This window comes from Schistocerca gregaria, chromosome 4, assembly GCF_023897955.1.
Source record: "Schistocerca gregaria isolate iqSchGreg1 chromosome 4, iqSchGreg1.2, whole genome shotgun sequence".
Taxonomy (NCBI): Eukaryota; Metazoa; Arthropoda; class Insecta; order Orthoptera; family Acrididae; genus Schistocerca; species Schistocerca gregaria.
The window spans coordinates 10,836,360-10,907,021 of record NC_064923.1 but is presented as its reverse complement, the minus strand read 5'-3'; the positions used below and the strand labels follow the sequence as shown (position 1 = coordinate 10,907,021).

At 49.4% G+C, this 70,662-nt stretch overlaps 17 non-coding genes across 17 annotated transcripts; 16 read left to right on the top strand and 1 right to left on the bottom strand.

Moving 5' to 3' along the window:
- The first annotated feature begins 419 nt into the window (after positions 1 to 419).
- Positions 420 to 497, top strand: Trnak-cuu (transfer RNA lysine (anticodon CUU)). Its single transcript has one exon. It is a non-coding gene; the product is annotated as a tRNA-Lys (tRNA).
- Positions 498 to 830: 333 nt separating this feature from the next.
- Trnat-ugu (transfer RNA threonine (anticodon UGU)) lies at positions 831 to 902 on the top strand. Its single transcript has one exon. It is a non-coding gene; the product is annotated as a tRNA-Thr (tRNA).
- Positions 903 to 30,211: 29,309 nt separating this feature from the next.
- Trnat-agu (transfer RNA threonine (anticodon AGU)) lies at positions 30,212 to 30,283 on the top strand. The gene has a single exon. It is a non-coding gene; the product is annotated as a tRNA-Thr (tRNA).
- Positions 30,284 to 37,473: 7,190 nt separating this feature from the next.
- Trnat-agu (transfer RNA threonine (anticodon AGU)) lies at positions 37,474 to 37,545 on the top strand. The gene has a single exon. It is a non-coding gene; the product is annotated as a tRNA-Thr (tRNA).
- Positions 37,546 to 38,996: 1,451 nt separating this feature from the next.
- Positions 38,997 to 39,068, top strand: Trnat-agu (transfer RNA threonine (anticodon AGU)). Its single transcript has one exon. It is a non-coding gene; the product is annotated as a tRNA-Thr (tRNA).
- Positions 39,069 to 40,517: 1,449 nt separating this feature from the next.
- Positions 40,518 to 40,589, top strand: Trnat-agu (transfer RNA threonine (anticodon AGU)). Its single transcript has one exon. It is a non-coding gene; the product is annotated as a tRNA-Thr (tRNA).
- A 1,439-nt stretch (positions 40,590 to 42,028) lies between these two features.
- On the bottom strand, positions 42,029 to 42,100 carry Trnat-agu (transfer RNA threonine (anticodon AGU)). The gene has a single exon. It is a non-coding gene; the product is annotated as a tRNA-Thr (tRNA).
- A 679-nt stretch (positions 42,101 to 42,779) lies between these two features.
- Positions 42,780 to 42,851, top strand: Trnat-agu (transfer RNA threonine (anticodon AGU)). The gene has a single exon. It is a non-coding gene; the product is annotated as a tRNA-Thr (tRNA).
- Positions 42,852 to 43,885: 1,034 nt separating this feature from the next.
- Trnak-cuu (transfer RNA lysine (anticodon CUU)) lies at positions 43,886 to 43,958 on the top strand. The gene has a single exon. It is a non-coding gene; the product is annotated as a tRNA-Lys (tRNA).
- Positions 43,959 to 44,296: 338 nt separating this feature from the next.
- Trnat-agu (transfer RNA threonine (anticodon AGU)) lies at positions 44,297 to 44,368 on the top strand. Its single transcript has one exon. It is a non-coding gene; the product is annotated as a tRNA-Thr (tRNA).
- A 3,587-nt stretch (positions 44,369 to 47,955) lies between these two features.
- Positions 47,956 to 48,028, top strand: Trnak-cuu (transfer RNA lysine (anticodon CUU)). Its single transcript has one exon. It is a non-coding gene; the product is annotated as a tRNA-Lys (tRNA).
- A 338-nt stretch (positions 48,029 to 48,366) lies between these two features.
- Positions 48,367 to 48,438, top strand: Trnat-agu (transfer RNA threonine (anticodon AGU)). The gene has a single exon. It is a non-coding gene; the product is annotated as a tRNA-Thr (tRNA).
- Positions 48,439 to 49,896: 1,458 nt separating this feature from the next.
- Positions 49,897 to 49,968, top strand: Trnat-agu (transfer RNA threonine (anticodon AGU)). The gene has a single exon. It is a non-coding gene; the product is annotated as a tRNA-Thr (tRNA).
- A 1,419-nt stretch (positions 49,969 to 51,387) lies between these two features.
- On the top strand, positions 51,388 to 51,459 carry Trnat-agu (transfer RNA threonine (anticodon AGU)). Its single transcript has one exon. It is a non-coding gene; the product is annotated as a tRNA-Thr (tRNA).
- Positions 51,460 to 57,847: 6,388 nt separating this feature from the next.
- Positions 57,848 to 57,920, top strand: Trnak-cuu (transfer RNA lysine (anticodon CUU)). The gene has a single exon. It is a non-coding gene; the product is annotated as a tRNA-Lys (tRNA).
- A 338-nt stretch (positions 57,921 to 58,258) lies between these two features.
- On the top strand, positions 58,259 to 58,330 carry Trnat-agu (transfer RNA threonine (anticodon AGU)). The gene has a single exon. It is a non-coding gene; the product is annotated as a tRNA-Thr (tRNA).
- A 1,682-nt stretch (positions 58,331 to 60,012) lies between these two features.
- On the top strand, positions 60,013 to 60,085 carry Trnan-guu (transfer RNA asparagine (anticodon GUU)). Its single transcript has one exon. It is a non-coding gene; the product is annotated as a tRNA-Asn (tRNA).
- Positions 60,086 to 70,662: the final 10,577 nt, after the last annotated feature.

Here is a 70,662-nt window from a genome sequence, read left to right as displayed (position 1 = left end):
TTTTAGTGTAGCAGTTGAGCAGTACGAAACCGTGTGAATGTTGCTGTTGAAAATTTTCTGCTTGGAGATGTTCTAGAGCTTGAAACACGCACAACAAGACCGGTGTTAACTAGCGAAATGGTCGGCAGAGTGCCGTCGCCGCGAGGTTTGACCTGTACTTGCACATCTAAAACAACGTCGGAAAGTAACTCGTTCGGCTTATGAGTCACATCAAGTATGTGTGTTAATTTTGACGAAACTAGCTCTGCAGATTGTCATGCAATTCTTTTACCTCTCAGAAATGATTATGAAATAAAAGTGAACTACCTGACGAGTGTGACGTTAGGAAAATATTAGGCAACATGGAGAGATTATGTATGGGACCAATCAACCCAACGAGTACTGTGTGACGTGATAACCGGCACGTATTCACAGAGAGAGCGCGGCTAGCTCAGTCGGTAGAGCATGAGGCTCTTAACTTCACGGTTGTGGGTTCGAGTCCCACGATGGGCCGAACGGAATTTAGCTCTGCTGCAGATGTAAATTACCGTTTTTCTGATTAACGTGAAGTAATGGAAATAGCAACTTTAAACTTTGCCTACGTCTCCGTCAGTGGCAAGGAAACTGTATTTTAATGTGAAGGTGATTTTGTAGACATGTGTGAAAGACATGTTCTGAAATGCAAGTGGTGTTGTTTGGAGAGCACATCGGTTACGTGTCAGATGTGTAGCCAAGCAGTAATGGGTCGCCATAGCTGCAAATATTAGTCGGTAATATGAAGTGTTGTCAGCTGAAGTCTGGTGATCCAGACGACCGTAAGGACGAAGTACGCAAAACTACCGCTAGGCCGCGCCTCTTTGGCTCAGTGGCAGAGCACTGGTCTTGTAAACCAGGGATCGCGAGTTCGATCCTCACAGGAGGCAGACGGATTTTGGAAATCAGTTGCGCGTCGTGGCCGTATACCAAACAGTATCTTTGATGACGAACAATTAGCGACAGGCGTTTTATTAAGAATTACTCTCTGATATGATTAAGGCGAATGGCGCAGATAAAGTATTTGCCAAAGCGGTACAGCACTTCTTCGACGGAACTCGAGAGAGTTGTGCCCTTCGAGGATTGATTTCCGCAATCGTCGAAGCGATAGATTTAGCAGCAGTTCCAGCAGCGCAGGCACCAGTGTCAGCAGCCGCCGCCCCCGCAGCGCGACTCCTGTCGCCGGTGCAGCCCATCCTGCTCATCGTTCTCGTCGCCGGCTGACGCAGTCTGCCTCGTTCGTCGTCATCGCCGCCGCCTCCGCCAGCCCGCCGCCGAGCCCGTCCTCCTCCGCCGCCGCAGCAGCAGGGCGGGGCCCCGGACCCCGCTCCCCGCCGTCGCAGCAGCAGCCGCCGCCGCCGCCGTCTTCGCCTTCCTGGACTTGTGCAGTGTAGTGTAGTGTAGTGTTCATCTTCGTCTTCGTTGTCTGTTATCCTTAGTGTTTCTTTTTCCCTCGTCCCGTTCAGTTGTTTCATTTCAACATGACCAACCCTACCACCACCTCCACTATCAGAGCCTTAACTTACACCTCCCCATCAGCAGCAGCCACCACCATCACTTGGTGTGCTCAAACACCCCTGACCCCTACATCCCACCCCTCTTCACCCTTCCCTCCCCAGCTCCCTTTGTCGCTCCTTCTCCCCCAGCCACCTCACCTGACCCCTTCCCTCCACTCCCCCACGCCACTTCATCCGCTCATGCAGCCCCCGCCAGGGTTGTGGCTCGGAGAGCCACCACCCGTGCCGCACATTCACCAGCACCAGCACCAGCACCAGCACCTGCGCCCGCACCTGCATCATCTGCAGCACCGACCCCAGCACCACTGCCGGGACCTGCCTCCCCCCACCATCTCCGGGTTGCTCCTGTACCCCGCCCCTCTTCCCATCCTGTAAAACGTCCAAATGGCACCCCTGCCCACTCCACTCCCAAGAAATCACAGCCCCTTCCCCCTCCTCCCCCCAAAGATACCATCAATGTCTTCCCGCCCGCCCCTTCTACTGCTTCCTCTACCACCCCCTCCTACAGATACCTCCCTTCCCATCCGGATCCCTCTCTCCTGGAGGCCCACAACCTCACCTTGCTCCTCTGCCAACACATTCCTAAAGCCCCTATCTCCCTTCTCACCCCCCGTAGGGACTCTGTCCTTATCACCTCCTCTAGCCCCACGCTCCACACCGACATCCTATCCCGCATCCCCATTACCCGCTTCGGCCCCAATGCCTCTCTCGCCCCTGCTCCTTCCCCTTCCTCCTCCCGTCAACCCCAACCCCCGCGTCGCCCGCCAACCCTCACCGCCGTGATCACTCGGCTTAGTCTGACGATCACTGAGGAGGAGGTGTTGGCAGTGCTTAAGGCGCATCCCTACCTCGATTTTCGTGCCGTTCGCCGGATCCACAACCGTGCCGGCCCCACCCGCCTTATGCGGGTTTTTTCTGAGCACGCTCCTTCGATCGACCTTCTCCTTAAGGAGGGTGCCCTCCTCTTCAACCGCCGCTACAAGGTCGACCCTTCCCACTCCCCTCCCATCCGATGACAGAGGTGCCTGCGCTATAATGCACACCCAACATCTGAGTGCCGCAAGGCCCCTGTCTGCCCGCACTGAAAGCAAGTGCACTTCCTCCGGCAGTGCCCAAACCTTCAGTCCCCTCCATCTTGCAACACCTGTAACCTCCCTCACCCTACATACTCCCAGAAATGCAAAGCTCGACCAGCCCCTTCCACTTCTGAACTCACCGTCCCTGTCCGCCATCTGGATGACCCTACCCCCCCTGATAACTCCCTTCGTCCCCCCCCCCCCCCACTGCCCAGGACATCATCCGCTTTGTCACCATTATCCTCCAAAACGTCCATCCTTTTCAGCGCCCCCACACCCTCCAGCAGATATCCCTCGCCGCACTCTCCATGTTCCATCTCAATACCTATGCCACCTACTCCCATAACCAGCCCCACTTCACCTTCTCCCGTCTTGACACCCTCATCTAAATTCCCATCATGGCGCGACAGCACCGTATCTTGTTCAGTAACATCCGCTCCCTTCCTGTCTACAAGAACCTCCTTCTGGATACACTCACGACCCACCGCGTGGATACCTTCCTCCTGAACGAAACCTTTCTCCAACCCCACATCACCGTTCACACCTCCCCCTACCTCCTTCATTGCTCCGACAATCCCCTCCCAATAGCGCGTGGTGGAGTCGCCATTGGCCACCACCGCCAGATCCCTGTTCGGCTCCAACACCTCCTTTCTGACCCCACAGAACATCTGATCCTCAGCCTCTTCTTCCCCGGCCTCACCATTACCTGTGCCACCATTTATGTCCGCTCCACTGCCCCTATTCCTTTCGACTTCCTTTCCCACATCGACCGAAGCCTTCTCCTCCTACGTGATTGCCGCCGACCTTAACATCCATAGACACTCCGCTGCCCAGTTACAGCGGTGGCATCGGTTCCTCGCCACCATCCAAGGTGATGTCCTTCCTCTTCCCCAACACACCCGCCCTGAATCCAATACCACTCCCGATGTTGTCCTGGCCTCCCCCAACTTCCTTGGCCACTTAGCGGTGGACGTCCTTGATCCTATTGGCAGTGACCATCTCCCTGTCCTCCTTACCATATCTGACGGTCGTCGCCCCTGTCCCGACCCTCGCTTTGACCCACCCCCCAAGTATGTCCATGATTACTCCCGTGCCGACTGGAATGCCTACTGGGATACCCTTACTGCCCGAGTCGATAGCCACCCCCTCACCTACCACCAACCTGATGACATCACCCATGCCGCGTCCTTTCTCCAGCAGACCTTGTCTGAGGCCGTGGAGGCCCACATCCCTACCGTCGCTATCCACCCGCACCGTCCCACTTTACCCCCACAGGCCGTTCTCCTCTTTCGAGAATCCCGTCGTCTTTACCGTGCCTTCCTTCACACGCGTGACCGGGGCACATTACGACGCCACCGGCAACTCCAGAGACACATCCGGAACTTGCTCGCGGCTAAGAAACGCCGGGACTGGCGACAGACATGCACCCGTCTTAATGCTACCCTACCTCTTAACTCGTCCAAGTACTGGTCTGCCTTCCGCCGCCTTACCGGATCTAAACCCCCCCCCCCCCCTTACTATCCTCTCCTCCATAATGACAGTCCCTTTCCTGACAACCTTAGTAAGGCCAACCATTTTGCCTCCTACCTCACGGATATCTTTACTGTCCCTGACGATCCCCAGTTCGATTATTCCCTCTTCCCCAATGTCTACATCTACATCTACATCTACATCTACATCTACATGACTACTCTGCAATTCATATTTAAGTGCTTGGCAGAGGGTTCATCGAACCACAATCATACTATCTCTCTACTATTCCACTCCCGAACAGCGAGCGGGAAAAACGAACACCTAAACCTTCCTGTTCGAGCTCTGATTTCTCTTATTTTATTTTGATGATCATTCCTACCTATGTAGGTTGGGCTCAACAAAATATTTTCGCATTCGGAAGAGAAAGTTGGTGACTGAAATTTCGTAAAAAGCTCTCGCCGTGACGAAAAACGTCTATGCTGTAATGACTTCCATCCCAACTCGTGTATCATATCTGCCACACTCTCTCCTCTATAACGCGATAATACAAAACGAGCTGCCCTTCTTTGCACCCTCTCGATGTCCTCCGTCAATCCCACCTGGTAAGGATCCCACACTGCGCAGCAATATTCTAACAGAGGACGAACGAGTGTAGTGTAAGCTGTCTCTTTAGTGGACTTGTTGCATCTTCTAAGTGTCCTGCCAATGAAACGCAACCTTTGGCTCGCCTTCCCGACAATATTATCTATGTGGTCCTTCCAACTGAAGTTGTTCGTAATTTTAACACCCAGGTACTTAGTTGAATTGACAGCCTTGAGAATTGTACTATTTATCGAGTAATCGAATTCCACCGGAGTTCTTTTGGAACTCATGTGGATCATCTCACACTTTTCGTTATTTAGCGTCAACTGCCACCTGACACACCATACAGCAATCTTTTCTAAATCGCTTTGCAGCTGATACTGGTCTTCGGATGACCTTACTAGACGGTAAATTACAGCATCATCTGCGAACAGTCTAAGAGAACTGCTCAGATTGTCACCCAGGTCATTTATATAGATCAGGAACAGTAGAGGTCCCAGGATGCTTCCCTGGGGAACACCTAATATCACTTCAGCTTTACTCGATGATTTGCCGTCTATTACTACGAACTGCGACCTTCCTGACAGGAAATCACGAATCCAGTCGCACAACTGAGACGATACCCCATAGCTCCGCAGCTTGATTAGAAGTCGCTTGTGAGGAACGGTGTCAAAAGCTTTCCGGAAATCTAGAAATACAGAATCAACTTGAGATCCCCTGTCGATAGCGGCCATTACTTCGTGCGAATAAAGAGCTAGCTGCGTTGCACAAGAGCGATGTTTTCTGAAGCCATGCTGATTACGTGTCAATAGATCGTTCTCTTCGAGGTGATTCATAATGTTTGAATACAGTATATGCTCCAAAACCCTACTGCAAACCGACTTCAATGATATAGGTCTGTAGTTAAATGGATTACTCCTACTACCCTTCTTGAACACTGGTCCGCGATCGAACTGACACCTCTGTCCCTCCACTCGCTCCTGGCTTCCAATACTTGGACAACATTACACACACCGAACTCAATACCCCTATCACTACTCAAGGCATCCTAGCTATACTCCGCACCAAATGCAACACCGCTCCTGGTCAAGACCGTGTTACTTACCGTCACCTCCCTGAAGCTCCCGCCTCCTTCCTCTCCACCCTGGCCAGACTGTACAATGTGGTCTTGTCCACCGGCTTCTACCCCGACCTGTGGAAAACCTCCCGGATCCCGATGTTCCTCAAACCTGATAAACCTCCTTCCGCTGTCTCCTCCTACCGTCCTATAAGCCTTACCTCGGTCTTCAGCAAGGTCCTGGAATCCATTCTTACCCGCCGCATCCACCAGCACCTCCACCAGCACCGCTTCCTTCCCTCCACCCAATGTGGCTTTCGGCCATCCTTCTCTGCCGATGACCTTCTCCTTCACCTCACTCACCTCCTCTCTGAACAACTCAACTCCTGTCGCTCTGCCATCTTCCTCTCCCTCGACCTTGAACGCGCATACGACTGTGTATGGCATTCTGGTCTCCTCTTCAACCTCCAAACCTTTGCCCTTCCCCTAAACTACGTCTGTCTGGTCGCCTCCTTCATTTCCCACCGTCCTTCCTATGTCACCATCCACAACACAGATTCCTACACCTTCTACCCCTCCGCCGGTGTGCCCCAAGGCTCCATCCTTTCCCCTCTTCTTTACCTTCTTTATACGGCGGACATGCCTCCGCCTGCACCCCCCCCCCCCTGCACCTTCTCCAGTACGCCGATGACACCGCCTTCCTTGCCCTCGCCCCCACCCTGCAACGCTCCCAGCACCTTCTCCAATCCCATCTTGACCGGTTCACCTCTTGGTGTAACCAGTGGTTGCTCAAGGTCAATCCTTCCAAGATCCAGGCAATCATCGTAGGCAAAACCACCCCTTCCTTCCGTCTCCTTGATTTCTATCTTACAATTTATGGCCGTCCTATTAATCTCACCCCCACCCTCAAGTACCTTGGCGTCACCCTTGATCGTCGCCTCTCCTGGACCCCTCATCTCCGGACAATCCAAGCCAAGGCATGCTCCCGACTCCGCCTCCTCAAGCTCCTCTCTGGCCGCACATGGTGTCTGGACCCGTCCACCGTCCTCCACACCTATAAATCCCTCATCCGTCCTATCCTTTGTTATGCTCATCCCGCCTGGATCTCAGCCCCTCCTACCTTTTACCAATCCTTTCAAATCGTTGAACGCCATGCACTCTGCCTCGCCTATCGCATCCGCCTCCCTTCCCCCACGCGGATCCCCTATGACCTCTTCCCATTCCCACACCTCCTCCTTTTCCTCGAACGGATATGGATCCTCTACACCTCTCGCAAGCTTGATCCTCCTGACCCGCTTGTCTCTCCCATCCTCTCCCACCCCAACCTGCTGCCGCGCCTGTACTCCTGTATCCCACCTGCTCTCCACACTCTCCACACCCTCTCCCAAGGTGGCTTCCGCCAACTCCCCCTCCCGGATGATGCCCTCCTCCCCTCCATCTATCCCTCCTACCAACTTAGAGCCTTGCCTTCCCTCTCCTCTCCTTATCCTGTGGGCACCCTCTCTCCCTTCTCTCCCTCCCTCCTTCCCTCCCCTCCCCCTCTCCCTGGGCCTCCACACTCCACCCCTCCCTCTCCCATCCTCTCCCCATTGGCATCAACCCCTCCCCCATTCCCTCCTACCCTCGCCCCTTCCCTCTGGCAGGTCCCCGGCCTTACTCGTGTGACAAGTGCATCACTAACCGCCGGAGATTGTCGCCGCAGTGCTTATGTGTTTTGTCGTCCCGTTAGTGCATCCGTGTCTCTTCTTCCGTGCTCCATCGTTCACGTGTGCTACTTTGTATCTCTCCGTTATGTGCTGTGTGAATCACTTTTAACTTGACTGCTCCACAGTGTACGGCTTCTGTTCTTTTACTCTGTTTGTCTACTGTTTTTTAACCTCCATGTCTCTTTGTATCTCTTACTGCTTGTACTATGTTCATGTCTGTGGCCGAAGAGCCGCTGCTGGCCTACCTATGTATAGGTATAAAATAACAATAAAGAAAGAAAAAAAGGTACAGCATAAGGTGGACGGGGACGTCTGAAATATATTTTATAGCTGTATTTCTCACGTATATCTCAGAGCCTTTCGCGGTCGTCGTCGTCGTCGTCGTCGTCGTCGTCGTCGTCGCCGCCGCTGCTTCTGCAGAAGTAGCAAATGGCCATCGTAGCAAATGCGGCAAGGGACGCCCTGCCTTCGATTCCAAATGCACAAAGTGTGTGGTCATGTTTCCCATTCTATATTTGGTCGGTCTCGTAAGAGGTTGAATGTAACGAATGGGTGGGAAAGAGCAAGGGGCAGCGGCTGTGTTGAACGAAAACACAATTCCTCAGGGGTGTGAGCGTTTCGAGATGAGTCGTGTATTAGTTATACTTGGTCATCAGTGACCGTGTTGCCTAATGGATAAGGCGTCGGACTGCGGATCCAAAGATTGCAGGTTCGAATCCTGTCATGGTAGTGTTTTCCCAGTTCTGAAAAAGAAACTTACCGTTTTAGTGTAGTACTTGAGCAGTACGAAACCGCGTGAATGTTGCTGTTGACCATTTTTTGCTAGGAGATGCACTTGAGCTTGAAAGACGCACAACAAGACCGGTGTTAACTAGCGAAATGGTCGGCAGAGTGCTATCGCCGCGGGTTTTGACTAGCACTTGCACATCTAAAACAACGTCGGAAAGTAACTCGTTCGGCTTATGAGTCACATCAAGTATGTGTGTTAATTTTGACGAAACTAGCTCTGCAGGTTGTCATACAATTCTTTTACCTCTCAGAAATGATTATAAAATAAAAGTGAACTACGTGACGAGTGTGACGTTAGGAAAACATTAGGCAACACGGAGAGGTTCTGTATGGGACCAATCAACCCAAACGAGTACAGTGCTAACCGGCACGTATTTCACCGAGGCAGCGGGGCTAGCTATAAGTCAGCCGGCAGCGGCCTTGGCGGTCGGATGCGGGTTGTTTTCGCTCTCGCCTGTGGCGGTCGCGTGCTGTTTGGTGAGTGTGCGCATTGCTACGTAGTTTTATTGTGGCGTGATGAATTGCATTCGACTATAATGGATCAACTTTTATGGAAAGACACGTCGAAATTGAGTTTTTACCCTCATTATGCACGACCCAAATCCTTTGAGGTTGAGTTATTTACTAGAGACGTCATGCAAATAACTATTGATGATATGATTGGCATTCACCTATCTATCGTCAGCAGTACGGTGTACCTCAAATTGTTGAATCCCGAGAAATGCGAGCAGGTCTTTCAATCTTGTGGAGGAGTGTTGAAGTTCAACCATTCTGACGGCAATGTTGGTGATGTCAGAATTTCGGTTGCTGGTCTCGGAGTGAGAACTGTTCGCATATTTGAATTACCCTTTGAAATTTCCGCTGACCAGATTAATGCCACATTGAGGGAATATGGAACAGTCATGAGCAATACAGCAGAAAAGTGGTCAACTATGCATATTTTCCCGGTGCTAAACGGTGTCTGTCAGGTGAAGATAGATATGTTAAAGCACATTCCGTCTTACATCACTGTGTGTGGCTACAGGGCCATAGTGATTTATGACGGGCAGCCTAGAACTTGTGCGGGATTTGGGTCCACAGAACATATCCGTGCTCAGTGTGTCCAACGACGCGTGGCGCAAATACCGGCCGGTGAGCGTGAGTTGCGCGGCCCGACGTCTACGTTGCCATTATCATACGTCGCCGCCGCTCGGGCTAATGTCACCTCGGAACCTAGTTTAGATGTTTCGCTAGAGGGTTTGCGCGCAGTGCACGAAGGCGCTACACCGATGGAAGCGAACGATGTACCGAATGTTCCTTCTTCACACACCCAGAAGGAGGGCAATACTCACTCGCAGATGGGGCACCCACCGGACACCGAAAGTATTCCGGCGGGCGTACCGGTTCGAGACGACAAGTCCGACGTGGACCGGATGGAGTCGAACGAGATGGCTGGCCACCAGCCCCCGCGGTCTCCCAAATCTCAGAAGAAACGCCGGCTAGCACATCAAGGGGCAGAAGCAAAGGCACCAATATTGCGTGAAAAGGCAAACCACGTCAGACAGAAACTGATTGAAGTAACTGACCCATCCTCGTCGGCAACCAGCAAAACGGCAAAAAAATCTCGGACGAACGAATCGGACACTGATCACGGACGATCGCCCTCAGGGGACCCTGCGGTGTCCGATTCATTGGATCCGAACCCTATGCCTGAATGTTCCAAGCTCTCGGATTGCGATATGGACGCAGACAAGTTCGTGTGCGATTGGTCAGATGACGTTGAAGAGGGTGGTCGGGAAGAAGATTTAGTACGGGATCGGCGCGGTATAGAGATTCCGTCATCAGAAGCTCAAGCAGATGTGTCTCACCAGCAACACACGGCTACCGCCGGTGTCGGTGCCGTGGCTGATGACGCGGACTTCTTTTAGATGATGTTCGCCATGAACATCAATAGTAGGCATATTGTCACCTAGACCTCTGTTCTCATGACGTCCTTGCAAGCTTACCGCATTGCGACACTGAACATCAATAAGATCACTAGCCCACTCAACTTAAAAAACCTTCAAGATTTTCTCTATGCCGCTGATATTGATCTCATTATGCTGCAGGAAGTGACCAATATTAACCTTGACCGTATCACAGGTTACAAAGCCGTCGTTAATCCTGGAAATGGTACTGAACTAGGGACCGCGATCATGGCTAAGGAAGGGATAGTGATGTCACATAACGAACGCCTGGCGAATAGCAGAGGTATAGCGACTACTATCGATACTACCTGATTTATTAATCTCTACGCCCCTTCCGGTTCTGGGAGACGACGACAGAGAGCTGAGTTTTTTAAAGATGGCCTTGTGCCACTTTTCACACCACCTTCAGACCAACTTATATTCGCTGGTGATTTTAACTGTGTACTCAGTCCCAAAGACCAGACACCAAATTTCAATCCGTCCGCCGAGCTTCGCGCCATCATTGAAGAGTTAAATTTAATAGACACATGGGAGCATAGACACGGTGACAGGCCCGGATTCACATTCGTTACTGGTCACTCAGCTAGCCGCGTCGATAGAATCTACGCATCAGCAAATATGAGGGAACATGTTTTGCAGGCAGAGCTATGGCCGACTGTCTTTACAGATCATGTGGCATATATATGTACCGTCAATTTAGCCAAACAAGGGACGTACAGGGCAAAGGGACCCTGGAAACTAAATGTAGCGCATTTAACAGAACCCGAGTGTCACACAGTCTTCCGCAACACGTGGGCAGAATGCGAACGAAAGTTTCCCGCGTACGACTCTGCCATTACGTGGTGGGTAAAATGTGCAAAACCCGCCTTAACAAAAGCGATGAAGAATTATTCCAGAGATCGATGTGCCTGGCAGAAGCAAACCCTGGAATTCTACTTTCAGTGTTTAAGGGATTTATATCGAGAAGATGCAACGGTAATAGCAAATCGTATGCATATTAAACGAATACAGGCTACGATTTTAACCCTCAAACGGAAGCAATTGGAAGGCTGTAAAGTCAGGACACGTCTGCAAAACGCCGTACAGGACGAAACGACATCAATGTATCATGTTATTCGCGAACAGAAAAGGGGGCACAGAAAGATATTGACAGAACTGCAGACTGCAGATGGTCGACACTTACACCACCAGCGCAACATACGAGACGAGATTTATAAACATTTCACAGCACAGTTAACGGAACACCCGGTGGATATAGCGGCGCAGCAAGCCCTCATGGCACGCCGTTTTGCGACATGGAGCACGGAAGAAGCAGACGGCCTCGCTGCAGTAATAACCGACGATGAAGTAGCGGACGCCATTCGAGGGAGCCCACAGAATAAATCGCCTGGCCCCGACGGATTACCGGCCGAGTTTTATAGAACTTTTCGACACCATTTAGTTCCAAAGATGACCATGGTCTGTAATGATATCCTAAACGCTGGAGATGATATCCTAAGGGAATACTGTGAGGTAATAGTGGTATTGGTCCCCAAAACCCCAGCGGGAAAGACAGTCGACAATCTCCGACCGATTACATTACTTAATACGGATTATAAGATATTCGCGCGGGTCATGATGCAGCGATTCAGTACGGTACTCAGTACTGTCACGGGGGCCTATCAAACGAGCGTTGGGAAAACTAGAAACATTCAGCAGACGTTAAGCGAATATAGAGATATCAAAGCTACAGCCGCCGCTTGTGACATCCGATGCGCTCTAGTCTCGCTAGATTTTGAAGAAGCATTCGATAAAGTCAGTCACTCATATCTTCTGTGCGCAATGGCAGCAATGAATTTTCCACGGAAAGTTATTGACACTGTTACACTCCTGCTGAGAAACGGAACATCCAAGATCTGTCTCAACGGACAACTAAGTAAACCTATTTCCATCACTAGGTCGGTCCGACAAGGTTGCCCGATGTCAATGGCTTTGTTTGCAGTTGCTCTTGAACCCTTGCTGTTCTCCCTGACGGAAGACCTTCCGGGTTTACGTATACATGGCCAGAAGATTGTCTGCCAGGCATTTGCGGATGACGTCAGTTTCGTGGTGACGAAAGATGAAGACTTAGAACGCGCGTTTCAGCTGATAAACACTTATGAAGCCGCCTCAGGAGCGAAAGTCAACTGTAAAAAGTCTGGCGTTATGGCACTTGGTAGGGGACTAGAACTTGTCAATAGCCGTTCACTAAAAAGCATGGCAACTTTTAAATGTCTCGGCATTGAATACACGCGCAGCATCCGCTGCACGGCTGCTCTTAACTATAGGAGATTGTTGGCACAATTTCGGGCCGGCATACGGCAACATCATTTGCGAAATCTCAACGCCATACAAAGAGTGCTTTTAGTCAATACTTACATCGTTTCAAAAGTCAATTATGTCGCGAAAATCCTCCCAATACCAAAAGTCATAGCACAACGCATGCTTGCGGCGCTCGGCCACTTTGTCAGTAGGGGACAAATTTTCAAAGTCGCATTTGAAACCTTGACGCTCCCCATGGGAAAGGGCGGCCTCAATCTGACTGATGTTTACCACAAAGCGAAAGCATTATATATCAGCAACGTTTATAAACAATGGCAACGAACACCACATTCCTTAACGGCCCTTCGTCTCCATGAAATGGCACCAGCCAGCATGACGCCTCCTGTCAACGTAAGTCACATCCCGACTGCATTATGCCACTTTAGTAATTTTTTCCTAGACTACAGCTATGTTCAATGCACCATACCTGAGAATGATCTTTACAGGGTCAGAGCGCTTTACAGCTACCTGACGGACAGTAAATCGCGGAACAGAATAGAAGTAAAGTATAAAGACTGCAATTGGGCAAAGATCTGGGAAAACACTCACGACGGACACTTACCATCGCAGGTGCGGTCTACGTGGTACATGGCGGTCAATAGGATCATACCGACAAATTCAAAGCTACACATGATTCACTTGTCCGACACTCCGAATTGCGTTCACTGTACTTTACTAGATACCATTGAACATCGCTTTCTATGCGACGATGTGAAGGACATCTGGATTCTCTTTGCACGGAAGCTCTCAAGTATGCTGCGTACTGCACCTAGGATGATTACTCCAGCTGGACTCCTCACTCCCGATGCCGTTCCATACTCCCCCCCGCAAAACGACGAGCAGTCAATTGGCTTCAAGGTCAGACAGTGTATTATATATTATCGGCGCCAGAAAAAAATGAAGAAGACTATTGGTTATACCTACTAACTCAACACCGGAAACTTCAACGAATAGACAAATATAGAGAAAAGTATGCCTCTTTCCTACTCCGAACATTAACGTAGAGAGATATTCATCCAGGGCGACGTTTGCAGTACGAAACTACTGCTGGATGGCCCCTTCAGAATTATAATGGCAGCAATTAGGATTCGGATTGCGGGAATCGAACGGTCACGAATATGCGACGGACCGCCCCGACAGTGGTGACACTTTGGGGGGCGATGCCTCTCCTGTCGACAGCAATACGAGACGGTTCTACAGGAACCCCGTGGAATTTCGGAGATCTAATACTCACATTACAATTATTCTTTTCTTACTTATTTAGGAAGATTCGTTTATTTGCACAGAAGACGTGTTTCTTTTATGTTTGAATCTCCCATAAAAGAGGAGGAGAAGATTTGTTCCTTCATGCTGCGGAAGACTCCAGCACCCTCCAGTTTATTTTCACATATGCAGTCTTCCTTGGACGTTGTGATGAGTTACTCACATTCTCGCAGAAGAGTTAATTTGTTTAATCCCCACATGCAATATAGTGGTTTAACCTACTATCCAAATGCATACTGAAGAGCATTAAACTGTCACACGAATATTATTTAATATAAACGGTGACTTTTTTTATGGCGGAGAAGCCGAGCCGATGAAGGCAATAAAAAAAAAGAAAAGGGAAAAAAAAAGAAAAAAAAGTAGGTAGAGCATGAGGCTCTTAATATCAGGGTCATGGGTGCGAACCCAAGGTGGGCGGAACGGAATTTTGTTCAGCTGCAGGTGTAATATACCGTTTTTCTGATTAACGTGAAGTAATGGAAATAGCAACCTTAAACTTTGCCTACGTCCCCGTCAGTCGCAAGGAAACTGTATTTGAAGGTGAAGGTAATTTTGTAGACATGTGTGAAAGACATATTCTGAAATGCAAGTGGTGTTGTTTGGAGAGCACATCGGTTACGTGTAATTTGTGTAGCCAAGCAGTAATGGGTCGCCATAGGTGCAAATATTAGTCGGTAATATGAAGTGTTGTCAGCTGAAGTCTGGTGATCCAGACGACCGTAAGGACTATCGCTAGGCCGCGCCTCTTTGGCTCAGTGCCAGAGCACTGGTTTACATAAAGTATGTGTGTTAATTTTAGTGAAATTTTGTCATTGCCACCGGCAGGTGGCTCGTTGGTCTAGGGGTCCAGTCTGCCTGCGGCAGCGGTGATGAGCGGACCTCCAGGGCCAGCGCGCTGCGGCAGGAAGTGTTTACGTCAGGCGGTGAGTCGCGTGCTTACAGCGTCTGTAGGATCTGATATGGAATTATGAATCCGACTAACAGGAAAGATACCTTGAAGTTTACCTTTGATAGGAACTTTTCGAAACCAAATTCGTTTGAAGTTGAAGCATGGTTAGAGGAAACAGCTAAGATTACTTTTGATGACATTGTAGGGATAAATTTCTCTATCGTGACTAGTGTTGTTTATGTGAAATTAACGTCCTCTGAAATGTGTGATAGAATTGTGGAGTCCAGTGGAGGTGTACTGAAGTTTAAACATAGAGATGGTACCGTCAGTGATGTCACCATTACGCATGCTGGACTGGGCATCCGAACGGCACGTATTTTCGAACTCCCGTTTGAAATATCAGCCGCGCAAATAAATTCTGCATTAACACCATACGGGAGGATCATTAACAATTTTGCGGAGCGTTGGTCCAAAGCCCACAAATTTCCGGTGCTTAACGGCGTCAGGCAGGTTAAGATCGATCTACAGAAGCACATACCTTCATATATTTACGTAGGTGGACATCGCGGAATTGTCATATATGATGGGCAGCCAAAAACGTGTGCCGGCTGTGGTGCGCCCGGCCACGTGCGCTCTGAATGTATACAAAGACACGTGACGCAGATACCTGTCGGTGAAGCCGCTAGCCCCCCTGTGACGACGGCACTGCCACTGACATACGCTGTCGCGGCTTCTGGTCTTCCACCCGCGACCCCGCCTGTAGATGCCCCTCGTTTGAATGATGTTTTGGCCGATAACGTCAAAGAACCGAGTGCTGACGCGGCACCGCCGCTACCACACTGAGAGATGGAGGTAACGACGGGTGACTCCCCAGTGGTTGATGCCACTGGTACTGAGGATGAAGCAGACGCTGTGTTCCCGGCGGATCAACCCCAGAGTCAACAGTCCACTTCGGATGTTGATGAAACTGCGAACCCTAACAGGAAGCCTTCCAAAAAGAAGCGGAGACTTGCACATCAAGGAGCCAATCAGCTCGCCCCACAGCTCCGCGAAAAAGCGAAACGAATAAGCAGCCAAATGAGTCAGAACACTTCTGAACCCTCTGAAGTTGGTCTCCCTGCGTCTGGTCGAATGGACATTGATCCTGTAGTGTCTCCCCTGTGAATCCACGACGGGTGGAAGATAGTGATACCTCGAGTAGAGTCGTTTTGCCGGATACCCACGCTCAAGGAACCGCAGGATCGCTTTTGTCAGAGGCCAATCTCACTGGGAATTGGGCACAGGAAATGGAAGTATTGGATGCGAGCAATGATGCGGCTGTCATGCGGACCATTGAGACGGAATCTTCGGCACCCCCCACAGAGCAGCATACACCAACTGTACCGGGAACTACAGGAACTCCGACTGACGCGCTTGGCCTCAATTTCGTTAGCCATCCTTCTAAGACTGTTTAATTAATAGTATGTGCCTTCTCCCATGAACGAGCCCCAAGCCTATAAAATTGCCACGTTAAACATCAATAAGATACAGTCGTACTGGCGGCTCCGTAATTTACAAGATTTTGTATACGCAGCGGATATCGATATTCTGTTACTTCAAGAAGTCGCAGCGATTGAACTTGACCGAATAACTGGTTATACTACTCTCTCCAATTCCGGGAGCGGTGCGAATTTAAGGACAGCGATTCTGTTAAAAGAAGGGATTGTAGCGACCGACGCAGAAAAGCTGCCTGATCATACAGGGATCGCTGTGACTTTCCATCGGACACGCATAATCAATGTTTACGCCCCGTCCGGCAGTAGCAATAGGCGTGCTAGGGCTGAGTTCTTCACAAGCTCCATAGTCTCACTTTTTAGGGGAACCTACGATCGTATAATTTTTGCGGGTGACTTCAATTGTGTCTTAAGTCCAAAAGACCAGACGCCCAAGTGGTGTTGTTTGGAGAGCACATCGGTTACGTGTCAGATATGTAGCCAAGCAGTAATGGTTCGCCATAGCTGCAAATATTAGTCGGTAATGTGAAGTGTTGTCAGCTGAAGTCTGGTGATCCAGACGACCGTAAGGACGAAGTACGCAAAACTACCGCTAGGCCGCGCCTCTTTGGCTCAGTGGCAGATCATTGGTCTAGTAAACCAGGGGTAGTTACTTCGATCCTCACAGGAGGCAGACGAATTTTGGAAATCAGTTGCGCCAGACTGGCGTGAGGTCTGTCGCCTGACGGCGCGTTCGGCGCGGGCCTGCCCGTTGTCGGCGCTCCGTAAGGCACGGAGGCTCGCAGTGGGGCGTATCGCTTCCAGACGGGCGTGTCGCGGCAGTCCTAACACGGGAAGTGAGGCGTCTCTCATAGCCTCTCCTTCCCAAGTGGCTCTTTCGGCCTTCCCGTGGTGCCAGATGTCCAACTCGGCATTCTGCCTTGCGACAAAAGGGAGAGCTGCGACCCAACCCGATGCAAAGCGAAGGTTGCGTGGCACAGGGGGAGCTGTGCCGAGGGACCGAACAACAGTCCCTTTCTGTTCGCAGGGCACAGACCAGCTGGTGCTCTGCATGCCGGCGACCTCGTTTGTCGGCGTGGGATCACGGCGCGTATCGGCAAGGGTGCTTCGCCGCGCCCCTGGGTAACTGGGGCGTGTTCTGCCAAACCCACGAGGTGGTGACATCGCCTGGGCTAGGTTAGATGGGCCCAGACCGCTGAACCACTGGGGGACCGACCCACCACCTGAGTAGGAGTGGGTCCTCGGCTTTCAGGTGGAAACTCGGGCAAGTAGGTGGCGAAGGGCGAGGGGTGCATCAGCCTCTCCGGAGTGCGGGGTGCACTTGCCGAGATGCGTCGTGTGAAATCGTCGACGACGAGGCCTACGACGGGGAGCAGTGCGCTGGCGACGGCGCGCTGAACCCAGCAGCTCTGCAGTGCCCTTGACCTAGGGGCGAGGTCGGTGGGTGAGCTGCAGAAGTCCCCCGCCCCCCCAGCCCCCCCCATGCCAGAGGAGCCGGTCCGGGGCAAGAAACAGGCTCCCATCTTTTTCTTCACTCGGCTACCAATATGGCTGATTCTAGTGCGTTCTCGAAGGCGTTGACAGCGACTGTTCCCACCTCACAGGAGGAAGGGGAACGAAAAGAGCTTAACACTTTAGAAAGACACACGAAAATTAACCAGATCTGGGACTCTAGTGTCAAGAATGGTAAAATAAGCCTGGCTGCAGTCCTGGCTATCAAAAACGAGCTCGCCGCCTGGGCCATTGCAAGTGCAAAGCTCGACGGGCGACTCGAGGAATTAGAAAAGAGAATAACAGACTTAGACAACAACCAACTAAAACCTGTGCTGCAGTGGCTGCACAAGCAGTCACAAAACCTCAAACAACCAAAGAAGCAATTGCCAAAGTATCCAAAAGGCCGGACACGGCGGTCTTCTTAAGACCTCTTCCCGGTCAGACAGTCAAGAAAGTGCAAGAATTATATACCACAACCATAGACCCTGCTAAAGACAAAATCAAAATCAATAAAGTAAAGGCAACCAAAAATGTAGTAGTAGTGGACGTAGCAACTGAGGAAGACAGAGACAAAATTCTGAATACTACCAAGCTAAACACAATAATGAAATGTGAACCACCAAAAAAGCGGAACCCGCTGGTGATCCTTTATGACATGCCGCTTGCATTGACAGAAACAGTCATATACGAAACACTATACAATCAGAACTTTGATGATATGGAGTGGGAAACTTTTAAAAACGAGTTGAAATTACGCTTCAGAACAGGGCCCCGGGAACGTGACGTTGTACATCACGTTGCCGAGGTCTCCGGAAAGATGTGGCGCAAAATCACTACAATGGGGAGAGTCTACATAGGTTTCCACGCAATAAACGTGCGAGATTACCTGGTAGTTCCCAGATGCCACAACTGTGGAGACTTAGATCACGTACACAAGCATTGTGAGAGGAAGCCGGCCTGCTCCAGGTGTGGAGCAGAAGACCATACGAGGAAGAACTGCAGCAAAGCTGCAACTTGCATACCATGCATAAAGAGAGGTAAAAAGACATGCAACACAACTGGCAGAAACTGCCCTACCTACAGGATGCTTGAGCAGAGACTCATAGCAAGAATTGATTATGGCTGAGTCCCTGAATGGGAACAGGAAGCCCAAAAGAAAGTCTCCTAGCAAGAGGCTGAGGGAATGCAATAAGGGCCAATAAATTCAAAGAATTTATTCAGAAGATCACCAGGCCACAACAACACATGATTACAATGAAAGATGTTTGCACTCAAACATATCCTTGTAATCTGAGTGAAGCACCCTCCCCTCTGACTCAGGGACAAAGGACGATCAAAGAACAAGTACGACCACTCGTGCATCCTGTGGTAGGGACAGAAGAAACAAAAAAGCAAGTTCAAGTAAACATAATAATCAGCACAAGTGTACCCACTGAACGAGGATAGGAACAGATCCTGCTAGGATCTACCCCAACCTGGAGCACGCCTTACAGCTGTCTAGGCTTGAAGAGCCGGCCAACCTCACAACAGCCCTAAGGCATGTGGTGCGTGTTGGCCATGAAAATGGCAGAGACATCACCTTCCCAGTGATGGAGGCTGTAGACAGAATACAGCTTAAGACAATGAATCTCCCCACAGACTTCGGGGCCCTGCGAGACCTGGTTAAGAAAGTGTTTGAAAGGCGAAACGAAAAGTTCGACCTTAATGAATTATATAACCAATGTGTCATCACTAGCGGCAGAATAGCACACGACTGGCGCAAGAACTGGCCGGAATCTCACGTACATACATACTTTCCACGTAAGCCAATTAAGAGTGGGACAGATAAACACTCATATTAGTAAACTGGTCTTGCAGGAACTCCAGAAAGTGGTGGAGGAGATGAGTTTGGATGTACTCTGTATGCAGGAGCCATACTCCCGGGCTGGACGGATCCCATTCACCGCAGTTAATTGGCAACTAATTTCCAGTGGAGCAGAACCTAGAGCTGAGGTCATATCATAAACAAGGCACGGAGAGCCACAATTCTATCACAATTCTCAGACGACCACTGCCACCCTCGTGGAGCTTCATTCACCCACGGGATTACTATACGTGGTGAGCATGTACTTCCAGTACGGGAGACAAATTGATGAATTCCTAGAAAAGCATGTCCAGATAGCCACGGCGTTGCGGGGTCAAAAAATTCTTGTGACCGCGGACATCAATGCAAAATCCCCCCTATGGTTCAGTGGTACTCAGGACGAAAGGGGAGAAAAAGCTGTCTACACAATCATGTCGTTACAACTAGTGGTCGCTAACAAACAGGGAAATCCGCCCACCTACACGGGTGGGGGAGGACATGGTACGAACATTGACGTTACCCTGGTAACGCCAAACTTGGCTACAAAAATATCGGATTGGACTGTTTGGAATCAAATTACTACCAGCGACCACAACATGATAACATTCACCATTGGAGACAAGGAGTGCCACTGGGACATGGGGTGGGAGAAGCAGCTCAACTACAATAAAACCGATTGGGACCGCTTGGCGAGGGAGTGTAACATACCTATGTTACCGGAGGGTGGTGTCAATGCAGAAGAGTATGCCAGAGAGATCACAAACGCGATAACTAGGGCAGTGAAGGCAGCTGTACCAACCAGGAGGAGGGCCGTTGAGGCCACCCCCTCACCATGGTCAGCCGGACTGGGGCAACTGCGCCAAGCAGTCAGGAGGGCCAGGAGGTATTACCAGCGGAGCGTCGTCTGGCATGAAAAGCAGCGCTGGCTGCAGGCATACAGAGAAGCCAAAAAACAGTTCCAACAGGAACTTAAGTCTGTCAGGATAAGGAGCTGGGAGAACTACGTGCAGAGCCAATTGGCTACAGACCCATGGGGTTTGCCTTACAAAATAGTCAGAGAAAAACTAAAATCACCTATGGTGCTATCTACCGTCAGGGATGGAGAAAGAATGACGGAAACCAGGCAGGAAACTGCGGAGGTCCTACTCCGTGCCCTGCTACCTGACGATAGAGAGGAAGAGGACTCTGATGAACAGAAGAGAACAAGAAGAGAAAACCAACGGTTCTACAAAAACAACAGAGTGGTCTACCCCTTCTCTGAAGAAGAGGTAAGCTCTCGAATAAAAGCCTTTAAAAAAGGTAAAGCTCCTGGCCCAGATGGCATCACTGCGGAAGTGATACAGTACCTAGCCCCCCAGCTGGTGGCACCTCTCACTCAGCTGTACAATGAATGCCTACGGCAACAGACATTCCCCTCAATATGGAAGAAGGCGAATGTAGTAATCATCAAAATAGGCCCAGATAAAGACCCCAAAGAAACCAAGTCATACAGACAAATATGTCTACCTCTTTGAGAGGTTGCTAGCTGCACACCGCGTCCTGTGTGGGATGAGTGACAGACAATTCGGTTTTCGGAGAGGGCGGTCGTCGTCCGACGCAATCGCCCTGGCTGCGGATGTCTGTGACTCTGCCCTTCACAAGTATATAAAAGGGATCATGGTGGACATCAGTGGCGCCTTTGATAGCCTGTGGTGGCCTTCGCTCTTTTCCTGCTTGCGGGGAAAGGAATGCCCAGGGCCGTTATATGGTTGTCTCAGGAGCTATTGTGAAGTAAGGGAGGTCTGGCTATCGGCCCCTAGCGGCAAAGTTAGCAAGAATATCACCAAGGGGTGTCCTCAAGGATCCGTCCCAGGGACACTCTTTTGGGATATAAACATGGAACCACTCCTAGAAGAACTAAAAGAGCAGTGAAGACGTACTAGAGGTCATAGCCTAAGCAGACGACCTCCTCCTGCTGGTCGGCGGCCGCAACCGCGAAGAGTTGGAACCTAAAGTAGATAGAGCAATTGCAATACTAACCACTTGGTGCCACAAAACAAAAATGACTGTCGCGACCAATAAGTGAACTTACCTATTGCTCAAAGGCCAACTCACATGAAACCCAACCGTGAAAATAAATGGCCTACCAGTGCTCAGGCGCAAGGAGGCCTGGTATCTTAGTGTCAATGTCGATGAGAGGTGGAACTATGCACCACACATTGAAATGGTTACACATAAATCTTCCACAGTATTAAACAACTTAATAGGCATAGGACATAAGAGATTTCACCTCCCACCTGAATTAATTAAATTATATCATAACAGCATCCTTACATGAATAGTAGGCTATGGGTCTGCGGTCTGGGCACACAGGCTCACGAGGGTCATGCCCGCCGTGGCTGTAAGAAGAGTGCAGCGAAATGTGTGAATGTTGCTGTTGACCATTTTCTGCTTGGAAATGGGCTTGAGCTTGAAACACGCACAACAAGACCGGTGTTAACTAGCGAAATGGTCGGCAGAGTGCCGTCGCCGCGAGTTTTGACTGGCACTTGCACATCTAAAACAACGTCGGAAAGTAACTCGTTCGGCTTATGAGTCACATGATGTATGTGCATTAATTTTGACGAAACTACCTCTGCAGGTTGTCATGCAACTCTTTTACCTCTCAGAAGTGATTATGAAATAAAAGTGAACTACGTGACGAGTGTGACGTTAGGGAAACATTAGGCAACACGGAGAGATTCTGTATGGGAGCAATCAACCCAAATGAGTACTGTGTGACGTGCTAACCGGCACGTATTCATCGAGGCAGCGCGGCTAGCTCAGTAGGTAGAGAATGAGGTGAGACGTCCTCTTAGAAAAATTATACAAGACTGTGCTTAAACTGACACACAATGTTTTTAGCGCAACGCAATCTGATTTTCAAAAATCCCTACGGAAGAATGGCCCTGACTAACATTAACCTATAGGTTGGAAATGCTCACAAATTTGTGTTAATAAGTCGTTACAGATTTTTGACATTTCGATTCGATTTTATGTGATTCAGTAGTTAAATCTTCACGTGTTTGTTCAAGGGTATGTTCCACAGAGTCTAACTTTAGAAGCTTTTGCTCCATTGCGTCTATCGTTTGCTGTGTTTGTCTCTGATTTTGTTCCATTGTGTGTAACTTTCGAAGCTTTTGCTGTGTTTGTCTGATTTTTTTCCATTGTGTCTAACTTTTGAAGATTTTGTCCCATTTGTTTCTGATTTTGTTCAAGCGTTGTGTCTAACTTTAGTAGCCTTTGTCCCATTTGTTGCATTAACTGTAATAACAGTGCACTGGTGTCTGAAACATGATCCTCAGTGCTTTTCGGCAGTGCATTTGAACCGGCAATATTCGCATTTTGAAAAGCAGAATATGTGTCCTGATTTATTTGAGAAAACGGTGAGGACGCAAAATCTTAATCTACAGTATTTGCAAGATTGTGTCCTGTCATTTCGGAAGCCTGAGGCGAGCTGTTACCGACCGATCGATCGATAATGCTACCCTGTTCGATAATTGTTTCATTGCCTACACCATTATTCGCGGCCCGCTCCATTTCACTATGCACAATTACCAAATTAGTACTTTGAACATTAGTTAATTCATTACATGGTTGCGTTAACACACTGCTTTCGTCTTCACTGACATTTCTCAGTTTACTTTGGAGCCTAGTATTACGTTTTTCACACGCCATCATTGTCACAATATTTCACACGATAACACAGCAAAGCACAATTTGAAGAGCAAAAATAAGAAAACACATTAACAAAGCAAATAATATATAGTTAATTGCAAGCGAGGCTGCGAAATACTTGGTGCAAATCACCATGCATGCCACAACTGTTTGACAGTACAACAATGAAAGACTACAACTACAAAGGAGATTCTCTCTACAATTACGCGCTAGCAATAAACAAAATGTACATTAATTACACAAACTACAAGAAAAAAATCAGAAGATTCCTGTGAGGTATCCTTGGCTAAGGGTCGACATATGAAACGTCCCCTTAGAAAAATTATACAAGACTGTGCTTAAACTGACACACAATATTTTTAGCGCAACGCAATCTGACTTCCAAAAATCCCTACGAAAGAATGGCCCTGACTAACATTAACCTATACGTTTCACAAATCACTTACCTCACAAAAATCTTCGTTACTCAAGCTACTGCAATACAGCGAGCGCCACTACTGCCAGATAAATAAAAGATTCAAACTATGGAAGTCACTAAGTACTGAGGCACAGTTAGCAAATGAAAGGTTTTAATGGAGAACAAACAATGTATTTACCTTAATAGTCATAATATATATATATATATATATCAGTTCATGACACCAATTCTTACAAATTTAAAAACTCTGCCCTCTCTCTCCCCACGTCCACCACTGGTGGCGGCTCACCTCCAACTGCGCAATGCTAAGCGCTCTTAGCATCCAGCTGCCGCTGCCCGACAATACAATGGCGAGTATTACAACAATGCCAACCAGTAACATACTGCACACGGAACAGCCAGTGATTTTCATACATAGCGCTACGTGGTGGCGGCGTTACCAATAAAAAAACCTAAACAGCCAATTTACAGAGGCTCTTAATCTCAGGGTCGTGGGTTCGAGCACCACGCTGGGCGGAACGGAATTTTCTTCCGCTGCGGATGTAAATTACCGTTTTCCTGATTAACGTGATGTATTGGAAATAGCAACTTTAAACTTTGCCTACGTCTCCGTCTGTCGCAAGGAAACCGTATTTGAAGGTGAAGGTGATTTTGTAGACATGTGTGAAAGACATGCTCTGAAATGGAAGTGGTGTTGTTTGGAGAGCACATCGGTTACGTGTCAGATGTGCAGCCAAGCAGTAATGGGTCGCCATAGCTGCAAATATTAGTCGGTAATATGAAGTGTTGTCAGCTGAAGTCTGGTGATCCAGACGACCGTAAGGACGAAGTACGCAAAACTACCGCTAGGCCGCGCCTCTTTGGCTCATTGGCAGAGCACTGGTCTAGTAAACCAGGGGTCATAACTTCGATCCTCACAGGATGCAGACGAATTTTGGAAATCAGTTGCGCGTCGTGGCCGTATACCAAACAGTATCTGGGATGACGAGCAATTAGCGACAGGCGTTTTATTAAGAATTACTCTCAGATGTGATTAAAGCGAATGGCGCACATAAAGCATTTGCCAAAGCAGAACAGCATACACACACATCTTCGGCGGAACTTGAGAGAGTTGCGCCTTTTGAGGATTGATTTCCGCAATCCTCGGAGCGATATGTTTAGCAGCAGAAGCAGTTCAAGTAGCGGTTCCCGTCGCAGTTCCAGCGGTTCCAGCAGTTCCAACAGTTCCGGCAGCGCAGGCATCAGTGGCAGCAGCAGCAGCAGCCGCCGCCCCCGCAGCGCGACTCCTGTCGCCGGAGCAGCCCTTCCTGCTCGCCGTTCTCGTCGCCGGCTGACGCAGTCTGCCCCGTTCGTCGTCATCGCCGCCGCCTCCGCCGAGCCCGTCCTCCTCCGCCGCCGCAGCAGCAGGGCGGGGCCCCGGACGCCGCTCCCCACCGTCGCAGCAGCAGACGCCGCTGCCGTCTTTCGCCTTCCTGGACTTGTGCAGTGTAGTGTAGTGTTCGTCTTCATCTTCGTCTTCATTGTCTGTCATCCTTGGTGTTTCTTTTTCCCTCATCCCGTTCAGTTGTTTCTTTTCACCATGACCTCCCCTACCAACACCACAACTATCACAGCCATAACTTACACCTCCCCCTCAGCAGCTGCCACCACCATTACTTGGTGTGCTCAAACACACCCCGCCCCTACATCCCACCCCTCCTCACCCTTCCCTCCCCAGCTCCCTTTGTCGCTCCTTCTCCCCCAGCTACCTCACCTGACCCCTTCCGTCCACTCTCCCATGTCACTTCATCCGCTCATGCAGCCCCCGCCAGGGTTGTGGCTCGGAGAGCCACCACCCGTGCCGCACATTCACCAGCACCAGCACCAGCACCAGCACCAGCACCAGCAACTGCGCCCGCACCTGCATCATCTGCAGCACCGACCCCAGCACCACTGCCGGGACCTGCCTCCCCCCAACATCTCCGGGTTGCTCCTGTACCCCGCCCCTCTTCCCATCCTGTAAAACGTCCAAGTGGCACCCTTGCCTACTCCACTCCCAAGAAATCACAGCCCCTTCCCCCTCCTCTCCCCAAAGATGCCATGGATGTCTCCCCGCCCGCCCCTTCTACTGCTTCCTCTACCACCCTCTCCTACAGATACCTCCTTTCCCATCCAGATCCCTCTCTCCTGGAGGCCCGCAACCTCACCTTGCTCCTCCACCAACACTTTCCTGGCTCCCCTATCTCCCTTCTCACCCCCCGTAGGGACTCCATCCTTATCACCTCCTCTAGCCCCACGCTCCACACCGACATCCTATCCCACATCCCCATTACCCGCTTCGGCCCCAATGCCTCTCTCGCCCCTGCTCCTTCCCCTCCCTCCTCCCGTCAACCCCAACCCCCGCGTCGCCCGCCAACCCTCACCGCCGTGATCACTCAGCTTAGTCCGAAGATCACGGAGGAGGAGGAGTTGGCAGAGCTTAAGGCGAATCCCTACCTCAATGTTCGTGCCGTTCGCCGGATCCACAACCGTGCCGGCTCCACCCGCCTTATGCGGGTTTTTTCTGAGCACGCTCCTTCGATCGACCTTCTCCTTAAGGAGGGTGCCCTCCTCTTCAACCGCCGCTACAAGGTCGACCCTTCCCGCTCCCCTCCCCAGTCCATCCGATGACAGAGGTGCCTGCGCTATAATGCACACCCAACATCTGAGTGCCGCGAGGCCCCTGTCTGCCCGCACTGCAAGCAAGCGCACTTCCTCCGGCAGTGCCCCAACCTTCAGTCCCCTCCATCCTGCAACACCTGTAACCTCCCTCACCCCACATACTCCCAGAAATGCAAGGCTCGACCAGCCCCTTCCACTTCTGAACTCACCGTCCCTGTCCGCCCTCTGGATGACCCTACCCCCCTGGTAACTCCCTGCGTCCCCCCCCCCCCACTGCCCAGGACATCATCCGCTTTGTCACCATTGTCCTCCAAAACGTCCATCCTTTTCAGCGCCCCCACACCCTCCAGCAGATATCCTTCGCCGCACGCTCCGTGTTCCATCTCAATAACTATGCCACCTACTCCCATAACCAGGCCCACTTCACATTCTCCCGTCTTGACACCCTCATCTAAATTCCCATCATGGCGCGACAGCACCGTATCTTGTTCAATAACATCCGCTCCCCTCCTGTCAACAAGAACCTCCTTCTGCATACTCTCACAACCCACCGCGTGGTTGCCTTCCTCCTGAACGAAACCTATCTCCAGCCCCACTTCACCGTCCACACCTCCCCCTTCCTCCTTCATCGCTCCGACAATGCCCTCCCAATAGCGCGTGGTGGAGTCGCCATTGGCCACCACCGTCAGATCCCTGTTCGGCTGCAACCCCTCCTTCCTGTCCCCACAGAACATCTGATCCTCAGCCTCTTCTTCCCCAGCCTCACCATTTCCTGTACCAACATTTATGTCCGCTCCACTGCCCCTATTCCTTTCGACTTTCTTTCCCACATCGACCGTACCTTCTCCTCCTACGTGATTGCCGCCGACCTTAACATCCATAGTCGCTCCGCTGCCCAGCTACAGCGGTGGCATCGGTTCCTCGCCACCCTCCAAGGAGATGTCCTTCCTCTTCCCCAAAACACCTGCCCTGAATCCAATACCACTCCCGATGTTGTCCTGGCCTCCCCCAACCTCCTTGGCCGCGTAGCGGTGGACGTCCTTGATCCTATTGGCAGTGACCATCTCCCTGTCCACCTTACCATATCTGACGGTCGTCGCACCAGTCCCGACCCTCGCCTTGACCCACCCCCCAGGTATGTCCATGATTACTCCCGTGCCGACTGGAATGCCTAACAGGGTACCCTTACTGCCCGAGTCGATAGCCACCCCCTCACCTACCACCAACCTGATGACATCACCCATGCTGCGTCCTTTCTCCAGCAGACCTTATCTGAGGCCGTGGAGGCCCACATCCCTACCATCGCTATCCACCCGCACCGTCCCACTTTACCCCCACAGGCCGTTCTCCTCCTTCGAGAATCCCGTCGTCTTTACCGTGCCTTCCTTCACACGCGTGACCGGGACACACTACGACGCCACCGGCAACTCCAGAGACACATCCGGAACTTGCTCGCGGCTAAGAATTGCCGGGACTAGCGACTGACATGCACCCGTCTTAATGCTACCCTACCTCTTAACTCGTCCAAGTACTGGTCTGCCTTCCGCCGCCTTACCGGATCTAAACCCCGCCCTTACTATCCTCTCCTCCATAATGACCATCCCTTTCCAGACCACCATTTTGCCTCCTACCCTACGGGTATCTTTACCATCCCTGACGAACCCCAGTTCGATTATTCCCTCTTCCCCGATGTCCGCGATCAAACTGACACCTCTGTCCCTCCACACGCTCCTGGCTTCCAATACTTGGACAACATTACACACACCGAACTCAATACCCCTATCACTACTCAAGACATCCTAGCTATACTCCGCACCAAATGCAGCACCGCTCCTGGTCACGACCGTGTTACTTACCGTCAACTCCTTGAAGCTCCCGCCTCCTTCCTCTCCACCCTGGCCAGACTGTACAATGTGGTCTTGTCGACCGGCTTCTACCCCGACCTGTGGAAAACCTCCCGGATCCTGATGTTCCTCAAACCTGATTAACCACATTCCGCTGTCTCCTCCTACCGTCCTATAAGCCTTACCTCGGTCTTCAGCAAGGTCCTGGAATCCATTCTTACCCCCCACATCCACCAGCACCTCCACCAGCACCGCTTCCTTCCCTCCACCCAATGTGGCTTTCGGCCATCCTTCTCTGCCGATGACCTTCTCCTTCACCTCACTCACCTCCTCTCAGAACAACTCAACTCCCGTCGCTCTGCCATCTTCCTCTCCCTCGACCTTGAACGCGCATATGACCGTGTATGGCATTCTGGTCTCCTCTTCAAGCTCCAAACCTTTGCCCTTCCCATCAACTACGTCCGGCTGGTCGCCTCCTTCATTTCCCACCATCCTTCCTATGTCACCATCCACAACACGGATTCCTACACCTTCTACCCCTCCGCCGGTGTGCCCCAAGGCTCTGTCCTTTCCCCTCTTTTTTACCTTCTTTATACGGCGGACATGCCTCCGCCTGCACCCCCCCTACACCTTCTCCTGTACGCCGATGACACCGCCTTCCTTGCCCTCGCCCCCACCCTGCAACGCTCCCAGCACCTTCTCCAATCCCATCTTGACCGGTTCACCTCTTGGTGTAACCAGTGGTTGCTCAAGGTCAATCCTTCCAAGACCCAGGCAATCGTCGTAGGCAGAACCACCCCTTCCTTCCGTCTCCTTGATTTCTATCTTACCATTTATGGCCGTCCTATTAATCTCACCCCCACCCTCAAGTACCTTTGCGTCACCCTTGATCGTCGCCTCTCCTGGACCCCTCATCTCCGGACAATCCAAGCCAAGGCTCGCTCCCGACTCCACCTCCTCAAGCTCCTCTCTGGCCGCACATGGGGCCTGGACCCGTCCACCGTCCTCCACACCTATAAATCCCTCATCCATCCTATCCTTTGTTATGCCCATCCCGCCTGGATCTCCGCCCCTCCTACCTTTTACCAATCCCTTCATATCCTTGAACGCCATGCACTCCCCCTCGCCTATCGCATCCACCTCCATTCCCCCACGCGGATCCTCTATGACCTCATCCCCTTCCCACACCTCCTCCTCTTCCTCGAACGGATACGGATCCTCTACACATCCCGCAAGCTTGATCCTCCCCACCCGCTTGTCTCACCCATCCTCTCCCACCCCAACCCGCTGCCGCGCCTGTACTCCTCTATCCCACCTGCTCTCCATCTTCACCCTCTCCACACCCTCTCCCAAGGTGGCTTCCGCCAACTCCCACTCCTGGATGATGCCCTGCTCCACTCCATCTACCCCCCCTACCAACTTTGAGCCTTGCCTTCCCTCACCTCTCCTTATCCTGTGGGCACCCTCTCTCCCTTCTCTCCCTCCCTCCTTCCCTCCCCTCCCCCTCTCCCTGTGCTTCCACACACCACCCCTCCCTCTCCCATCCTCTCCCCATTGGCATCAACCCCTCCCCCATTCCCTCCTACCCTCGCCCATTCCCTCTGGCAGGTCCCCGGCCTTACTCGTGTGACAAGTGCATCACCAACCGCCGGAGATTGCCGCCGCAGTGTTTATGTGTTTTGTCATCCTATTAGTGCAACCGTGTCTCTTGTTCTGTGCTCCATCGTTCACGTGTGCTACTTAGTATCTCTCCGTTATGTGCTGTGTGAATCACTTTTAACTTGACTGCACCACTGTGAACGGCTTCTGTTATTTTACTCTGTTTGTCTACTGTTTTTTCTGATTAACGTGATGTAATCGAAATAGCAACTTTAAACTTTGCCTACGTCTCCGTCAGTCGCAAGGAAACTGTATTTGAAGGAGAAGGTGATTTTGTAGACGTGTGGAAGACATGTTCTGAAATGCAAGTGGTGTTATTTCGAGAGCACATCGTTTAAGTGTCAGATGTGTAGCCATGCATTAATGGGTCGCCATAGCTGCAAATATTAGACGGTAATATGAAGTGTTGTCAGCTGAAGTCTGATGATCCAGACGACCGTAAGGACGAAGTACGAAAAAGTACCGCTAGGCCGCGCCTCTTTAGCTCAGTGGCAGAGCACTGGTCTAGTAAACCAGAGGTCGTGAGTTCGATCTCCACTGGAGGCAGACGAATTTTGGATATCAGTTGCGGGTCGTGGCCTTATAGCAAACAGTATGTGGGATGACGAACAATTAGCGAGAGGCGTTTTATTAAGAATTACTCTCAGATGTGATTAAGGCGAATGGCGCCGATAAAGCATTTGCCAAAGCGGTACAGCATAAGGTGGGACGGGGCAGTCTGAAATATATTTTATAGATGTATTTCTCACATATCTGTGAGCCTTTCGCGGTCGTCGTCGTCGCCGCCACTTCTGCAGAAGTAGCAAATGGCCATCGTAGCAAATGCGGCGAGGGACGCCCTGCCTTCGATTCCGAATGCACAAAGTGTGTGGTCTAGTTTCCCAGTCTATATTTGGTAGGTCTCGTAACAAGTTGAATGTATCAAATGGGTGGGAAAGAGCAAGGGGCAGCGGCTGTGTAGAACGAAAACACAACTCCTCAGTGGTGTGAGCGTTTTGAGATGAGTCGTATATAAGTTGCAATACTTTGTCAGTGACCGTGTGGCCTAATGGATAAGGCGTCAGACTTCGTATCCGAAGATTGAGGGTTCGATTCCTTTCACGGTCGTGTTTTTCCAGTTCTGAAAAAGAAACATACCGTTATAGTGTAGCACTTGAGCTGTACGAAACCGAGTGAATGTTGCTGTTGACCATTTTCTGCTTGGAGATGCTCTTTAGCCTGAAACACGCACAACAAGACCGGTGTTAACTAGCGAATTGGTTGGCAGAGTGCCGTCGCCGCGAGTTTTTGACTGGCACTTGCACATCTAAAACAACGTCGGAAAGTAACTCGTTCGGCTTGTGAATCACATCAAGTATGTGCGTTAATTTTGACGAAACTAGCTCTGCAGGTTGTCATGCAATTCTTTTACCTCTCAGAAATGATTATGAAATAAAAGTGAACTACGTGACGAGTGTGACGTTAGGAAAACATGTGGCAACATGGAGAGGTTCTGTATGGGACCAATCAACCCATACGAGTACTGTGTGACGTGCTAACAGTCACGTATTCACCGAGGCAGCTCGGCTAGCTTAGTTGAGTACGGTGTGACGTGCTACCCGGTAGGTATTCACCGAGGTAGCCGGCTAGCTCAGTCCTATTCAGCCAGCGGCTGCGCTGGAGGTCGGACGTGCCGTGCTGTGTGCTGTGCTGCGTTAGCTCCGCGTGGTAAGTCTCTGCTCTTGCTGCAACGCGTCGCTGTCTATAGTATTTGTGTCGACATGAAAAAGAATTAAGAGATGTCGCAACCGCAACGAGAAGATACTTTGAAATTCACGTTTGATCGAAACTTTGTCCGACCGAGGTCATTTGATGTTGAACAGTGGTTAGAGGATGTTGTTAAAATAGGACTTGATGATATTATCGGCATACATTTCTCGATTATGAGCAGTGTGGTTTTGTGAAACATGCCAGTCCAGAATTGTGTGAAAGGATAGTTCGATCTTGTGGTGGCATTCTGAAATTTAAACATACTGACGGAAATGTTGGGGAGGTTACCGTTGCCCATGCTGGTCTAGGTATTCGGACCATGCGAGTCTTTGAACTTCCCTTTGAAATTACAAGTGACCAGATAAATGCTGTTATTGCTCCATATGGGAAAGTGTTGAGTAATATTCCCGAACGGTGGTCTGCTGCACACAAATTACCTGTTTTGAATGGTGTGCGCCAATTAAAAGTCGAATTGCAGAAGCACATTCTGTCGTTTATAAACGTCGGCGGATATAGAGCTGTTGTGATGTATGATTACCAACCGAAAACGTGTGCTGTCTGCAATTTACCAGGCCACGTTCGTGCAGAATGTGTTCAAAGGCGAGTGGCGCAACTGCCTGCCGGCGATGCCGTCAGGCCCCCTGCTATGTCAACGCTGCCCGTGACATATGTCGCCGTAGCGCGCGGTTTTGCAAGTGCCACTGCGCCCCCCGAAGTTACTACGAATACCGACCCACAAGCGACCGACCAACCGACCGACTCAGGTGTAGCATCTGTAGACACTCAACCCTCCTGCGAAGACATATCTGCTCCTGCCCTTGTCGCCGTGGAATCGCCCAATGAGGCAATGGATACGGACGCGACCTCAGTCGCTTCGGGTAGTGCTCCTCTGCATCCTGGAGCTTCTTTAGGAGTTATCAAAAGCGTATCAGGTGTACAGAAAACGGACTCGCAACCAGCCGTTTCTAGTGGTGCTCCTCCGAATCCTGCAGCTGCCTTAGGCACTGACCACAGCCCGTCAAGTGCAATGAAATCAGACCTGGCGTCAGTCACTTCGAGTAGTACTACTTTGCAACCTGAGGCTTCTTCAGGTACCGTCCAAAGTCCACCACGAGACGCATCTCCCAAGAAATCTAAAAAACGGAGGATCGCGCGTCAAGGTGCAGAGCACACTGCACCACAACTGCGTGAACAGGCGAAGCAAATAGGGGGCAAAATACGTCAATCTGCATCTGAGAACTTGCAGTGCAATCAGCAGTCATCTAACGAAGACCCTGTGTCGTTGGATAGTACCTCAGGTTCTGCCAGTTTGCCCTCCGATGACGTAGCAATTACCCGAACCGAAGATAAAAATCACCAGCAAACACCTGAATATAGTGCACCACTTAATGACGAACCGATGACAGAGCTGTCGAATCCGTGGGCAGACGATGTCGACGACACTACAAAGGAGGACGCAATTATGGACATCACAGGAACCGTTACAGTCACCACGATGGCCACACCACGAGATGACGTCGTCTTGAATGTCATCGCCGCGACGGATACTGTCCCAGACACGGAGAAGCCGACTGATCCCTTCCCAAGTCATGAATATTTCTAGTCTGAACAGTTTTACTGACTTGTGTCCACATGTCTCTCGGGTCAGATTTCTTAATGTTTTTTCGAAATGATATGTTGCCAGAGTTTTTCCTAATTACACTCCCGTCTTGGCTAACGTAGTTCCGTTGCAGGCCTATAAGATCGCTACGCTGAACATCAATAAAATTTGTAGCCCATTTAATTTACAAAATTTAAAATATTTCCTGTATGCAGCTGATGTGGACATTTTGTTTTTACAAGAAGTAACAAACATCAAACTTGCCTTCATACAGGGGTATAATGCTATAGTCAATCCTGGAATTGGATGTGATTTGGGTACCGCATTTCTTTTCAAAGAGGGCGTCGTCATTACAGACGTAACAAAACTGCCTAACGGCAGAGGCATTGCCGGCACGCTTTATAACACCAGGATTATTAATGTCTATGCCCCATCTGGTTCTACCAATCGGTGCCAACGAGCACAGTTTTTTAAGGAGGGAATTGTTCCTTTGTTTGGTGTACACTGCACCCATACCATCCTTGGAGGCGACTTCAACAGTGTCATACATGCCAAAGACCAAACTCCGAACTACAGCAAATCGCCGGACCTGGAACGCATCGTCACCGACCTCCGTTTAACTGATTCGTGGGAGCAAAAGCACGGCGTGGCACCCGGCTTTACCCACCTCACTAATCATTCAGCGAGCCGGTTGGATCGAATATATTTCTCGCCCAATCTGAAACACGGCATCCTGCAGTCTGAAGTTTGGCCAACCATTTTTTCAGACCACGCTGCATATATATGCACATTAAATTTGGAACGACAAGGAACCTGTCGATATAAAGGGCCATGGAAACTTAATGTTTCACACTTAAAAGATCCTGCCTTTCGAGAAGCCTTTCTCACCACTTGGAGACCCTGCGAGACCAAACTCATCTCTTACCACTCGACTTTGGATTGGTGGCTTAAATGCGCCAAACCTCAGATCCGGAGATGTTTCATCAACTACTCCCGGGAGAAGAGCTTTTGGCGGAAAAGAACGATAGAATTTTACTTTCATTGTCTCCGAGAACTCTACCTGCAAGGTGCTACAGCTATTGGGAACCATGGGAGAATTAAAAAAATGAAGGCAAAAATACTGACATTAAGGCGACAACAGCTTGAAGGATACCAAATAAGGTCAAGAGCAGAGACTGTGGCGCAAAAAGAAGCCACTTCGGTATATCATGTGATTCGTGAAACTAAACGAGGATTCCGCAAAATACTGACGGAGCTTAAAACTGATAATGGAACCACCTTGACAATGCACAACGACATAAAAGCAGAAATACTAACCCATTTCGACAACTTGTTTTCACATAAAGAGGTAGACGAAAAAGCACAGGACGATTTACTGACCCACCTGCAAGGACGCGTTGGTAACGCGTACGCGGAAGCTCTAATAGCGGAGGCGACCGAAGACGATGTACACTATGCTGTCTATCAAAGTGCAAAAAATAAATCCCCTGGAGCTGACGGCATACCAGCAGAATTTTATCAAGTCTTCTGGGAACATATAAAACATAGAATAACATGCATCTGTAATGAACTTCTGAACCTCAATAAGGAGATACCGAAAGATTTTCGCGAAGGTATGATAGTGTTAATCGCAAAAAAATCGGCTGGCAAGAAAATTGGAAATTTGAGACCAATCACTCTGCTGAACAGTGACTATAAAATTTTTTCGCGGCTCTTAGCCCACAGACTTAAAAATGTAATGGCCAGCGTCACCGGCCCATATCAGTCTAGCGTGGGCAAGGGTAGGAAAATTCAGCAGACGCTGTCCGACTACCGCGACATAATTTCAATAGCAGAAGTATGTCGACTAAAATGTGCCATCGTGTCGTTAGATTTCGATAAAGCCTTCGACAGGATCAGCCACTCCTACCTCCTGAAAACGATAGGCGCAATGGGTTTTCCGCCGAGATTCGTTGACCTCATACGACGTTTGGTAACGAATAACTCCTCCAGAATCATCATAAATGGACAGCCTAGCCGGCCAGTCGAGATCGCATGTTCCGTCAGGCAAGGTTGTCCGTTGTCCATGGCACTTTTTGCCATGGCCATCGAACCTTTGCTCGCTACCTTGACTCAGCGGTTACAAGGATTGCAAATACGAGGAAACAAAATAATATGTAAAGCTTATGCGGACGATGTTGGGTTTCTCGTTATGAATGTAGCGGAAGTCGAGACGGCAATGCACATAATAGAAAACTACGAACGAGCGTCAGCCGCGAGGTTAAACAAAACCAAGTCCGGCATATTCAATATCGGACGTGGCATTGGCATGCGCACACACGGTCAGTTACGTGAGCTAACAGCCTTGAAGTGTCTCGGCATTGATTTCCGAAAAAATATACGTCAAACTATTGCGGCCAACTATAGACAAGTACTAACTACCATACGAGCTAGTGTACGGACACATAGTATTCGACAATTAAATGAAATTCAGAGAGTGTCTTTAGCGAACGTCTCTATTACTTCCAAAGTCAATTATGTCGCCCAGATACTGCCAATACCCGCCGGCATCGCCAAACAAATTATGTCAGCAATAGGCTATTTTGTGAGCCGTGGCCACATATTTAAAATCCAGTATGACACTCTGACGCTCGCCACTAATAATGGCGGCTTAAACTTAACGAATGTTACTAAAAAGTCGCAGGCTCTGTACATCTCCAATACGTTTCAACAATGGAGACAATCCGGCAGCTGTATCGCCGCGCACTTGCTATCTGAAATAGCTCCAGATGACCTCTCTCCACCCATTAATGTGCAGCACATACCGAGCGGACTTTACCATTTACGATGGTTTTTAATAGAATATAGCTACCTACGTTCAAGAATTCCGGAAAAAGACATGACAAACGTAAAAGAAATATATGGCAAATTGATGGGAGAAAAGAAGAACAACAAAATAGAACAAAACTATCCATGTTCTAACTGGAAAGTGATATGGGCAAATATTCATAACCGTAACTTAGCTACTCATCTGAAAGCAACATGGTACTTTGTTGTAAATAGGAAAGTTGCAACAAACTCGAAACTTCATACGATCCACTTAGCGGATTCGCCTTTGTGTGCAACATGTAGTTTAATTGATAACGAAGAACATCGTTTCGTGTGTGACAAGGTTAAAGATATATGGCTGAATGTCCGACGAAAGCTGGCACTCATCCTTCGAACGTCACCTAACGCTATAACGCCTGCGGACTTTTTGACACCGGATGATGTACCCTTTCCTAACACGAAACGCAACGCAGTCAATTGGCTGAAAGCGGCAAAGGTACATTACCTCTTCACGAAGGAAGAGAAAAGCCAAGAGGATTTTTGGATCTATCTGCTAACTGAGCATCACATGTTACTGAAGACTAGTAAATATAAAGAAACATACGCAAATTTTTTAATCAAGAACTTGATGTAAAAGAATTAATAAGAAATATCTGCGGACACAGAAGACAAACGTAAGAGAGTGTTCACCACTACTAACTTACTTTACAATCGTGGAAAAAAAAATTATTTTAGTTTTTACCGGAATTGACGTTCTTTGAGTTCAACGTTTATTAATTTATTTTTCAAGAAGCGATTATAAATAGTTGCTTCTCACCGAATATGGTTTGTTTTTTAAGCATTTTCAGAGAGAAGAGGCAGTTTCGGAATGCCCTCTGACGTTTCTTTGTCAAGGAAGCCTATTTGCTTTAAGTGTGACAACAAAAAAACAGCGATGAAGAAGGAAATAAATTGAACATAACTTCTGTTTCTACCTACTAAAGACTTCATTCTTTTTTCACATTATCAATAAGCCCAAAGAAGGGGTATATTTGTTTCTCCACGATAAAGGGATTAACCTTGTCTCATCAGTTTATGGTTATGTACATGGCGTGAGAAGCCGACGCCGATGAAGGCGAATTATGGAGAGCGCAAGGATGGGCTAAAAGGGGTGATGGGAGGCCCACAAAAAAAAAAAAGAAAGTCGGTAGAGCATGAGGCTCTTAATCTCAGGGTCGTGGGTTCGAGCCCCACGCTGGGCGGAACGGAATTTTGTTCCTCTGTAGATGTAAATTACCGTTTTTCTGATTAACGTGATGTAATGGAAATAGCAAGTTTAAACTTTGCCTACGTGTCCGTCAGTCGCAAGGAAACTGTATTTGAAGGTGAAGGTGATTTAGTAGACATGTGTGAAAGACATGTTATGAAATGCAAGTGGTGTTATTTGGAGAGCACTTCTTTTACGTGTCAGATGTGTAGCCAAGCAGTAATGGGTCGCCATAGCTGCAAATATTAGACGGTAATATGAAGTGTTGTCAGCTGAAGTCTGATGATTCAGACGACCGTAAGAACGAAGTACGCAAAAGTACCGCAAGGCCGCGCCTCCTTAGCTCAGTGGCAGAGCACTGGTCTAGTAAACCAGGGGTCGTGAGTTCGATCCTCACAGGAGGCAGACGGATTTTAGATAGCAGTTGCGCGTCGTGGCCTTATAGCAAACAGTATCTGGGATGACGAACAATTAGCGAGAGGCGTTTTATTAAGAATTACTCTCAGATGTGATTAAGGTGAATGGCGCAGATAAAGCATTTGCCAAAGCGGTACAACATAAGGTGGGACGGGGCAGTCTGAAATATATTTTATAGATGTATTTCTCACATATCTCAGAGCCTTTCGCGGTCGTCGTCGTCGTCGTCGTCGTCGTCGTCGTCGTCGCCGCCGCTACTTCTGCAGAAGTAGCAAATGGCCATCGTAGCAAATGCGGCGAGGGACGCCCTGCCATCGATCCGAATGCACAAAGTGTGGGGTCTAGTTTCCCAGTCTATATTTGGTAAGGCTCGTAACAGGTTGAATGTATCAAATGGGTGGGAAAAAGCAAGGGGCAGCGGCTGTGTAGAACGAAAACACAACTCCTCAGTGGTGTTAGCGTTTTGAGATGAGTCGTATATAAGTTACAATCGTTTGTCAGTGGCCGTGTGGCCTAATGGATAAGGCGTCAGACTTCTTATCCGAAGATTGCGGGTTCGATTCCTCTCACGGTCGTGTTTTTCCAGTTCTGAAAAAGAAACATACCGTTTTAGTGTAGCACTTGAGCTGTACGAAACCGAGTGAATGTTGCTGTTGACCATTTTCTGCTTGGAGATGCTCTTGAGCCTGAAACACGCACAACAAGACCGGTGTTAACTAGCGAATTGGTTGGCAGAGTGCCGTCGCAGCGAGTTTTTGACTGGCACTTGCACATCTAAAACAACGTCGGAAAGTAACTCGTTCGGCTTATGAGTCACAACAAGTATGTGTGTTAATTTTGACGAAACTAGCTCTGCAGGTTGTCATGCAATTCTTTTACCTCTCAGAAATGATTATGAAATAAAAGTGAACTACGTGACGAGTGTGACGTTAGGAAAACATTAGGCAACATGGAGAGGTTCTGTATGGGACCAATCAACCCATACGAGTACTGTGTGACGTGCTAACAGGCACGTATTCACCGAGGCAGCGCGGCTAGCTTAGTCGGTAGAGCATGAGGCTCTTTATCTCAGGGTCGTGGTTTCGAGACCCACGCTGGGGGGAAGGGAATTTTGTTTCTCTGTAGATGTAAATTACCGTTATTCTGATTAACGTGATGTAATGGAAAAAGCAACTTTAAACTTTGCCTACGTGTCCGTCAGTCGCAAGGAAACTGTATTTGAAGGTGAAGGTGATTTAGTAGAAATGTGTGAAAGACATGTTATGAAATGCAAGTGGTGTTATTTGGAGAGCACTTCGTTTACGTGTCAGATGTGTAGCCAAGCAGTAATGGGTCGCCATAGCTGCAAATATTCGACGGTAATATGAAGTGTTGTCAGCTGAAGTCTGATGATTCAGACGACCGTAAGGACGAAGTACGCAAAAGTACCGCTAGGCCGCGCCTCTTTAGCTCAGTGGCAGAGCACTGGTCTAGTAAATCAGGGGTCGTGAGTTCGATCCTCACAGGAGGCAGACAGATTTTGGATAGCAGTTGCGCGTCGTGGCCTTATAGCAAACAGTATCTGGGATGACGAACAATTAGCGAGATGCGTTTTATTAAGAATTACTCTCAGATGTGATTAAGGCGAAAGGCGCAGATAAAGCATTTGCCAAAGCGGTACAACATAAGGTGGGACGGGGCAGTCTGAAATATATTTTATAGATGTATTTCTCACATATCTCAGAGCCTTTCGCGGTCGTCGTCGTCGTCGTCGTCGTCGTCGTCGTCGTCGTCGCCGCTACTTCTCCAGAAGTAGCAAATGGCCATCGTAGCAAATGCGGCGAGGGACGCCCTGCCATCGATTCCGAATGCACAAAGTGTGGGGTCTAGTTTCCCAGTCTATATTTGGTTGGGCTCGTAACAGGTTGAATGTATCAAATGGGTGGGAAAAAGCAAGGGGCAGCGGCTGTGTAGAACGAAAACACAACTCCTCAGTGGTGTTAGCGTTTTGAGATGAGTCGTATATAAGTTACAATCGTTTGTCAGTGACCGTGTGGCCTAATGGATAAGGCGTCAGACTTCTTATCCGAAGATTGCGGGTTCGATTCCTTTCATGGTGGTGTTTTTCCAGTTCTGAAAAAGAAACATACCGTTTTAGTGTAGCACTTGAGCTGTACGAAACCGAGTGAATGTTGCTGTTGACCATTTTCTGCTTGGAGATGCTCTTGAGCCTGAAACACGCACAAGACCGGTGTTAACTAGCGAATTGGTTGGCAGAGTGCCGTCACAGCGAGTTTTTGACTGGCACTTGCACATCTAAAACAACGTCGGAAAGTAACTCGTTCGGCTTATGAGTCACAACAAGTATGTGTGTTAATTTTGACGAAACTAGCTCTGCAGGTTGTCATGCAATTCTTTTACCTCTCAGAAATGATTATGAAATAAAAGTGAACTACGTGACGAGTGTGACGCTAGGAAAACATTAGGCAACATGGAGAGGTTCTGTATGGGACCAATCAACCCATACGAGTACTGTGTGACGTGCTAACAGGCACGTATTCACCGAGGCAGCGCGGCTAGCTTAGTCGGTAGAGCATGAGGCTCTTTATCTCAGGGTCGTGGTTTCGAGACCCACGCTGGGGGGAAGGGAATTTTGTTTCTCTGTAGATGTAAATTACCGTTATTCTGATTAACGTGATGTAATGGAAAAAGCAACTTTAAACTTTGCCTACGTGTCCGTCAGTCGCAAGGAAACTGTATTTGAAGGTGAAGGTGATTTAGTAGAAATGTGTGAAAGACATGTTATGAAATGCAAGTGGTGTTATTTGGAGAGCACTTCGTTTACGTGTCAGATGTGTAGCCAAGCAGTAATGGGTCGCCATAGCTGCAAATATTCGACGGTAATATGAAGTGTTGTCAGCTGAAGTCTGATGATTCAGACGACCGTAAGGACGAAGTACGCAAAAGTACCGCTAGGCCGCGCCTCTTTAGCTCAGTGGCAGAGCACTGGTCTAGTAAACCAGGGGTCGTGAGTTCGATCCTCACAGGAGGCAGACGGATTTTGGATAGCAGTTGCGCGTCGTGGCCTTATAGCAAACAGTATCTGGGATGACGAACAATTAGCGAGATGCGTTTTATTAAGAATTACTCTCAGATGTGATTAAGGCGAAAGGCGCAGATAAAGCATTTGCCAAAGCGGTACAACATAAGGTGGGACGGGGCAGTCTGAAATATATTTTATAGATGTATTTCTCACATATCTCAGAGCCTTTCGCGGTCGTCGTCGTCGTCGTCGTCGTCGTCGCCGTCGCCGCCGCCGCTACTTCTGCAGAAGTAGCAAATGGCCATCGTAGCAAATGCGGCGAGGGACGCCCTGCCATCGATTCCGAATGCACAAAGTGTGGGGTCTAGTTTCCCAGTCTATATTTGGTTGGGCTCGTAACAGGTTGAATGTATCAAATGGGTGGGAAAAAGCAAGGGGCAGCGGCTGTGTAGAACGAAAACACAACTCCTCAGTGGTGTTAGCGTTTTGAGATGAGTCGTATATAAGTTACAATCGTTTGTCAGTGACCGTGTGGCCTAATGGATAAGGCGTCAGACTTCTTATCCGAAGATTGCGGGTTCGATTCCTTTCATGGTGGTGTTTTTCCAGTTCTGAAAAAGAAACATACCGTTTTAGTGTAGCACTTGAGCTGTACGAAACCGAGTGAATGTTGCTGTTGACCATTTTCTGCTTGGAGATGCTCTTGAGCCTGAAACACGCACAAGACCGGTGTTAACTAGCGAATTGGTTGGCAGAGTGCCGTCACAGCGAGTTTTTGACTGGCACTTGCACATCTAAAACAACGTCGGAAAGTAACTCGTTCGGCTTATGAGTCACAACAAGTATGTGTGTTAATTTTGACGAAACTAGCTCTGCAGGTTGTCATGCAATTCTTTTACCTCTCAGAAATGATTATGAAATAAAAGTGAACAACGTGACGACTGTGACGTTAGGAAAACATTAGGCAACATGGAGAGGTTCTGTATGGGACCAATCAACCCATACGAGTAATGTGTGACGTGCTAACCGGCACGTATTCACCGAGGCAGCGAGCCCTACCAAATATAGACTGGGAAACTAGACCCCACACTTTGTGCATTCGGATCGATGGCAGGGCGTCCCTCGCCGCATTTGCTACGATGGCCATTTGCTACTTCTGCAGAAGTAGCGGCGGCGGCGACGACGACGACGACGACGACGACGACGACGACGACGACGACGACGACCGCTAAAGGCTCTGAGATATGTGAGAAATACATCTATAAAATATATTTCAGACTGCCCCGTCCTACCTTATGTTGTACCGCTTTGGCAAATGCTTTATCTGCGCCATTCGCCTTAATCACATCTGAGAGTAATTCTTAATAAAACGACTCTCGCTAATTGTTCGTCATACCAGATACTGTTTGCTATAAGGCCACGACGTGCAACTGATATCCAAAATCCGTCTGCCTCCTGTGAGGATCGAACTCACGACCCCTGGTTTACTAGACCAGTGCTCTGCCACTGAGCTAAAGAGTCGCGGCCTAGAGGAACTTTTGCGTACTTCGTCCTTACGGTCGTCTGGATCATCAGACTTCAGCTGACAACACTTCATATTACCGTCGAATATTTGCAGCTATGGCGACCCATTACTGCTTGGCTACACATCTGACACGTAAACGAAGTGCTCTCCAAATAACACCACTTGCATTTCAAAACATTAGGCAACATGGAGAGGTTCTGTATGGGACCAATCAACCCATACGAGTACTGTGTGACGTGCTAACAGGCACGTATTCACCGAGGCAGCGCGGCTAGCTTAGTCGGTAGAGCATGAGGCTCTTTATCTCAGGGTCGTGGTTTCGAGACCCACGCTGGGGGGAAGGGAATTTTGTTTCTCTGTAGATGTAAATTACCGTTTTTCTGATTAACGTGATGTAATGGAAATAGCAACTTTAAACTTTGCCTACGTGTCCGTCAGTCGCAAGGAAACTGTATTTGAAGGTGAAGGTGATTTAGTAGAAATGTGTGAAAGACATGTTATGAAATGCAAGTGGTGTTATTTGGAGAGCACTTCGTTTACGTGTCAGATGTGTAGCCAAGCAGTAATGGGTCTCCATAGCTGCAAATATTCGACGGTAATATGAAGTGTTGTCAGCTGAAGTCTGATGATTCAGACGACCGTAAGGACGAAGTACGAAAAGTACCGCTAGGCCGCGCCTCTTTAGCTCAGTGGCAGAGCTCTGGTCTAGTAAACCAGGGGTCGTGAGTTCGATCCTCACAGGAGGCAGACGGATTTTGGATAGCAGTTGCGCGTCGTGGCCTTATAGCAAACAGTATCTGGGATGACGAACAATTAGCGAGATGCGTTTTATTAAGAATTACTCTGAGATGTGATTAAGGCGAAAGGCGCAGATAAAGCATTTGCCAAAGCGGTACAACATAAGGTGGGACGGGGCAGTCTGAAATATATTTTATAGATGTATTTCTCACATATCTCAGAGCCTTTCGCGGTCGTCGTCGTCGTCGTCGTCGTCGTCGTCGCCGCCGCTACTTCTGCAGAAGTAGCAAATGGCCATCGTAGCAAATGCGGCGAGGGACGCCCTGCCATCGATTCCGAATGCACAAAGTGTGGGGTCTAGTTTCCCAGTCTATATTTGGTTGGGCTCGTAACAGGTTGAATGTATCAAATGGGTGGGAAAAAGCAAGGGGCAGCGGCTGTGTAGAACGAAAACACAACTCCTCAGTGGTGTTAGCGTTTTGAGATGAGTCGTATATAAGTTACACTTGCTTGTCAGTGACCGTGTGACCTAATGGATAAGGCGTCGGACTTCGTATCCGAAGATTGCGGGTTCGATTCCTTTCATGCTGGTGTTTTTCCAGTTCTGAAAAGGAAACATACCGTTTTAGTGTAGCACTTGAGCAGTACGAAACAGTGTGAATGTTGCTGTTGACCATTTTCTGCTTGGAGATGCTCTTGAGCTTGAAACACGCACAACAAGACCGGTGTTAACCAGCGAATTGGTTGGCAGAGTGCCGTCGCGCGAGTTTTTGACTGGCACTTGCAAATCTAAAACTACGTCGGAAAGTAACTCATTCGGCTTATGAGTCACATCAAGTACGTGTGTTAATTTTGACGAAACTAGCTCTGCAGGTTGTCATGCAATTCTTTTACCTCTCAGAAATGATTATGAGATAAAAGTGAACAACGTGACGAGTGTGACGTTAGGAAAACATTAGGCAACATGGAGAGGTTCTGTATGGGACCAATCAACCCATACGAGTAATGTGTGACGTGCTAACCGGCACGTATTCACCGAGGCAGCGCGGCTAGCTTAGTCGGTAGAGCATGAGGCTCTTAATCTCTGGGTCGTGAGTTCGAGCCCCACGCTGGGCGGAACAAAATTTTGTTCTTCTGTAGATGTAAATTACCGTTTTTCTGATTAACGTGATGTAATGGAAATAGCAACATTAAACTTTGCCTACGTGTCCGTCAGTCGCAAGGAAACTGTATTTGAAGGTGAAGGTGATTTAGTAGACATGTATGAAAGACATGTTATGAAATGCAAGTGGTGTTATTTGGAGAGCACTTCGTTTACGTGTCAGATGGGTAGCCAAGCAGTAATGGGTCGCCATAGCTGCAAATATTCGACGGTAATATGAAGTGTTGTCAGCTGAAGTCTGATGATCCAGACGACCGTAAGGACGAAGTACGCAAAAGTACCGCTAGGCCGCGCCTCCTTAGCTCAGTGGCAGAGCACTGGTCTAGTAAACCAGGGGTCGTGAGTTCGATCCTCACAGGAGGCAGACGGATTTTGGATAGCAGTTGCGCGTCGTGGCCTTATAGCAAACAGTATCTGGGATGACGAACAATTAGCGAGATGCGTTTTATTAAGAATTACTCTCAGATGTGATTAAGGCGAAAGGCGCAGATAAAGCATTTGCCAAAGCGGTACAACATAAGGTGGGACGGGGCAGTCTGAAATATATTTTATAGATGTATTTCTCACATATCTCGAGAATCCCGTCGTCTCTACCGTGCCTTCCTCCACACGCGTGACCGGGACACACTACAACGCCACCGGCAACTCCAGAGACACATCCGGAACTTGCTCGTGTCTAAGAAACGCCGGGACTGGCGACAGACATGCACCCGTCTTAATGCTACCCTACCTATTAACTCGTCCAAATACTGGTCAGCCTTCCGCCGCCTTACTGGATCAAACCCCCCCCCCCCCCTTACTATCCTCTCCTTCATAATGACAATCCCTTTCCTGACAACCTTAGTAAGGCCAACCATTTTGCCTCCTACCTCACCGATGTCTTTACCATCCCTGACGATCCCCAGTTCGATTATTCCCTCTTCCCCGATGTCCGCGATCGAACTGACACCTCTATCCCTCCACTAGCTCCTGGCTTCCAGTACTTGGACAACATTACACACACTGAACTCAATAACCCTATAACTACTCAAGACATCATCGATATACTCCGCACCAAACGCAACACTGCTCCTGGTCACTACCGTGTTACTTACCGTCACCTCCGTGAAGCTCCCGCCCCCTTCCTCTCCACCCTGGCCAGGCTGTACAATGTGGTCTTGTCCACCGGCTTCTACCCCGACCTGTGGAAAACTTCCCGGATCCTGATGTTCCTCAAACCCGATAAACCACCTTCCGCTGTCTCCTCCTACCGTCCTATAAGCCTTACCTCGGTCTTCAGCAAGGTCCTGGAATCCATTCCAACCCGCCACATCCACCAGCATCTCCACCGGCACCGCTTCCTTCCCTCCACCCAATGTGGCTTTCGACCATCCTTCTCTGCCGATGACCTTCTCCTTCACCTCACTCACCTCCTCTCCGAACAACTCAACTCCCGTCGCTCCGCCATATTCCTCTCCCTTGACCTTGAACGCGCCTATGACCGTGTGTGGCATTCTGGTCTCCTCTTCAAGCTCCAAACCTTTGCTCTTCCTATTAACTACGTCCGTCTGATCGCCTCCTTCATTTCCCACCGCCCTTCCTATGTCACTATCCACAACACTGATTCCTACACCTTCTACCCCTCTGCCGGTGTGCCCCAAGGTTCCGTCCTTTCCCCTCTTCTTTACCTTCTTTATACGGCGGACATGCCTCCACCTGCACCCCCCCTTCACCTTCTCCAGTACGCCGATGACACCGCCTTCCTTGCAACGCTCCCAACACCTTCTCCAATCCCATCTGGACCGGTTCACCTCTTGGTGTAACCAGTGGTTGCTCAAGGTCAATCCTTCCAAGACCCAGGCAATCATCGTAGGCAAAACCACCCCTTCCTTCCGTCTCCTTGATTAATATCTTACCATTTATGGCCGTCCTATTAACCTCACACCCACCCTCAAGTACCTTGGCGTCACCCTTGACCGTCGCCTCTCCTGGACCCCTCATCTCCGGACAATCCAAGCCAAGGCACGCTCCCGACTCCACCTCCTGAAGCTCCTTTCTGGCCGCACATGGGGTCTGGACCCCTCCACCGTCCTCCACACCTATAAATCTCTCATCCGCCCTATCCTCTGTTATGCCCATCCCGCCTGGATCTCTGCCCCGCCTACCTTTTACAAATCCCTTCAAATCCTTGAACGGCATGCACTCCGCCTCGCCTATCGCATCCGCCTCCCTTCCCCCACGCGGCTCCTCTATGACCTCATCCCCTTCCCACACCTCCTCCTCTTCCTCCAACGGATACGGATCCTCTACACCTCCCGCAAGCTTGATCCTCCCCACCCACTTGTCTCTTCCATCCTCTCCCACCCCAACCCACTGCCGCGCCTGTACTCCTGTATCCCACCTGCTCTCCATCTTCACACTCTCCACACCCTCTCCCAAGGTGGCTTCCGCCGACTCCCCCTCCCGGATGATGCCCTCCTCCCCTCCATCTACCCCTCCTACCAACTTTGAGCCTTGCCTTCCCCTCTGCTCTCATTTTCCTGTGGGCACCCTCTCTACCTTCTCTCCCTCCCTCTCTCCCTCCTTCCATCCTTACCTTCCCTCCCCCTCTCCCTGGGCTTCCACCCCCCTCTTTTCGTTTTCTCCCCTCCTCCTCCCTGGCATCCTTTCTCCCCCTCCCTCCTTCCCTCCCCCTGTTTTTTCCCTTGGCAGGCCCCCAGCTTTTCGGTGTGGACAGTGCCCCTGCAAGCGCCGAAGCCCATCTCCGCAGTGTCCGTGTCTTTCGTCCCGTCTGTGCCTCGAGTGTTTCTTCGTTTTCTGCTCCACCGTTCACCTGTGCTAGTGTTCTCTGTTCCGTGCTGTGCTGCCCGTTTTTTTAAAACTGAAACAGTGCTGCGTCGGTGAACGACTTCAATTCTTTTTATTCTCTGTTGTCTTCTGATTTTTGTCCTCCATGTCTGTGTTTTGAGATTATGTCTTCCTGTTTTTATCTCTTGTATGTTTCTTGTGGCCGAAGAGCGGCATATTAGGCCGCTGCCGGCCTACCTTTGTAGGTATAAAATGACAAAAAAGGAAAAAAAAAGCGGTACAACATAAGGTGGGACGGGGCAGTCTGAAATATATTTTATAGATGTATTTCTCACATATCTCAGAGCCTTTCGCGGTCGTCGTCGTCGTCGTCGTCGTCGCCGCCGCCGCTACTTCTGCAGAAGTAGCAAATGGCCATCGTAGCAAATGCGGCGAGGGACGCCCTGCCATCGATTCCGAATGCACAAAGTGTGGGGTCTAGTTTCCCAGTCTATATTTGGTAGGGCTCGTAACAGGTTGAATGTATCAAATGAGTGGGAAAAAGCAAGGGGCAGCGGCTGTGTAGAAAGAAAACACAACTCCTCAGTGGTGTTAGCGTTTTGAGATGAGTCGTATATAAGTTACAATCGTTTGTCAGTGACCGTGTGGCCTAATGGATAAGGCGTCAGACTTCTTATCCGAAAATTGCGGGTTCGATTCCTCTCACGGTCGTGTTTTTCCAGTTCTGAAAAAGAAACATACCGTTTTAGTGTAGCACTTGAGCTGTACGAAACCGAGTGAATGTTGCTGTTGACCATTTTCTGCTTGGAGATGCTCTTGAGCCTGAAACACGCACAACAAGACCGGTGTTAACTAGCGAATTGGTTGGCAGAGTGCCGTCGCAGCGAGTTTTTGACTGGCACTTGCACATCTAAAACAACGTCGGAAAGTAACTCGTTCGGCTTATGAGTCACATCAAGTATGTGTGTTAATTTTGACGAAACTAGCTCTGCAGGTTGTCATGCAATTCTTTTACCTCTCAGAAATGATTATGAAATAAAAGTGAACTACGTGACGAATGTGACATTAGGAAAACATTAGGCAACATGGAGAGGTTCTGTATGGGACCAATCAACCCATACGAGTACTGTGTGACGTGCTAACAGGCACGTATACACCGAGGCAGCGCGGCTAGCTTAGTCGGTAGAGCATGAGGCTCTTAATCTCAGGGTCGTGGTTTCGAGCCCCACGCTGGGCGGAAGGAAATTTTGTTCCTCTGTAGATGTAAATTACCGTTTTTCTGATTAACGTGATGTAATGGAAATAGCAACTTTAAACTTTGCCTACGTGTCCGTCAGTCGCAAGGAAACTGTATTTGAAGGTGAAGGTGATTTAGTAGAAATGTGTGAAAGACATGTTATGAAATGCAAGTGGTGTTATTTGGAGAGCACTTCGGTTACGTGTCAGATGTGTAGCCAAGCAGTAATGGGTCGCCATAGCTGCAAATATTCGACGGTAATATGAAGTCTTGTCAGCTGAAGTCTGATGATTCAGACGGCCGTAAGGACGAAGTACGCAAAAGTACCGCTAGGCCGCACCTCTTCAGCTCAGTGGCAGAGCACTGGTCTAGTAAACCAGGGGTCGTGAGTTCGATCCTCACAGGAGGCAGACGGATTTTGGATAGCAGTTGCGCGTCGTGGCCTTATAGCAAACAGTATCTGGGATGACGAAAAATTAGCGAGATGCGTTTTATTAAGAATTACTCTCAGATGTGATTAAGGCGAAAGGCGCAGATAAAGCATTTGCCAAAGCGGTAGAACATAAGATGGGACGGGGCAGTCTGAAATATATTTTATAGATGTATTTCTCACATATCTCAGAGCCTTTCGCGGTCGTCGTCGTCGTCGTCGTCGTCGTCGTCGTCGTCGTCGTCGTCGCCGCTACTTCTGCAGAAGTAGCAAATGGCCATCGTAGCAAATGCGGCGAGGGACGCCCTGCCATCGATTCCGAATGCACAAAGTCTGGGGTCTAGTTTCCCAGTCTATATTTGGTAGGGCTCGTAACAGGTTGAATGTATCAAATGGGTGGGAAAAAGCAAGAGGCAGCGGCTGTGTAGGACGAAAACACAACTCCTCAGTGGTGTTAGCGTTTTGAGATGAGTCGTATATAAGTTACAATCGTTTGTCAGTGACCGTGTGGCCTAATGGATAAGGCGTCAGACTTCTTATCCGAAGATTGCGGGTTCGATTCCTCTCACGGTCGTGTTTTTCCAGTTCTGAAAAAGAAACATACCGTTTTAGTGTAGCACTTGAGCTGTACGAAACCGAGTGAATGTTGCTGTTGACCATTTTCTGCTTGGAGATGCTCTTGAGCCTGAAACACGCACAACAAGACCATTGTTAACTAGCGAATTGGTTGGCAGAGTGCCGTCGCAGCGAGTTTTTGACTGGCACTTGCACATCTAAAACAACGTCGGAAAGTAACTCGTTCGGCTTATGAGTCACATCAAGTATGTGTGTTAATTTTGACGAAACTAGCTCTGCAGTTTGTCATGCAATTCTTTTACCTCTCAGAAATGATTATGAAATAAAAGTGAACTACGTGACGAGTGTGACGTTAGGAAAACATTAGGCAACATGGAGAGGTTCTGTATGGGACCAATCAACCCATACGAGTACTGTGTGACGTGCTAACAGGCACGTATTCACCGAGGCAGCGCGGCTAGCTTAGTCGGTAGAGCATGAGGCTCTTTATCTCAGGGTCGTGGTTTCGAGACCAACGCTGGGGGGAAGGGAATTTTGTTCCTCTGTAGATGTAAATTACCGTTTTTCTGATTAACGTGATGTAATGGAAATAGCAACTTTAAACTTTGCCTACGTGTCCGTCAGTCGCAAGGAATCTGTATTTGAAGGTGAAGGTGATTTAGTAGAAATGTGTGAAAGACATGTTATGAAATGCAAGTGGTGTTATTTGGAGAGCACTTCGTTTACGTGTCAGATGTGTAGCCAAGCAGTAATGGGTCGCCATAGCTGCAAATATTCGACGGTAATATGAAGTGTTGTCAGCTGAAGTCTGATGATTCAGACGACCGTAAGGACGAAGTACGCAAAAGTACCGCTAGGCCGCGCCTTTTTAGCTCAGTGGCAGAGCACTGGTCTAGTAAACCAGGGGTCGTGAGTTCGATCCTCACAGGAGGCAGACGGATTTTGGATAGCAATTGCGCGTCGTGGCCTTATAGCAAACAGTATCTGGGATGACGAACAATTAGCGAGATGCGTTTTATTAAGAATTACTCTCAGATGTGATTAAGGCGAAAGGCGCAGATAAAGCATTTGCCAAAGCGGTACAACATACGGTGGGACGGGGAAGTCTGAAATATATTTTATAGATGTATTTCTCACATATCTCAGAGCCTGTCGTCGTCGCCGCTACTACTTCTGCAGAAGTAGCAAATGGCCATCGTAGCAAATGCGGCGATGGACGCCCTGCCATCGATTCCGAATGCACAAAGTGTGGGGTCTAGTTTCCCAGTCTATATTTGGTAGGGCTCGTAACAGGTTGAATGTATCAAATGGGTGGGAAAAAGCAAGGGGCAGCGGCTGTGTAGAACGAAAACACAACTCCTCAGTGGTGTTAGCGTTTGGAGATGAGTCGTATATAAGTTACAATCGTTTGTCAGTGACCGTGTGGCCTAATGGATAAGACGTCAGACTTCTTATCCGAAGATTGCGGGTTCGATTCCTCTCACGGTCGTGTTTTTCCAGTTCTGAAAAAGAAACATACCGTTTTAGTGTAGCACTTGAGCTGTACGAAACCGAGTGAATGTTGCTGTTGACCATTTTCTGCTTGGAGATGCTCTTGAGCCTGAAACACGCACAACAAGACCGGTGTTAACTAGCGAATTGGTTGGCAGAGTGCCGTCGCAGCGAGTTTTTGACTGGCACTTGCACATCTAAAACAACGTCGGAAAGTAACTCGTTCGGCTTATGAGTCACATCAAGTATGTGTGTTAATTTTGACGAAACTAGCTCTGCAGGTTGTCATGCAATTCTTTTACCTCTCAGAAATGATTATGAAATAAAAGTGAACTACGTGACGAGTGTGACGTTAGGAAAACATTAGGCAACATGGAGAGGTTCTGTATGGGACCAATCAACCCATACGAGTACTGTGTGACGTGCTAACAGGCACGTATTCACCGAGGCAGCGCGGCTAGCTTAGTCGGTAGAGCATGAGGCTCTTTATCTCAGGGTCGTGGTTTCGAGACCCACGCTGGGCGGAAGGGAATTTTGTTCGTCTGTAGATGTAAATTACCGTTTTTCTGATTAACGTGATGTAATGGAAATAGCAACTTTAAACTTTGCCTATGTGTCCGTCAGTCGCAAGGAATCTGTATTAGAAGGTGAAGGTGATTTAGTAGAAATTTGTGAAAGACATGTTATGAAATGCAAGTGGTGTTATTTGGAGAGCACTTCGTTTACGTGTCAGATGTGTAGCCAAGCAGTAATGGGTCGCCATAGCTGCAAATATTCGACGGTAATATGAAGTGTTGTCAGCTGAAGTCTGATGATTCAGACGACCGTAAGGACGAAGTACGCAAAAGTACCGCTAGGCCGCGCCTTTTTAGCTCAGTGGCAGAGCACTGGTCTAGTAAACCAGGGGTCGTGAGTTCGATCCTCACAGGAGGCAGACGGATTTTGGATAGCAGTTGCGCGTCGTGGCCTTATAACAAACAGTATCTGGGATGACGAACAATTAGCGAGATGCGTTTTATTAAGAATTACCCTCAGATGTGATTAAGGCGAAAGGCGCAGATAAAGCATTTGCCAAAGCGGTACAATATACGCCGTTCTTCGGCGTAACTCGAGAGGGTTTCGCCCTTCGATATTATTGTCGTTAATATCTAAGTGCTAGGAGTTTCAGTGATCGCTGCAGCTGCCGTTGTCCCGAACCTTTGCCGCCGTTGGTCCCAGCCGCCGCTGCCGCCACCGCCGGTTCCCACCGCCGCCGCCGCCGGTCTCCCGCCGACGCCGGTTGCCGCCATCGTATCCGGTTCCTGCCGCTGCTGCTGTTGCCGACCGCCGCCGGCGCCGCCGCCGCCGCTCCCTGCCCGTCTTTCGTTCTGTCGTCTCTGCTTACGTCTTACCCTTCCTCTTCGTCAGTCTCTTGTCCTTGTCCTTTGACTGTCCCCTGTTATTTTTCCTCTTTTCCCCTCTCCCACTTATCCTCTCACCATGACAACCCCCACAACTACCGCCACTACCACTGCAATCGTGTACACGTCCCCCTCACTTGCTGCCACCACCATCATGTGGTGTGCTCAATCACCGCCTCCCCCATATATTCCCCCCCTCCTCACTCTTCCCACCCCCGCTCCTTTTGTTGCTCCCTCCCCTGTTCCTACCCCCCATGCCTCACGTGACCCATTCCCTCCCCTCCCACATGTAACTCATGCCACCCCCGCCAGGGTTGTTGCCCGTCGGGCCACCACCCACGCCACACCATCATCATCGTCATCACCATCACCATCACCATCGCCCTCGCCATCGCCAGTGCCAACCACTGCCACTGCATCTTCTGTGGCGCCAGCTCCAGCTCCAGCGCCAGCACCAGCACCACCACCAGTGCCTGCACCGCTGGTGGGACCTGCCATCTCCCGCCATCTCCCGGTCGTCCCCATCCCCCACACCTCTTCCCATCCCTCTCCCGCTGTGAAACGTCCCAGCGGCACCCCAGCCTCTTCTGCTCCCAAGAAGTCGCAGACTCTCCCCCCTCCAACCCCCCAGGATGCCATGGATACCACCCCACCTGCCCTATCTACTCCCTCCTCTACCTCCCCCTCCTACAGGTACCTCCTTTCTCACCCTGATCCCTCTCTCCTGGAGGCCCGCAATCTTACCCTTCTCCTCCGCCAGCACTTCCCCGGAGCCCCGATCTCCCTTCTCACCCCCCGTCGGGACTCCGTCCTGATCACATCCCCCAGCCCCACCCTCCACTCCGACATCCTCTCCCGCATTCCCCTCACCCGGTTTGGTCCCCATGCCTCCCTTGCCCCTGCTCCCTCCCCCTCCTCATCCCGACAACCCCAGCCGCCCCGTCGCCCACCGACCCTCACTGCCGTGATCACTCGGCTTAGCCAGATGATCACGGAGGAGGAGGTGTTGGCGGAGCTAAAGGCCCATCCCTATCTAGAGGTTCGAGCTGTCCGCCGGATTCACAATCCAGCCGGCCCCACCCGCCTCATGCGGGTGTTCTCCGAGCATGCTCCCTCCATAGACCTCCTCCTCAAGGAGGGTGCCCTCCTTTTCAACCGGCGTTATAAGGTCGACCCCTCCCGCTCCCCTCCACAGTCCATCCGCTGCCAGAGGTGCTTGCGCTATAATGCACATCCTACATCTGAGTGCCGCGAGGCCCCCGTCTTCCCGCACTGCAAAGAAGCACACTTCCTCCGGCAGTGCCCCAACCTTCAGTCCCCCCCCTCCTGTAACACATGTAACCTCCAACACCCAACCTACTCCCAAAAGTGCAAGGCCCGACCCCCTCAATCCGCTCCTGAACTCACCGTCCCTGTCCGCCCCTTGGATGCCCCCACCCCTCCCGGCAATTCCCTCCGTCCCCCCCCCCCCCCCCACAGCTGAGGACATCTTCCGCTTTGTAACCGTTGTCCTTCAGAACATCCACCCCTTTCAGCGCCCCCACACCCTCCAGCAGATATCCCTTGCCGCCCGTTCCGTCTTCCAGCTCAACACTTACGCCACCTACTCCCATAACCAGGCCCATTTTACCTTCTCCCGTCTCGACACCCTCGTCTAAATTCCCACTATGGCGCGACAGCAACGTATCCTGTTTAACAACATCCGTTCCCTTCCTGTCAACAAGAATCTCCTTATGCATACCCTCACCACCCACCGCGTGGATGCCTTCCTCCTAAACGAAACATTTCTCCAGCCCCACCATACTGTCCATACCTCGCCCTACCTCCTTCACCGCTCTGACAACCCCCTCCCGATAGCGCGTGGTGGAGTTGCCATTGGCCACCATCGCCAGATCCCTGTTCGGCTCCAACCCCTCCTTCCCAACCCCACGGAACACCTGATCCTTAGTCTATTCTTCCCTGGCCTCACCGTTACCTGCGCCACCATCTATGTCCGCCCCTCTGCCCCTATTCCTTTTGACTTCCTTTCCCACATCGACCGTACCTTCTCCTCCTACGTGATTGCCGCAGATCTCAATATCCATAGTCGCTCCGCCACCCAGTTACGGCGGTGGCATCGGTTCCTCGCCACCATCCAAGGAGATGTCCTTCCTCTTCCCCAACACACCCGCCCTGAATCCAATACCACACCCGATGTCGTCCTAGCCTCCCCCAACCTCCTTGGCCGCATAGCAGTGGACGTCCTCGACCCTATTGGCAGTGACCATCTCCCTGTCCTTCTTACCATATCAGACGGTCGTCGCCCCCGTCCCGATCCTCGCCTTGACCCTCCCCCCAAGTATGTCCATGATTACTCCCGTGCCGACTGGAATGCATACCGGGATACCCTTACTACCCGAGTCGATAGCCACCCCCTCACCTACCACCGCCCACATGACATAACCCATGCCGCATCCTTTCTCCAGCAAGACCTTGTCTGAGGCCGTGGAGGCCCACATCCCTACCGTCGCCATCCACCCGCACCGTCCCACTTTACCCCCACAGGCCGTCCTCCTCCTTCGAGAATCCCGTCGTCTCTACCGTGCCTTCCTCCACACGCGTGACCGGGACACACTACAACGCCACCGGCAACTCCAGAGACACATCCGGAACTTGCTCGCGGCTAAGAAACGCCGGGACTGGCGACAGACATGCACCCGTCTTAATGCTACCCTACCTATTAACTCGTCCAAATACTGGTCAGCCTTCCGCCGCCTTACTGGATCAAAACCCCCCCTTACTATCCTCTCCTTCATAATGACAATCCCTTTCCTGACAACCTTAGTAAGGCCAACCATTTTGCCTCCTACCTCACCGATGTCTTTACCATCCCTGACGATCCCCAGTTCGATTATTCCCTCTTCCCCGATGTCCGCGATCGAACTGACACCTCTATCCCTCCACTAGCTCCTGGCTTCCAGTACTTGGACAACATTACACACACTGAACTCAATACCCCTATAACTACTCAAGACATCATCGATATACTCCGCACCAAACGCAACACTGCTCCTGGTCACGACCGTGTTACTTACCGTCACCTCCGTGAAGCTCCCGCCCCCTTCCTCTCCACCCTGGCCAGACTGTACAATGTGGTCTTGTCCACCGGCTTCTACCCCGACCTGTGGAAAACCTCCCGGATCCTGATGTTCCTCAAACCCGATAAACCACCTTCCGCTGTCTCCTCCTACCGTCCTATAAGCCTTACCTCGGTCTTCAGCAAGGTCCTGGAATCCATTCCAACCCGCCGCATCCACCAGCATCTCCACCGGCACCGCTTCCTTCCCTCCACCCAATGTGGCTTTCGACCATCCTTCTCTGCCGATGACCTTCTCCTTCACCTCACTCACCTCCTCTCCGAACAACTCAACTCCCGTCGCTCCGCCATATTCCTCTCCCTTGACCTTGAACGCGCCTATGACCGTGTGTGGCATTCTGGTCTCCTCTTCAAGCTCCAAACCTTTGCTCTTCCTATTAACTACGTCCGTCTGATCGCCTCCTTCATTTCCCACCGCCCTTCCTATGTCACTATCCACAACACTGATTCCTACACCTTCTACCCCTCTGCCGGTGTGCCCCAAGGTTCCGTCCTTTCCCCTCTTCTTTACCTTCTTTATACGGCGGACATGCCTCCACCTGCACCCCCCCTTCACCTTCTCCAGTACGCCGATGACACCGCCTTCCTTGCAACGCTCCCAACACCTTCTCCAATCCCATCTGGACCGGTTCACCTCTTGGTGTAACCAGTGGTTGCTCAAGGTCAATCCTTCCAAGACCCAGGCAATCATCGTAGGCAAAACCACCCCTTCCTTCCGTCTCCTTGATTAATATCTTACCATTTATGGCCGTCCTATTAACCTCACACCCACCCTCAAGTACCTTGGCGTCACCCTTGACCGTCGCCTCTCCTGGACCCCTCATCTCCGGACAATCCAAGCCAAGGCACGCTCCCGACTCCACCTCCTGAAGCTCCTTTCTGGCCGCACATGGGGTCTGGACCCCTCCACCGTCCTCCACACCTATAAATCTCTCATCCGCCCTATCCTCTGTTATGCCCATCCCGCCTGGATCTCTGCCCTGCCTACCTTTTACAAATCCCTTCAAATCCTTGAACGGCATGCACTCCGCCTCGCCTATCGCATCCGCCTCCCTTCCCCCACGCGGCTCCTCTATGACCTCATCCCCTTCCCACACCTCCTCCTCTTCCTCCAACGGATACGGATCCTCTACACCTCCCGCAAGCTTGATCCTCCCCACCCACTTGTCTCTTCCATCCTCTCCCACCCCAACCCACTGCCGCGCCTGTACTCCTGTATCCCACCTGCTCTCCATCTTCACACTCTCCACACCCTCTCCCAAGGTGGCTTCCGCCGACTCCCCCTCCCGGATGATGCCCTCCTCCCCTCCATCTACCCCTCCTACCAACTTTGAGCCTTGCCTTCCCCTCTGCTCTCATTTTCCTGTGGGCACCCTCTCTCCCTTTTCTCTCTCCCTATCTCCCTCCTTCCATCCTTACCTCCCCTCCCCCTCTCCCTGGGCTTCCACCCCCCTCTTTTCGTTTTCTCCCCTCCCCCTCCCTGGCATCCTATCTCCTCCTCCCTCCTTCCCTCCCCCTGTTTTTTCCCTTGGCAGGCCCCCAGCTTTTCGGTGTGGACAGTGCCCCTGCAAGCGCCGAAGCCCATCTCCGCAGTGTCCGTGTCTTTCGTCCCGTCTGTGCCTCGAGTGTTTCTTCGTTTTCTGCTCCACCGTTCACCTGTGCTAGTGTTCTCTGTTCCGTGCTGTGCTGCCCGTTTTTTTAAAACTGAAACAGTGCTGCGTCGGTGAACGACTTCAATTCTTTTTATTCTCTGTTGTCTTCTGATTTTTGTCCTCCATGTCTGTGTTTTGAGATTATGTCTTCCTGTTTTTATCTCTTGTATGTTTCTTGTGGCCGAAGAGCGGCATATTAGGCCGCTGCCGGCCTACCTTTGTCGGTATAAAATGACAATAAAGGAAAAAAAAAAAAAAAAAAACGGTACAACATAAGGTGGGACGGGGCAGTCTGAAATATATTTTATAGATGTATTTCTCACATATCTCAGAGCCTTTCGCGGTCGTCGTCGTCGCCGCTACTTCTGCAGAAGTAGCAAATGGCCATCGTAGCAAATGCGGCAAGGGACGCCCTGCCATCGATTCCGAATGCACAAAGTCTGGGGTCTAGTTTCCCAGTCTATATTTGGTAGGGCTCGTAACAGGTTGAATGTATCAAATGGGTGGGAAAAAGCAAGGGGCAGCGGCTGTGTAGAACGAAAACACAACTCCTCAGTGGTGTTAGCGTTTTGAGATGAGTCGTATATAAGTTACAATCGTTTGTCAGTGACCGTGTGGCCTAATGGATAAGGCGTCAGACTTCTTATCCGAAGATTGCGGGTTCGATTCCTCTCACGGTCGTGTTTTTCCAGTTCTGAAAAAGAAACATACCGTTTTAGTGTAGCACTTGAGCTGTACGAAACCGAGTGAATGTTGCTGTTGACCATTTTCTGCTTGGAGATGCTCTTGAGCCTGAAACACGCACAACAAGACCGGTGTTAACTAGCGAATTGGTTGGCAGAGTGCCGTCGCAGCGAGTTTTTGACTGGCACTTGCACATCTAAAACAACGTCGGAAAGTAACTCGTTCAGCTTATGAGTCACATCAAGTATGTATGTTAATTTTGACGAAACTAGCTCTGCAGGTTGTCATGCAATTCTTTTACCTCTCAGAAATGATTATGAAATAAAAGTGAACTACGTGACGAGTGTGACGTTAGGAAAACATTAGGCAACATGGAGAGGTTCTGTATGGGACCAATCAACCCATACGAGTACTGTGAGACGTGCTAACAGGCACGTATTCACCGAGGCAGCGCGGCTAGCTTAGTCGGTAGAGCATGAGGCTCTTTATCTCAGGGTCGTGGTTTCGAGCCCCACGCTGGGCGGAAGGGAATTTTGTTCCTCTGTAGATGTAAATTACCGTTATTCTGATTAACGTGATGTAATGGAAATAGCAACTTTAAACTTTGCCTACGTGTCCGTCAGTCGCAAGGAAACTGTATTTGAAGGTGAAGGTGATTTAGTAGACATGTGTGAAAGACATGTTATGAAATGCAAGTGGTGTTATTTGGAGAGCACTTCGTTTACGTGTCAGATGTGTAGCCAAGCAGTAATGGGTCGCCATAGCTGCAAATATTCGACGGTAATATGAAGTGTTGTCAGCTGAAGTCTGATGATTCAGACGACCGTAAGGACGAAGTACGCAAAAGTACCGCTAGGCCGCGCCTCTTTAGCTCAGTGGCAGAGCACTGGTCTAGTAAACCAGGGGTCGTGAGTTCGATCCTCACAGGAGGCAGACGGATTTTGGATAGCAGTTGCGCGTCGTGGCCTTATAGCAAACAGTATCTGGGATGACGAACAATTAGCGAGAGGCGTTTTATTAAGAATTACTCTCAGATGTGATTAAGGCGAATGGCGCAGATAAAGCATTTGCCAAAGCGGTACAGCATAAGCTGGGACGGGGCAGTCTGAAATTTATTTTATAGATATATTTCTCACATATCTCAGAGGCTTTCGTCGTCGTCGTCGTCGTCGTCGTCGTCGTCGTCGCCGCTACTTCTGCAGAAGTAGCAAATGGCCATCGTAGCAAATGCGGCGAGGGACGCCCTGCCATCGATTCCGAATGCACAAAGTGTGGGGTCTAGTTTCCCAGTCTATATTTGGTAGGGCTCGTAACAGGTTGAATGTATCAAATGGGTGGGAAAAAGCAAGGGGCACCGGCTGTGTAGAACGAAAACACAACTCCTCAGTGGTGTGAGCGTTTTGAGATGAGTCGTATATAAGTTACACTTGTTTGTCAGTGACCGTGTGGCCTAATGGATGCAGTCGCGGCCGAGTCGCCGTAGCGGTCGGACGTGAGTTTTGTGTACGTGTTGCAGCCCTCGCCGCGCGCGTGCTCGCTGTTGTTTACAGCTTCTCAGTGTTTGTAAGTAACGATAAATCCGCCTTATAATGGAGGCTAGATACCGCAAGTGCAATCTTAAAGTTGAGTTACCTTTCGGTTGTGAACGACCTAATGTACTCGATATTGACAACTGGCTTTTCGACCAATTAGGTTTGCGAGACGGTGGTGTTAATGGTTTGCAGTATGATTTTCTAGCTAACGCTCTGTACGTTGGTCTTAAAAATGACGAGGTGTGTCATATGATTGTGACAACAACGGAAGGGTCTTCTAATTTTCGTACCTCGAAAGGAGAAGTTTTGAAAGTTGGGATCAGTTATGCTGGGTTAGGTTTGAGAACGGTACGCGTCTTTAACTTACCTTTCGAAATGGAATTCGAGAACATCAAACGAACGCTTGAACCGTATGGCAAAGTCCTTCATATCTATGGCGAGAAGTGGCAGGGGAACAGGCACTTCAATGTCGACAATGGTGTCCGTAATGTCAAGATTGATTTGCATCGCCATATACTGTCCTTTGTAACTGTGCGTGGATTTAAAGCCCTCGTTGTTTACGATGGACAACCACGTACTTGCGTTATTTGTGGGTCCCCTGATCATATAAAAGCAGGATGTCCACGCATTAAATCCCCTAGCCGCGAATTTCGACCTCTCCTTGGTGCGGGGGGCAACGAGACGGAAGACAAGTTGACGTACGCGCTGTTGACCATTTTCTGCTTGGAGATGCTCTTGAGCCTGAAACACGCACAACAAGACCGGTGTTAACTAGCGAATTGGTTGGCAGAGTGCCGTCGCTGCGAGTTTTTGACTGGCACTTGCACATCTAATACAACGTCGGAAAGTAACTCGTTCGGCTTATGAGTCACATCAAGTATGTGTGTTAATTTTGAAGAAAATAGCTCAGCAGGTTGTCATGCAATTCTTTTACCTCTCAGAAATGATTATGAAATAAAAGTGAACTACGTAACGAGTGTGACGTTAGGAAAACATTAGGCAACATGGAGAGGTTCTGTATGGGACCAATCAACCCATACGAGTACTGTGTGACGTGCTAACAGGCACGTATTCACCGAGGCAGCGCGGCTAGCTTAGTCGGTAGAGCATGAGTCTGTTAATCTCAGGGTCGTGGGTTCGAGCCCCACGCCGGGCTGAACGGAATTTTGTTCCTCTGTAGATGTAAATTACCGTTTTTCTGATTAACGTGATGTAATGGAAATAGCAACTTTAAACTTTGCCTACGTCTCCGTCAGTCGCAAGGAAACTGTATTTGAAGGTGAAGGTGCTTTTGTAGACATGTGTGAAAGACATGTTATGAAATGCAAGTGGTGTTATTTGGAGAGCACTTCGTTTACGTGTCAGATGTGTAGCCAAGCAGTAATGGGTCGCCATAGCTGCAAATATTCGACGGTAATATGAAGTGTTGTCAGCTGAAATCTGATGATCCAGACGACCGTAAGGACGAAGTACGCAAAAGTACCGCTAGGCCGCGCCTCTTTAGCTCAGTGGCAGTTCCGCTTCAGACGCCGTGCAGTGTGGACGTGCCTAGTCTTCCGCTCCGCCGTAGCGTTACGTATAGTGGGATATCGTTTGTTTACGTGTAGTGTTGTACCTTCTGTAAGTTTTTCTCCGTCGTTGTTTCGTTCGTTGTGTTACTTTCTGTGTGTATTTCAGTGTTTTTTGTGTAGCGGTTTAGACCGCGTAGTTTTTCAAAATGTCGTCTCAGGTTATTCCTCGTCAGGCTACAGTTAGTTTTGCTTTCGACAAGTCCACCCGCCATGTGCAACCTAGTTCCCTTAAGATTCATGATTGGTTAGTAGATACCTTTGGCATTAATTCGGATCAGGTGCACACTGTATATTTTGATACAGAGCTCTATGTTTTCTTTGTTAAATTTATGGACCCCCTTCAGGTTGATAAAATTATTTCCAAATTTGGTCATCAGGTTCTCTTTCGGCATCGGGATGATTCTGTCAGTACCGTACTGCTTTCAAATGCTTCCATTACGTACACCAGTGTTCGTGTTTACAACCTTCCGCCGGTGGTGGATAATGTGTATCCTAAGGAAGGTTTACTCAAGTATGGTGATGTTAGGAGTATTCGCCTTGAACGCTAGTCCAGCCAACATCGCCTGCAGTGTTACAGTGGCATTCGTTCCGTCGAAATGCACGTGAAGCAGAATATTCCCTCGCACCTGCAGATCGGTGGATATCGTGTCCATGTATCATATAGTGGTCAGTTTGCACCTGTATCTTGTGTAATGAGAGTGGCCACGTGCGTACCGACTGTCCGCGGAGGGTTTTTGTGTTCAAAAATTCTCTCGAACAGCGTCGCAAGTTAACGGTCGCTGACCTCGTTGCCGGTGGTTCTGCTCTTGGTGTCGAACAGTCCAGTGGTAGTAGCGCCCCGCCGCAGGTTTTGCACGCCCCTGACACAGAGTTTCCTTCTTTGCGTGCCAAATCTGATGTTGTTCCGTCTGTTCCTCAGGTGGGTGTGCCGCTTTTGAATAATAAACGGCGTCGCGCACAAGATGGAAATAGTACGGATGAGGATCTCCCCGAGATGCCCCAATCCGAGAGACCGACATCCTCCGAGCCACAGAGTAGTGTAGATGCTCCCTGTTCCCCTGAAGTAGCTGTTCCGGTAGCGGCTGCTGACGCCCCTCCGGCTTCCGACGCGGCTTCTCTCAAGTCGGCTCGTCGGTCGGGCCTGTTGGCGCCGCCTTCCGAACCGATTTCATTGTCACAACAAGTTGAGCCGCAACAACTTCCTGCTTCGCTGCCCCATACCTCTGCCAGCGGAGCTGCTCCGCTTCCTTCCAACTTAGCAGCTTCGGAGCTTGCTGCTCACGTTTCGCCTCCGTGTAGTCCATGTTTGCCGGAAGCTGGTATTGGTGTAGACCAGTCCGTTTCGTCGGATGTTTCCCCCGCGACCCCGGACCCTGACTGTGGACCGGCGCGGGTGGTGTCGGATACAGAACTTGACCCTCCTACGTCACCGGCGGCTGCCGCTTCCTTGCCCGTCAGCCGACGCAAGTTGCGCGTTCAGCCGAACGTCAGTGCTGTTCGTAAAAAACCGAAAGGTAAGGGATCCGCGGAAGGGGGTAGCAGTCCCCTTCCCTCGGATGCCTCCGTCTCCCCTGCTATGGACTGTGATGTTGATGCGTCGGTGTAGGTGATTTCTTCCCTCGCTTTTCTCTCCATGGTTCAAGCATACACCTTTCTTACCTTAAATGTTAACCGTATTGAGTCCGACGTTCGCATTGCCTCTTTGCGGCAGTTTCTTTACGACTCCTGTGAGGACGTAGTATTTTTGCAGGAAGTATTGTTTTCTGATCTCTCTCTACCTGGATTTCAATCTGTTTTTAATGTCGCACCGGAGAATTCAACAGGAACTGCTCTTTTCTTTCGAGAAGGTATTCCTGTTACTGACATTGAATTCCTTGACTCTGGCCGTGGGATTGGTTGTCGTCTTTTTGATCTCTGCCTAGTTGTTTTGTATGCCCCCTCTGGTTCGGGTCGCACTGTGGCTCGATCGCGCTTTTATAAGGAAGAGCTTATTTATCTTTTGCGCAAGAGTCCTCGGAGTCTTCTGCTCGGAGGCGATTTTAATTGTGTTTTACGACCTGAAGACCAGTCCCCCAATTTTAATTATTGCCGAGATTTACATGACTTGGTTCGTACGATGCACCTGCGTGATGTTTGGGAACACAAATATCCAACCCTGGTGAAATTTACGTATTTTACCGCGTCCTCATGCAGTAGACTCGACAGATTCTACTTCTCTGATTTTTTATGTGATAACATTCTTTCTGTCGATGTTATTCCTACTAGTTTTTCTGACCATTGTGCTTTTACTGCAACTGTAAATCTTAGTCACCAACCAGCAAAACTTTATCGTTCCCAGTGGATGTTAAATGTTTCCCACCTTGCCGACAGTGCCATTGATGAAGTTGTAAGTGCCGTGTGGGAGCGATGTCTTCGCTCTGTCCCGCGTTACCCCTCCTTGCTCGTTTGGTGGACTGCGTTTGCCAAGCCCAAGATTCGTCAGTCTTGGATTTTTTACTGTGCCGCAAGGGCGCGTGATTTTAAGAACACGTATGAATTTTACTACTCTGTCCTGCGTGAACTGTATGACGCGGCGGGTCCTTCTCCTCTGCGGATCCATGATGTTCGTCGTATTAAAGCAAAGCTCTTGACCCTCAAACGACGACAGTTGGATGGTCTGCGAGTAAAGTCGAAACCTCACTCTCTTGTTGAAGGTGAACTGACTTCTTTGTACCACCTGCTGCGGCATCAGACTCGACGTCGTCGCACCTTGATCTCTTCTCTTATGGTGGATGATGGACGACAGCTTATTGCACAGGAGGATATGACTCGTGCTCTTCATCAGTATTACGCTAGTCTCTATTCTGCCGATGATTTTGGTGCGTCACTTTCTGATGATGTCCTTGAGGATCTTCCTGCGACGATCACGCCTGACGCGAAGGGGGACTTTCTCCGGGAGTTCCAGGTAGATGATGTTTTCGATTTTATTGCTCGCTCTCCGTCCGGTAAATCGCCGGGTCCAGACGGCCTGCCTAAAGAATTTATCTCCGTTTTTGGCCTCTTTTGGGTGGCACTTTTACGCAGATTTTAAAAGAGATTGTCAGGGGGATGGCTGTGCCAGCCGATTTTAAAGTAGGGAAAATTGTTTTAATTCCGAAGTCCACTGGTCGTTTATCTGCTACCAATCTTCGTCCGCTCACATTGCTGAACTTTGATTACAAGACAGCTGCTAGAGCGCTCAATAGTCGATTGTCTTCTCTGCTTCGGGGTGTGATTGGTGCACATCAATGTTGTTTTCCTGGTAGATCTATTCTGACCCCAGTAGCCGAATATCGGGATGTTGTCTCGGTTGCGGCGGTTACAAACGTTCATTGTGCCTTTGCTTTCCTAGATTTTTACAAGGCCTTTGATCACGTCAGTCATGTGTTTTTAAATCGTGTTTTAGACACAATAGGTTTTAACGCTTCATCACGTGGTGTTCTTGGTAATTTGTATAGTGGAATAACTGCTCGGGTGTCAGTCAATAGGCAGCTGACGCCGCCCATTGCTATCCGCCGAGGGGTACCTCAGGGTAGTCCGCTCTCTATGTCTCTATTCATATTGTCCCTGGAACCGCTGCTTCGGACTCTTGCTTTCAAGCTTCAGGGTATGACCCTCTCTGGTGGGAAGCTCACTGTTAAGGCGTACGCGGACGATGTCGTTGTTCTCCTCCGTCAACGTGATGATATAACATTGTTGAAAGGGGCAGTCGAAGCATACTGTTGTGTCTCTGGAGCGCGTCTCAATCATGGTAAATGTAAGTTCCTTGATATTCGAGGGTTTCGCGATGCTAATGTCCCTTGGGCCACTTTTGTCGATCGCCATACGTCATTGGGGATTAGCATTGATCGGTGTCCCATAAAAATGGCGGCTCTTATTTGGAAATCTGTCACCGAGAAGATACAGGGGGCTCTGATGGTCCATGAGCAGCGCTCTGCTACCATTTTGCAAAAAGTCAGAATTTTAGACACGTACGTGTTATGTAAAGCCTATTATGTTGCTCAGCTGTTCCCACTTCCCATTATGGTGGCGAAAAGGTTGCGCCAATTGTCTAGCAGGTTTATATGGAAGGGTCATCTATTCAAGTTGCGTTACGAGGTTATGACGAAACCGCGTATCTACGGATGCTTGGGACTCACTGACATTACTCGCAAGGCATCTGCCTTGAACGTCCGCCGTACGACTCTCATTGTTACGCAAGAAGTGACTTCAATTACATCCAGACTTTTTACTGTTGTGCGTCCGAAGAGTCTTGCTCCACCTGTCGACGTCGGTCGCCTCAATTTTAAGTTGAAACACGTCCGGGAATTTTATATTGCGGTTAGTTACCTTTGTGACGTCTTCTTGCGACGAGCGGTGCCAACGACAAAGAGCTTGATTGCCCGTTGGGAGGGGCTGGCCGGTCCCAATCCAATCGAACCGGCGTCTCCATCAGTGTCCTGGAGGAACATCTGGAAGAATGTTAGTCTGCCGATCCACTCAATGGCTGTGGCGTCCACGTGGTGTAGGGTAGTTAATGGTTTGGTCCCCACCAACGTACGACTGCACCGTATTGGTCTTTTTGACACGGACAACTGCACTCGGTGTGGTCTCCTGGACACACTTGAGCATCGATTCACCTGCAGTGGGCACCTTGCTAATTGGCTTTGGCTCAGGAAACAACTGGCTTTTGTCACTAGGACTGCCGAAACCGCTTATACCATTGACATCATCGTACGGCCCGATTCTTCCTTTTATCCGCGAACGAAGCTCAATACCGTTATGTGGTTGCTTGGACACTTCGTACATTTTGTCAATAGTTGTCATGAAGAGGATGAACACGTAACGTTTCGGCAGTACATCCTTACTGCTTACTGGAACCGATTGCGCTTGCCAGGACTCCGTAAAGATTTTGCAAATATGCTTAGCCTGACATTTGAAAGGGAGGGTGTTGGCTAAGGTCGCCTGTGTGAGCCGATTTCTTTTATACTGTAGCTGGTTTTGCCGCCTTTATGTAAAATTATTCTCTACACCTGGACTGAAGTTTACGTGGACCCTTAGGGCGAACAAGAAAAACAAAAGTAAGACCAAGAACCGAGAAAGTAGGGGAAGTACGACGCCGTTGTACAGGTGCCATTGGGAAACAGGACGGTGGAATCATCGTGGCCAGGCCTCGGGTTTCGACCTCTGCCCGCTTTGTTTCCGCAGCCTGAATCTGACTGTCACCCCTAACTTGAAACAATGGCACACGAAAACGAAAGTAAAAAAAAAAAAAGTGGTAGAGCACTGGTCTAGTAAACCTGGGGTCGTAAGTTCCATCCTCACAGGAGGAAGACGAATTTTGGAAATCATTTTCGCGTCGTGGCCATATAGCAAACAGTATCTGTGATGACGAACAATTAGCGACAGCCGTTTTATTAAGAATTACTCTCAGATGTGATTAAGGCGAATGGCGCAGATAAAGCATTTGCCAAAGCGGTACAGCATAAGGTGGGACGAGGCAGTCTGAATTAGATTTTATAGATGTATTTCTCACATATCTCAGAGCCTCTCGCGGTCGTCGTCGTCGTCGTCGTCGTCGTCGTCGTCGCCGTCGCCGCCGCTGTTTCTGCAGAAGTAGCAAATGGCCATCGTAGCAAATGCGGCGAGGGACGCCCTGCCTTCGATTCCGAATGCACAAAGTGTGTGGTCTTGTTTTTTAGTCTATATTTGGTCGGTCTCGTAAGAGGTTGAATGTAACGAATGGGTGGGAAAGAGCAAGGGGCAGCGGCTGTGTAGAACGAAAACACAAATCCTCAGGGGTGTGAGCGTTTCGAGATGAGTCGTATGCATGTAAATGTTGGTCGTCAGTGACCGTGTGGCCTAATGGATAAGGTGTCGGACTTCGAATCTGAAGATTACAGGTTCGAATGCTGTCACGCTCGTGTTTTTCCAGTTGTGAAAAAGAAACATACCGTTTTAATGTAGCAATTGAGCAGTACGAAACCGTCTGAATGTTGCTGTTGACCATTTTTTGCTTGGTGATGCTCTTGAGCTTGAAACACACACAACAAGACCGGTGTTAACTAGCGAAATGGTCGGCAGAGTGCCGACACCGCGAGTTTTGACTGGCACTTGCACATCTAAAACAACGTCGGAAAGTAACTCGTTCGGATTTAGAGTCACATAAAGTATGTGTGTTAATTTTGACGCCACTAGCTCTGCATGTGGTCATGCAATTTCTTTACCTCTCAGAAATGATTATGACATAAAAGTGAAGTATGTGACGAGTGTGACGTTAGGAAAACATTAGGCAGCATGGAGAGATTCTGTATGGGACCACCCACCCCCTACGAGTACTGTGTGCCGTGCTACCTGGCAGGTATTCACCGAGGTAGCCGGCTAGCTCAGTCGGTAGAGCGTCAGACTCCTAATCCCAGGGTAGTGGATTCGAGCTACACGCTGGGTGGAACGGAATTTTGTTCCGCTGCAGATGTAAATTACCGTTTTTCTGATTACCGAGATTTAATGGAAACAGCAACTTTAAACTTTGCCTACGTCTCTGTCAGTCGCAAGGAAACTGTATTTGAAGGTAAAGGTGATTTTGTAGACATGTGTGAAAGACATGTTCTGAAATGCAAGTGCTGTTGTTTGGAGAGCACATAGGTTACGTGTCAGATGTGTAGCCAAGCAGTAATGGGTCGCCATAGCTGCAAATATTAGCCGGTAACATGAAGTGTTGTCAGCTGAAGTCTGATGATGCAGACGACCGTAAGAACGAAGTACCCAAGAGTACTCATAGGCCGCGCCTCTTTAGCTCAGTGGTAGAGCGATGGACTGATAAACCAGGGGTCGTAAGTTCCATCCTCTCAGGAGAAAGATGAATTTTGGAAATCAGTTGCGCATCGTGGCCGTATAGCAAACAGTATCTGTGATGACGAACAATTAGCGACAGGCGTTTTTTTAAGAATTACTCTCAGATGTGATTAAGGCGAATGGCGCAGATAAAGCATTTGCCAAAGCGGTACAGCATAAGGTGGGACGAGGCAGTCTGAATTAGATTTTATAGATGTATTTCTCACATATCTCAGAGCCTCTCGCGGTCGTCGTCGTCGTCGTCGTCGTCGTCGTCGTCGTCGTCGTCGTCGCCACCGCCGCTTCTGCAGTAGTAGCAAATGGCCATCGTAGCAAATGCGGCGAGGGACGCCCTGCCTTCGATTCCGAATGCACAAAGTGTGTGGTCTTGTTTCCCAGTCTATATTTGGTCGGTCTCGTAAGGGGTTGAATGTAACGAATGGGTGGGAAAGAGCAAGGGGCAGCGCCTGTGTAGAACGAAAACACAAATCCTCAGGGGTGTGAGCGTTTCGAGATGAGTCGTATGCATGTAAATGTTGGTCGTCAGTGACCGTGGGGCCTAATAGATAAGGTGTCGGACTTCGGATCTGAAGATTACAGGTTCGAATGCTGTCACGCTCCTGTTTTTCTAGTTATGAAAAAGAAACATACCGTTTTAATGTAGCAATTGAGCAGTACGAAACCGTCTGAATGTTGCTGTTGACCATTTATTGCTTGGTGATGCTCTTGAGCTTGAAACACACACAACAAGACCGGTGTTAACTAGCGAAATGGTCGGCAGAGTGCCGACACCGCAAGTTTTGACTGGCACTTGCACATCTAAAACAACGTCGGAAAGTAACTGGTTCGGATTTTGAGTCACATAAAGTATGTGTGTTAATTTTGACGCCACTAGCTCTGCATGTGGTCATGCAATTTCTTTACCTCTCAGAAATGATTATGACATAAAAGTGAAGTATGTGACGAGTGTGACGTTAGGAAAACATTAGGCAGCATGGAGAGATTCTGTATGGGACCACCCACCCCATACGAGTACTATGTGCCGTGCTACCTGGCAGGTATTCATCGAGGTAGCCGGCTAGCTCAGTCGGTAGAGCGTCAGACTCCTAATCCCAGGGTAGTGGATTCGAGCTACACGCTGGGTGGAACGGAATTTTGTTCCGCTGCAGATGTAAATTACCGTTTTTCTGATTAACGAGATTTAATGTAAACAGCAACTTTAAACTTTGCCTACGTCTCTGTCAGTCGCAAGGAAACTGTATTTGAAGGTGAAGGTGATTTTGTAGACATGTGTGAAAGACATGTTCTGAAATGCAAGTGCTGTTGTTTGGAGAGCTCATAGGTTACGTGTCAGATGTGTAGCCAAGCAGTAATGGTTCGCCATAGCTGCAAATATTAGCCGGTAACATGAAGTGTTGTCAGCTGAAGTCTGATGATGCAGACGACCGTAAGAACGAAGTACCCAAGAGTACCGCTAGGCCGCGCCTCTTTAGCTCAGTGGTAGAGCGCTGGACTGATAAACCAGGGGTCGTAAGTTCCATCCTCTCAGGAGAAAGATGAATTTTGGAAATCAGTTGCGCGTCGTGGCCGTATAGCAAACAGTATCTGTGATGACGAACAATTAGCGACAGGCGTTTTTTTAAGAATTACTCTCAGATGTGATTAAGGCGAATGGCGCAGATAAAGCATTTGCCAAAGCGGTACAGCATAAGGTGGGACGCTTCTGCGGCAGTAGCAAATGGCCATAGTAGCAAATGCAAATATGAAGTGTTGTCAGCTGAAGTCTGATGATGCAGACGACCGTAAGGACGAAGTACCCAAGAGTACCGCTAGGCCGCGCCTCTTTAACTCAGTGGTAGATCGCTGGTCTGATAAACAAGGGGTTGTAAGTTCCATCCTCACAGAAGAGAGATGAATTTTGGAAATCAGTTGCGCGTCGTGGCCGTATAGCAAACAGTATCTGTGATGACGAACAATTAGCGACAGGCGTTTTTTTATGAATTACTCTCAGATGTGATTAAGGCGAATGGCGCAGATAAACATTTGCCAAAGCGGTACAGCATAAGGTGGGACGAGGCAGTCTGAATTAGATTTTATAGATGTATTTCTCACATATCTCAGAGCCTCTCGCGGTCGTCGTCGTCGTCGTCGTCACCGCCGTTTCTGCAGAAGTAGGTCGGTCTCGTAAGAGGTTGAATGTAACGAATGGGTGGGAAAGAGCAAGGGGCAGCGCCTGTGTAGAACGAAAACACAAATCCTCAGGGGTGTGAGCGTTTCGAGATGAGTCGTATACATGTAAATGTTGGTCGTCAGTGACCGTGTGGCCTAATGGATAAGGTGTCGGACTTCGGATCTGAAGATTACAGGTTCGAATGCTGTCACGCTCGTGTTTTTCCAGTTCTGAAAAAGAAACATACCGTTTTAATGTAGCAATTGAGCAGTACGAAACCGTCTGAATGTTGCTGTTGACCATTTTTTGCTTGGAGATGCTCTTGAGCTTCAAACACACACAACATGACCGATGTTAACTAGCGAAATGGTCGGCAGAGTGCCGACACCGCGAGTTTTGACTGGCACTTGCACATCTAAAACAACGTCGGAGAGTAACTCGTTCGGCTTTTGAGTCACATCAAGTATGTGTGTTAATTTTGACGCCACTAGCTCTGCATGTTGTCATGCAATTTCTTTACCTCTCAGAAATGATTATGACATAAAAGTGAAGTATGTGACGACTGTGACGTTAGGAGAACATTAGGCAGCATGGAGAGATTCTGTATGGGACCACCCAACCCAAACGAGTACTGTGTGATGTGCTACCCGGCAGGTATTCAACGAGGCAGCCGGCTAGCTTAGTCGGAAGAGCGTCAGACTCCTAATCCCAGGGTAGTGGTTTCGAGCTACACGCTGGGCGGAACGGAAATTTGTTCCGCTGCAGATGTAAATTACCGTTTTTCTGATTAACGAGATTTAATGGAAATAGCAACTTTAAACTTTGCCTACGTCTCTGTCAGTCGCAAGGAAACTGTATTTAAAGGTGAAGGTGATTTTGTAGACATGTGTGAAAGACATGTTCTGAAATGCAAGTGTTGTTGTTTGGAGAGCACATAGGTTACGTGTCAGATGTGTAGCCACGCAGTAATGGGTCGCCATAGTTGCAAATATTAGCCGGTAATATGAAGTGTTGTCAGCTGAAGTCTGATGATGCAGACGACCGTAAGGACGAAGTACCCAAGAGTACCGCTAGGCCGCGCATCTTTAGCTCAGTGGTAGAGCGCTGGTCTGATAAACAAGGGGTTGTAAGTTCCATCCTCACAGAAGAGATATGAATTTT